We start from the raw sequence: 72,089 nt of genomic DNA, 5'->3' as shown, positions 1-72,089 counted from the left end.
CAAAAATATATGTATTAGCATGTTTCCAGACAGTAGCTAGAGTGGAGTTGGAATTCTAATTATTAATTGGTTGGTGTCCAGCACCATCAGTAATATTACCTACACTGGAGTTGGATTAATAAAAAAACATTGGTCAGTCTCCACCACATTTTATGGTATTACCTTGAGTGTAGTAGGAATAGTAAATAATTATTTGCTAGTGTCCTGCAGCTTCTATGATATTAGATTGACTGGAGTAGTAATAATACATATAAAATTGGTCAGTGTGCAGCACATTTGTATACATTTGTTCATTACTGTATTTTAATATTAAAAATTAATGCAACATAGATGTTTTCAAATAACTTTATTAAACATTTTTTTAATTTTTTATTGTGTACTACAATACAATCACAAACAAATATAACATCAAATTTTTTTGAGTTTTATTATTCACAGAATAACATCTTTACATTTATATACATGTTGTCAATGTAAAAAAAAATTTTGATTACTCGATTCTTTCTGTAAATTTTACATATTCCCATCAGTCACTTACAATTTAAAGTATTTATATAGAAATACATAAAACAATGATTTGTTATACATTTCTTACATTAATATTTAATAATTTTAATATTAAATATTAATATAATAAAATATATATAATACATTTTTCTTTTTAACAAGTAACATGACTATTATTACATTTGTTAGGATAAATAGAAATACAAAAAAAAATTTCCTTGGTGTATATTTCACAAAATGTTGTTTTTACATAAAACATATAAATCGATTTGGTTGTAAAGTTTATAATTGTATAGGGAAACAATATGTTTAATTATAATATCTGGTATTGACCAAATATTAGTAAAGCTATTATATACTTTTGTTATAGTTAGAAATAATTATAAAACTGTTTGTAATAATTAATAAAAATAATAATTATTTTATTAATTATTATTATTATTAATTAATAAACATAAACATTCTTTTATTATTAACAAAAATATATACATTCACAGATAAAATATATACTTTTTTTCAGGCCATTCTTTATATACAAAATGGTTCTAATTGTTATATTAATAACAATAAATAAGTTATATTATTTATCATTATTAATTATTAGCATAAACATTTATAATGTTTTATTAAAATTATACACAAAATTATTCATATAAATATACACAATAACAAAATATTTACATCTTTTATTCAAAGTCTTACATAATTATTTAATATTATTAATATATAATAAATATTATATATTAATTTCTATTAAATATATTTATTTTTCTTAATAAAGGAAAATTGTCATGAGTATAGTGTATTAATTTGTTACATTATACATGTGTATGTATTATATATTTTCCATATGACATTGTTTATTCTATTATCCTTTTACACAAATGGGTTAAGGGGACTACTTTTTTACCGCGTAAGGTTATTGCGCTCCATTCAGGACTGGAGAAGCTCGCGGTTGGGAGTTGCTTCGCGTGGAGAGAGGTAAGGTTATTTTTAACTACAAATTATAAGTAAGTGGTCATGTTTGAGGGTATAATCGAACTCTGTAGTGTTTTTTGGTGTATGTATTAATAGTTTAAGTAGCGTTTTGGTGAAAAGTCTCCGTTATGGATGTGTCGTGCTTTTTTTCCTTCAAGTCTAATTTTAAGTGTTCGGAAATGTCTTCTTACATGGTTAATGTTAATGGTTAGTATATTTACAAATGTGAAGGGGGTATTTGTGGGTGGCTTTCGTTATGTATGTTATGTTACAGGTTTCGGTTCCTCGCATGAAAACTACATGGAAGGAAGCGTGTTTTTTAACGGAGAAACAAATGTTTAAGTTATTATGCTTATATTTTGACATTCTTTCTCCTATTTTTCGTGTTTGCCAGGAGCGGTTTTTACACTTTTTAAACCTTTTTCGGGTTTTTTTGAGGGTTTCGATTCGGATTGATACATTGATATGCGTGACCGTTTTTTTAAAATAGTGTGTATATAACTTTAAATCCTAAAGTGTCCACACTACTGTTTTCGGGATTTCCTGGAGCGTTTTTTTACGTTTTACTTTTTATTTTCGGGTTTTTGAGGGTTTCCCATATTGGAATAGTAAGATATTGGATTGGATTGTATGGATTGATTTTTCCTTGATTGCGTCTCTCAAGTCCAAAAATTGTAAGTATTTATTTTACAATTTTGATTGGGTGGGAAATGTCGATTTTTAATGTTATGTGTATGTTATAAAAAATTATAAACATTGCATATTTGTTACGAATTTTTTTAAATAAATTTAAAAAGTTTGTCAAACAAATATGTTTTATTTATAATTCATTATATATGTTTATGACATGTAATTTTTATTATTATTGTAAGAAGACATTCGTATATTTACTTTACATTTTTATAGTAGACTTTTTGCTATTATTGCCAGGTATTCTAATCCTCTAGTTGTAGGGTATAATGTGACTTGACTTTGAAGTAGTCGGAACATTTGTTGGGTTTGTTTAGTGAGTTTTGGACCTATTTGTGACACTGATTGTTCCATTCTTAGTTCCTGATAGCTTTGTTCTTTTTTCAAAGCTTCTAGAAGGTTATGGAATGTGGGTTTTCCTCGGTTTGTAGTTGCTTGGAAAGCATTATGCCACTCTTCAACACTGTTGTTGGATTTAGCCTCTTGGTTTAAAGTACTGAGATAGACATTCCACCAAGGGATTTGGAATTTGGGCTGGCGTCGATGTCCTGATCTGTGCAACCTTCCCACCCAAGTGTCTTCAAAATAGTCTAGCAATGGTGTTAGTTTGTCCTCATTCCTCTTATAGTATGCGCTGTCAATTAATAAATTGTAATGTTCAGCAACATCTGTAACAGGGACGTAGGCCAGGGCTATTAACTTTTTAACTTGATAGGCAAAGGTGCTATCTGTAGAGTATAGTATACTTAAAGTAGATTTTTGGAGATGCCTCCATATACTCTGATTAAAATGATAATAGCAACCCTGGATTGCTGTGTGGGGAAATGTTCTCAAAATGCTATTAATCATAGCTAATTCGAAATCAATAATTATTTTTTCGGGAAAATAATTATTGATTTCCGTTTTGAGAACATTTAAAATTTCGGTGTAAGTTGTTTGCTGTTTGTTGGGTAGCAAACAGTAAATGAAAGGTATGTTAGAATGATGGTATAAACCGTGGATGGAATACAGTTGGTAAAAAGGTTTTGGGCAGGGTTTAAATGTTCCATCCATCATCCATTGGGGACACTGTTGGATTTTTCGTAAATTACTTGCAGTTGCAAACATAATTATTCTGTTTGTACTGCTTTCATTATCAAAAAGAATAAATTTATCTTTATTGTGTGTGATGGCCATTTCGGGAGAAATAATAATTTCCTCAAAACAAGTTGGGTTGGGTTGGGTTGTGCTAGTGAGTCGTTTAGTGCGTGCAATTGTGCGTTTCAGGGAGTCAATAGAGGGTAGTTGACCTGAAGCATGGGCAGGGATTTTTACCAGTTCTTCTTTAAGGATTTGTGTGGTGGGTTTGTCACTTTGTGTGCTAGCACTTTTAATACTTTCTAAAGCATCTCTAATTTCAATTTCTGTGACATTTGGGGGATGATTATGTTCTCTAGTAAATAGCACATTAGTTTCCTCAGTAGTGGCCCTCCCATAACATTTGTTGGAATAATATTTTGTACACTTCCAAAAAACCTTTCTACCACTTTGTCTCTCCTGATTGTACACATAACCCATGTAGCATAATAGTAATTTATTTTTTTGAGACATGACAAATTCTGCACCTTCAGTCATTTTGATTTATTTGTTCTAGGAAAGAGTAGAAAGAAACAAAATCAGAACACATTTTTTTACTTTTGTGGTGCTAACATCATTATTGATGCATTTATACTTACAGTTAATCAAAGTAGTAGTCACAGAAGCAGAAATGTCTTTTCAATGATGTTCTTGTATGTATGTCTTTATTTGCTGTTGGTATGAAAATATAGAAAAGCAATGTTAATGTTTACATATAACAAACGTATTTCCTACTCAAAAGCAGTTGTCATTTTTGCCTACTAGTGCATTTGATGTAAACATTACATATACTTACTTGTTTAAATAGTAGAATAGTAGTAATTGCTGGAGTACATCAATTTAGTACAGGTATGATCTGTAGAGTAGATAGAAGAAATAAAAGCAAAATATTATAATTTTAATACTGAACCGTTTGGAAATGTAACAGATTTAAACGTATACTAACTTCTAAATATGTCGTTTTCTTTGTTGTAGGTAGAATAGCTGTATGATGTATTCTGAATATCTGTAGAGGAAATATAAAATAGATAACATGTTGTTAAGGACATAGTCTGTGTTATTTTCGGCAGTTTTAGAGAAATGACAAGTATACTTACATTTTTTACAAGGCTAATCTTGTATATTGGTATATTTTGTGTAGGATGTTTTCATATGATATGTTGAATAGATGTATGATGTTTTCTGAATATCTGTAGAGGCAATTCAAAATATATAACATGGTGTTAAGAATATAGTTAGCGTTTTTTGTGCCCACTTTTTAGCAAATTACAATTATACTTACATTTTTCTGAAGGGTATTCTTGTGTTTTGGTATATTTGATGTTGGATTTTTCAAATGATCTATAGGGAAGATGTAAAAACCAAGATATGTTGTTTAAAAATGTGCATTAATGAAATTGGCAGTTTTATAACAAACACATCTATACTTACATGTGTAATTAGTGTAGTTTTATCGTTTATGCTGTAGAAATAGCACAATTTCAGGATATCTGTAAATATAATGTTTTTAAAAATTAAATACTCTTGTAAATTAGTGTTTAAAAACAGCAGTTGTTGTGTAACAGAGAATTATTATATACTTACTATCTAATTTGCACGTGAAGAAATATGACCATCTAATAGGAATTGTGTTGGAGTAGTTTCTATCAGAAAAGTAGGAAGACATGAAAATAAAATAAGTGTAAGACTTAGGAGATGTAAGGAAAATAGTGCACTTCTAATTTAGTTTTCTACAAAAATGCTGTGTTACTTACTTGATTAATTAGCTAGTGAGCTGGATCTTTAAAGATGTTTATTCTGCAACAAAATCTTCAAAGTGTTGGCATCTACTTTCCAGAGAGGTAGCAGCAACAAATGGTAGAATGCATGTATCCCTTTTATAGTATATGTGTTATGTGTGCTTTGATTTGATTGGTTGTAGGATGTAAGGAAGCATAGTATAGGCTAGTTTGAATTTTTTAAAGTTAATTGGAGTGTTTGTTGATGTGAGATTGGTGGTATGTGGTCATTCCCGCATTAAAGCAGGTTCGTGTTTAAATGAAATATATTTATATGTGAAAATAAGTAATGAAAATGTTAGTTGAATGCAAAGAATAGTAGAAAATGATAAAATGCATGTAATAGAATGTATAGCAAATGTGGATTAATAGTAATTTTATGTAAGTAACAGGTATTATATGTGAAATGTATTTTTTAGTGAGAAATGACTTTTATTGATGATAAAGATGGTATTTTAGAAAGAAAAGTGTACAAACATGAACTCGATATTTTTTTTATTTACGATATTGTGGTAGTCTATATTTTTGTAGTCGATATTTTTGTAGTGTTAAGGCTAATTTCATGTCCAACGATATATTTGTAGTCGATATTTACTTAACCGATATTTATGTATTCGATATAGTTAGTACTCGATATTTTTTACTCGATATTTTTGTAGTTTGTGTAATAAGTATAGTAAGTCGATATTTTTGTCGTCGATAATTTGTCAACGATATTTTGGTAAGTCGATAATGTGCCCGTCGATAATATTTCAGTGATCCGTTCTTTTATTTTGAATGGCTAATAAGAAAAAAAAGAGAAAAATATGTGTATGTGTACAACTAACTTAATTTTCCCTGAATATAGTGAATTGCCTAATTATACCTTTCATTGACCCATTAGAATTGAGCCTAACTGTTTCCTCATTTTAACAGTAATACGTCCACTTCCTCGGGGTGATTACAATTGTGCATTTTGTTATTCCACATCACCTTTAATAGGGCCTTTCCATATCCATCATGAGGGACCGGTTTTGTAATTTAAGAGTGTCAATGTCTTTAGAGTTCCCCGAAGTGGTTTCCGAGAGCGTTGAAACCTTGCTCTCCAGTGAACTGGTCCGGGTTGCTATATCATCTAGTTTGGGCTCTAACAGGTCAAATCTATCGTGCAGCCTTTTTTGGTTACACTCTGAGACTTCAAACTTTCCCAGTAAATCTTCCCGCAATGTTTGAAATAGTAAACCGATTCTATCGCCCTCAGGCTCAGCAGCTGCCAAATTTGTAGATTTGGCAAGATCTTGAGTAGCTGGACTTCTTTGGGGGAGACACTGAGCCGGAAAAGGAGGTTTTACCAGAGGTAGTTGAAATATCTGAGGTATATTTTGCTCTCCAGAACTCGCCGGGGCCATGGAGGATGTGAAATTCATGAGACCTGATCCAACAGGAAGCCCTTGTACTACTATTAGCGGGGTAGAAGAATCTCGGGGACTGACAGCAGTGCCCGACAACAGACCTGCTTCTGGGTGTACTGGAACCTCTAGGCTCTCGACATCCTGGATGGTCTCAAGCAGAGCATACCTGTCCCCCAAGGCCAGGGAGGACGAACACGCAACCTGTTCTAATTGAGCTGTGGCCCCTGTTACTGACTTTCCCATTGTGCCCTTAGAGCTCTTGGAGCCCGCCAGGTGCTCCATGATCTGAAAGTTACTTTTAAGCGAGGGGGTGCTCTTCTGGGCCTGCAGCTGTTGGGTCGCCTTGGTGTTTCCACCCTTCTTAGTCCCCCACTTTCTTTTCTTCTTGTATGGGGTTAAAGGGGTCGGTCCTCCCTTCTCAACTGGCTCTACCGATTCCCAGACCCCCTGCCATCGCAGTTCCTGTTTTGACCTTAGTTGGTACCTATTTCTCGTTTCCCCTGCCGCCTCTTTGGATTTATCCTGTCTGACCCCAGGGGAGGCTACCCACGTGCTTAAATGCGGACGATGTATTGATTCTACAATGGTATTAGCGGAGCCGCCCCCCTCCCAGAAGGGCCTGTCTTGTGGAAATGCTGTTGCTGCAACTTCAACTGCTGCAACTGCTACTACTGGTGATAGATTTGTCTCCATACAGACCTCCCTCCTTAATGCCTCCTTACCGGTGTTTCGCGCCCCCAAGGACTTTGCTGCTGAAAACTGCCCCCAACACACCGGACCTCTAAAATGAAAAAGGAGTGCCCCCCGGGAGCGGTGCCACAGACTCCTCCGGTGCCCGTAACCTAGCTCTCGCTCTTGCTCCCTTCCTCCTGCTCCTGCCCCTGCTCCTGCCAGTCGAACCTCCGCCTCAGCCACTATTGTTGCTTGTTTCTCGGGGTAGATTCCTGTGCCGTCCCAGGTACAAGCTGGCTCCGCCTCTGCCGTCCTCGCTGTGCGCCGTTCTCGCATTCGCCTCGCCTCACTGGGTCCTAGCGCCCAAGAGCGCTACGCCGTAACCGCCGCTGGAGAAAGAAAACAGACGCCAAACTGGTAATTGCCCCCTGGATTGTGCCAAAGAAATGCCCACAGTTTCTCACCGCATAGCTTAGGTGAGGCCGCTTATGGAATGCCTATTTTCATCAACTGTGCCGCCTGTAATGTGGCCGTAGCGAGGAGCTCCGCGACAGCCGTCAGCCTGCCGCCGCCATGTTCCTTCAAACCCTCGGCGCACCACCTCCTGACAAGGAATCTAAGTTATTAGATGCATCAGGAAAACGTATGGCGTCTAATTCATGGAAAATTGCAAACACACAAGCCCTGCTTGCATGATACGCCCGGGCTCACTATGACGAGCTAGAGAAGCTCATTCAATACTTTCCACCAGAGTACAAAGACAAAGCTAATGACCTGGTACAAGAAGGCAAACTAATTACTAATACCTCGATAAAATGTGCACTAGACGCAGCAGACACCGCGTCACGTGCCATAAATACTAGTGTGATACTACGTAGACATGCATGGCGCAGAGTGTCTGGATTTAAACAAGAGGTGCAAAATACAATTCTAAACCAACCATTTGATCAAGAGCACCTTTTTGGACCTGCAGTTGATACATCTTTAGAAAAGATAAAAAAAGATACAGAAACAGGTAAATCTATGGGGGCCCTGCAGTCACCATCTGCCAGAGGTTCCTTTTGGCGCTCCTTTTACAGGGCAGGTTCCAAAACTAACACACCAGAACACCAACATCCTCATACAAAAGTCCAAACCAAGGTTACTTTTCTAGGGGATACAATAAAGGAGGTTACAGAGGTAACAACCAAAGGGGTAGAGGCAGAGGGAACAACACTCGCAACTCCCCTAACAATAAACAGTGACTTCCCTAAGCTTCCCACCGATCATCCCACTCCTGTCGGGGGACGCACCTCACAGTTCCTACCTGTTTGGAACTCCATCACAACAGACAAGTGGGTAAGACAAATTATCCAGTATGGTTATTGCTTGGAACTCACTTCTACACCTCCCAACATTCCTCCAAGACAGCGCCCAATGTCATTAGACCATCTAACGCTACTCAAACAAGAAGTCTTGACAATGTTACAAAAGGATGCAATAGAGCCAGTTCCTCTAATTCATCAAGGGACAGGAGTTTACTCCCTTTACTTCCTTATCCCGAAAAAGGACGGCTCTCTAAGACCAATACTGGATCTCAGACCGTTAAATTGGTACATTCATTCAAACCACTTCCACATGGTCACTTTACAACAAGTGCTTCCATTAATACAGCAAGGCGACTTTCTCTCCACTATAGATCTAAAAAACGCCTACTTCCACAATCCAATACATCCCTCTGACAGGAAATATCTCTGATTAATGGTAGATGGGCAACACTTCCAGTTCAAGTTGCTTCCATTCGGAGTCACCACAGCACCCAGGGTCTTTACAAAATGCCTGGCGGTAGTTGCAACCCATCTCAGAAGACAACAAATTCATGTCTTCCCCTACCTAGACGATTGGCTTATAAAAGAAAACTCCCAAAAAAGCTGTGTGCAACAAACGCTTCAGACAATACATTTGCTACACAATCTAGGATTTACAGTAAAACTAACCAAATCCCACCTCCAACCGTCTACAATGCAACAGTATCTAGGGGCAACAGTAAACACTCTCACAGCCAAAGCTTATCCCAATCCCATCAGGATAAATGCTATACAAACTGGTTCAAAAAATTTCAACCACAGCACACTCTACCAGCAAGTGTGTTCATGTAACTAATAGGAATGATGGCATCATGCATTTTTCTCGTCCCTCATGCAAAACTACAAATGCGTCCATTACAAGAATGTCTAGCACAACAGTGGAACCAAGCTAAAGGTCAACTGAGAGATCTGGTGTTGGTAGACTACCGCACCCATCGCTCTCTGCAGTGGTGGAGCACAAAAAACCTTGCCATGGATGGTCGTTCCTCGAGCTACTTCCACAGGTAGTGCTAACAACAGATGCGTCGCTCTCCGGATGGGGAGAACATCTCAAAGACCATACCGCTCAAGGGTTATGGACCTCTCAGCAAAAACAGTTCCACATCAACTATCTGGAATTGTTAGCAATCTCTCTACCGTTGGAATCTTTTCAACCGCAGCGCCTAAACAAAGTTGTCTTCATTCGTACAGACAACATTACAGCAATGTATTACATACAAAAACAGGGGGGACACACTCTCTCCAGTTATCCCGTGTCCACGAAACATATACCTCCTAGCAGAACATCTACCAGGAGTACACAATCAGATAGCGGATCTGCTCAGTCGTCAAACACAACAGATCCACGAATGGGAACTTCATCCTCAAGTTCTTCTTCCATTCTTTCATATGTGGGGACAGCCAGACATAGATCTGTTCGCCACACACAAAAACACAAAATGCCAAAACTTCGCATCCAGGTATCCACACCCATTGTCCAAAGGCAATGCGCTATTGATGAACTGGTCAGGAAAATTTGCTTACGCTTTTCCGCCTCTCCCACTCATTCCACTCATTCCATTAGTGGTGAGAAAACTTCAACAACATTCCCTTACAATGATCCTAGTTAGAATAATAATTCCACCAAGAGTTCCACCCTCCCCAGTGTGGAATCTCAATATAGTCCTTACCAGACTAATGGGCCCTCCATTTGAACCTCTACACAAGTGCGAATTACAATACCTTACTTGGAAAGTGGCATTTCTAGTCACTATCACATATCTTAGAAGAGTGAGCGAACTCCAGGAATTCACTAGGGGTGGGTGGAATTTGCGTAATCGCGTTACGCAAATCTCTGCGAACCGGTAAAAAATCTACGCAAACAAGCAGAAATTCCGCGAACACGCGGAATCGCTTGTTCGCGATGCTTTTTTACTGTTCGCGATTGCTGTTTGCGTGCTCGGGGGGAAATATCTTGCGAACACGCATTTTGAGAACGCGAACAACCAAAAATGTTACTCTTGATGTCAAAAGAGCATTGCTGTATTACATAGAGAGAACGAAACCATTTAGGAAAACCAAACAACTTTTCGTATCTTTCTCCAAACCGCATAAAGGCAATCCTATTTCTAAAACAGGGATTGCAATGTGGATTGTGAAATCTATACAAATATGCTACCTTAAAGCTAAATGCACATTAACAATTCCCCCTAGGGCTCACTCCACATGCAAGCTAGGGCATCTTTGGCATTCTTAGTAAATATTCCTCTAGATGACATATGAAAAGCAGCAACTTGGACCACACTGCATACCTTCACAAAACATTATTGTGTCGATGTGCAAGCACAACAACAAGCTAGTGTGGGACAGGCTGTATTAAGAGCACTTTTTCAAACTACTGCAACAGATGGAGGTGGCCACCCCTAAGGAGGATACTGCTATATAGTCTATGCAAGTGTACAATCTGAAGCTCATATGCCTCAAACGGAAAATGCTACTTACCAGTATGTATCTGTTCTTGGCATGTAGAGCTGCAGAGTTGTACACGCCCACCCTCCTCCCCGGATACCTCTGATCCAGTATTATCTTAATTAGAAACATCACGCATGAGCACTTCTCTATGGCTTGCTACTCCATCTAACCCTACTCGCAAAACAATCTAACGATGGAGCCGAAGCCCATGCGCACTCTGCACCGAAAGAGGAGTCACCGGTCTCGTGACTACAAGACTTCTTCGAAGACAAAAACAACATGCAATCATCCGAGCCCAACACCAAATGGTGATCTATGCAAAGTGTACAACTCTGCAGCTCTACATGCCAAGAACAGATGCATACTGGTAAGTAGCATTTTCCTTTCTGCCGTCTATTAAAAATTTGATGGAATCGTTGATGACATTGCCGACAATGGGAAGAATTGTTGAGACCAGTACACACATCTCCAAGCAAAGTTCCTCTTTTCCTGCCAAGTCACTTGCTTGATGAAGACGGTTCTGAAGAGGAAGAAACCATTTGGAGCAGCCCACAGTCTTTCAGAACTAAATATTAAGTACCAAGAAGAGGATGAAGAAGAATATTATGATGTGTATTACTTCACAGGACAGCAACAACATCAACATATAGAAAGATCTGCTAAATATATAGAATAGTTTCAACATTATAGTTAACCTCCACCTCAAGAAGGCATGGTTTAAGTTCCACTAGCTTTGGTTCAAGACCTCCAGAGCAATCCCAATTCTCCACCGCACTATCAGACCCACTGAGCTAGCTATGTCTGTCTCTGACCAAACTGCTTGCTCTGTGCTCCTAAAATCCTCCCTCCTTTACAAATCTATTCCAGCCTGACCCAAGGGTTTTTATTGTCCTCTCTGACACGTCCTTGGTTAACAGCTGTCAAAGGCCTCTGTTTCTTGCAAGTTTAGCTTAACTCATTTTCTGTTCCCTTGTGTCCTTCTACTGCAATAAGTAATTTTTGCTCTACGTCTTGTGCTTGTAAGTCAATTCTATTTGTATATTGATACTTTTACGGACCCTGAGCCGACATTAATGGATGAGTTGAGACTCTCTGAGTGCCCCACTATCCCTTTAAATCAATTTCAGCCTATTACCCTCTCTGAGGCAGTAAAAGAAATACAAAAATGTAAATCGGGAGGCCCGGACGATCCCTGTCCACCTAAACTGTGGAAACTAATGTCGGAAGCAATTGCAGCTCCCCTCCTACACATATGGAACACGTCCATTGCTACGGGCACGTTTCCGGACTGTTGGAAACAGGCCACACTTCTCCCACTGAAAAAAAAACCCCAAGGCGCACCGGATGATCTGAACAACCTCCGACCCATCTCTCTCCTTGCAGCCCCCGGCAAGATGCTTGAAAAAAGAATCCAGCGGCAGCTTAATAAATTTATTGAAGACAGCGGCGCCCTACATGAAACTCAGTCGGGCTTTCGGGCCGGTTTCAGCACCGAGACGGCCCTCATGGAGGTTGCCGAGTCTATCAGGTGGTCCTTAGATTCAGGGGCATCAGCAATGCTGGTGCTCCTGGATCTATCAGCTGCTTTTGATACTGTAGATCACAGCAGACTGCTGACCCGACTTAAGGACATAGGCATTGGAGACAAAGCTCTCAACTGGCTACTCTCCTACCTCACTAATCGCTCCCAGAAAGTGGCCCTGGGCCCCTTCTCTTCTGGACCAAAAAATCTCTGGTGTGGCGTCCCACAGGGGTCGGCACTGAGCCCCCTGCTGTTCAATGTCTATTTGGCCCCGCTCTTCACTTTGATTGCCAAATGGGGGGTCAAGGCAATATCCTATGCGGACGACACGCAATTAGTCTTTCCATACACAGATTCGTCCAAGGAAGCCTTTAGCAAAATCAGGGGCTGTCTGCAAGACGTGGCCAAATGGATGAACACTAACAAACTCAAGATGAACGCGAGCAAAACAGAGGTGCTATTCTTTGGAAACCCAAAACATCCCCCTCCGGATCTGTGGTGGCCAACGGAAATGGGCCCTGCCCCATCTCCCAGCTCCCATGCAAAAAATCTAGGAGTAAAATGGGATGAGAACTTGTCTTTCTTGCCGCATATACAACAGCTCACCGCGGGCTGCCTGCATAAACTCAAAAATTTGCGGAAATTTCTGCCTCTGCTACCAGTCGAGTGCCGGAAAACGGTTGTTCACGCAACAATCACTTCTCGACTCGATTATTCTAATGGCCTCTATCTTGGTCTACCTAAATATGCGGTGCAACGCTTACAAATCGCGCAGAATGCGGCTGCGAGATTAATAAACGGGTCCCTTTTAGGCAGCACATCTCTCCGCATCTGCACGAGCTGCATTGGCTACCAGTGGCAAGTAGAATTAAGTTCAAAGTGTTGACCCTGGCTTTCAGAGCGCTAAAAGGCACGTGTCCAAATTATCTGAAACTTCGACTTCCCCGCTACCACCAAAAACGTGAGCTGCGCTCAAACTCCCTACTTAAGCTAACTATACCGCGCGTGAGGAAAGCTAGACTTGGAGGCAGGTCCTTTTCGGCCGGTACGGCGAAACTTTGGAATACCCTGCCCCCTGCCATCCAATCCGCCACGTCAGAAGCAAGCTTTAGGAAACTCCTAAAAACCTGGCTTTTTATGCAATAATCCTGTTCTCCCTCCTGACTACTCACTCTTACTGTGGGACTCGCTAGCGCCGGGACACCTCCCCAGAGGTAGCTGTTCGCGCTCAACAAGTTTCTGTATTATTATTATTATTATATATACCCGTATATGGCCTTGTCCACATATGAGGATTTTACTGGTGACAGCAATTTTTTACTATATAAGCTCCCCTGAATTTCAGACCAGGACAGAAGAAGCTTGTTCCAAGACATGACACTAGGATGTGCGTCTGCCTTGTGCCTTGGCATGCCAATTTAAGAAGAAAGGTGCAAATACATTTCCTCCGTTTGGGAGCCTGCCTGGTGTCAGTGTTTTCCTTGCATCGCACTGAGGAGGGTTGGAAGATTTATTACCCAACAGGTGGTGTCAGAAAGTGAAGCATTGAAGGACTGTGCTGTCACCGGGTAAGCTGAATAAAGTTGCTGCAAGTGGCGTTCCACTTAGTTAAAACATAGTATTAATAAAACATGGCATTAACTGGCATTTAAACTAAACAGGGGACTGTAGAGAAAATATTGAAAAATGTTCCCTGACTCAATACTTTGAGTGATATGTGGCTGAGGTTTACAGAACCTCGTAACTTCCACTGCAGGTGAGCGTGGGCTAGAGAATCATTTATGACCCAAAGGTAGGGGGAATGAAAAAATAAAAACACCCCTCCCAGAGCGTAGCATGGGAAGCATTGACTATCAACTCGCAGCAAAAAAGGAAAAGGAAATTATTTTCAAATTTGCACTGTTCTGTCATTGATCAATGACTGTATTTAATTATGTTTAGGTGTTGATCTTTAAGAGTATTGTCCCGCTATGTTTCTTTGAAATGCTTCTTTGAGTGAGATGAAAAATAGTGCATTACTGCATCAGAGAAGACAAATTGTATTATGTGGTGTCTGAGTGGTCCACAACTGTTGATTTTTCAAATCTCTCTATCAACTTCTTAACCAATTTTTCTTTCCCGGAGACAAATCTGTTTATCTTTCAGTGTTTAAAATTGTGAGTGAAGGGCACAATGGACACCGGCAAATCTAAAGGAACTATGGATGTGGTAAGGCCTCGTTTGATGAAAAAGACAAAAATATTGTTTAAACAACTGTCATTTGAGAAGGATTTTTAAATTACCAAGAGATAGCCCCGCAGCTCAGGTTGTAAAAGATGCAAATTGTTTAGAATATGTAACACCTTTTTGCACGCTAGTCTGGACTTGGAAAGGGAATGAACGGCTGTGGCCTAGATTTGGTTCTCTTGAGATAGATGATATTAAACGCTTGACAGAAACTATAGACTTACAGGGTGACCCATCTTGGGATTCACACTATGTAAAAGATTGTTTACAGCAGTGGCTTTCAATTGCAACAAATAAAGCGCTCCTTTGAAAAAATAAAGGCCAGGGGAATGCCTCCACTGAATATAGAGACTGTTCTGCAATAGCAACAGCCATGGTCTGTGCAGGTAACAGCGGTGGGGTGGTGGGACCGTGTAAGGGGAGATTCCGAGGGATGATGCAGAGGGAACATTAATTATTTATTTATTTTTCTCTCAGCATCGTCCCTCGGAATCCCCCTTACACGGCCCCACAACCTCACCGCTGCTACCTGCACAGACCGCAGCTGAATCGCATTGGTGAACAGTGAGTGCAAGAAGTCAAATAAAAAGGAGCTAGAACTAGCAAAGGATTGGCCCACATCTTATAACCAGTGTTTATTGGAATTAAGTAACTATGTGCAAACAATTTTTGAGAAGGTATAAACCCAGGCAGACTTTTGGTTACAAGGACCTGGCTTAATCACAACACATTATAATAACAACATATGATAAAAATACAAAAAATTATAAAAATCAGAAAAATCAACAGACTGTTATGATATCAAAAATGCATTTTAATTTGTTTTTATAAAGAGATCCATTTGATAAAAAATCTTCCACTTTTCTTTTGGAACCCCTGACGGAAGGAACTGTTTGGCGCTGCTGCCTCGAAAAAATCGATTTCGAGTCAAGGTTTAACTATTACGGGCACCATCGATCAATTATATCTATACCCATATGAAAGTATCGGCAAGGAATAAACCACGGAGAAGCGCAGAAATATACAAACAGCTCCACCTTGCGTCGAGATTCCATACTGATTCTAAAGGTCGTTTTTAATTTATACCCGAAATTGAATGTTATTCTGGCTATACACCATCAACAAGCGCTAGACACATAGAGCGGGTAGAACGGTCTAAGCGTACTTGAAAAACCAGAGTTCCTCATTACGCTCCTTCCGGTTTGATACAACAGCGTTCCCTAAACAAGGAACATCTCCCTTGCAGACAATCAAACGTACCGTTTTGTGGTTGAAAATTAAAAGAAATCGACCTTATGTCAAAGAAGTAAAAAGTACGCAGCGTTTATTGCTTTTTCAGATAATGTCTGCCGCTCACACCTGAGTATAGGATAAAAACACTGCTTCCCTGCCTCAGTCGCTAACAAAATACTACACTACAGTGGAAGGTCACTACAAAATCCTTTTCTTAGAAGAAAGTGGCTGCATATTGTAAAGTCCTGATGAAGACAAAAGATTTGTCGAAACGCGTTGACACAGCCCAAGTCTAACAAAAGAATTTTTGGAAATAATTTTAAATATTAACCTTTTATTTTTTGTATTTTAACAATATATTAGAAATGTCATTCCTATTCAATGTATCACTTGTCTAATTACATATTTTTTATCAAATGGATCTCTTTATAAAAACAAATTAAAATGCATTTTTGATATCATAACAGTCTGTTGATTTTTCTGATTTTTATAATTTTTTGTATTTTTATCATATGTTGTTATTATAATGTGTTGTGATTAAGCCAGGTCCTTGTAACCAAAAGTCTGCCTGGGTTTATACCTTCTCAAAAATTGTTGTTTCCCTGACCCAGGAGCTAGATCCTTAAACAGGGGGTCCCTGATACTTACCCAAGACTATGTGCAAACAGAACAGCATTTTTTGTCACTATAGCAAAAGTGTGGTTTTTCAACAATTGAAGCAGAACGGGTTAAAGCAATATCAAATGCCACTACTCATAGAAGGGCTGCTGCTCTGCTATGTATTTGGACTCACCGCCAAGTAAATATTGATATAAATAAATAAGTTAAAGAAGCCTCCAAGCCTCAAGGCCTTTTTGTCAAACTGGGGGAAGGAGCAGAGAGTGAGCAAATAACTAGTAGTGCATTGACTGAGGAGAAGATTTTGTTGTTTACTGAGGAAGAAAGGAAAAGACAGAGAATGGATACAAATAGTGAATTTAATTCCTGGGTCACAGATAGAGCCATTGGGACAAAACATTCATTCTACAGGACCTGTTCCTCCTGCACCGCAATTCTTAGCCCCTCCGCCAGTAACATCAATTTACCCATCACTTTCAGGCCCCTACATACATTGTGAAAGAAATAACACACATGAACAGGCACAGACTTCACAAGCAGGCTTATCACGTATCCACATATCCCTGGAAGGTGATTTAACTAGGGTATCTAAAATGCCATCTACCCCCAGAGAAGGCAGTTTTAGAACACTAATACTGAATGGATACTTATCAGTAGGAGAGGACATGTTGCAGGCTTTTGAATCGTCAGCCCAAACCTCCACTTTTTGTCTGAGTGAGGATTTAGGGATAGGTGCAGAAGAGAGAAACAATGATGAGGAACATGAGTAGTTGACACACCTGAGGAAAGAGGCAGGCGAGTTCCAAGAAGAAGTGAACACTGATATGGAGGAAATACAATGCTCCATTAATAAACTCCAGGATAAGCTAGAGAAGAGGGAGCGGCTGATATATACACGGTCCCGCACACAGGCACTAAAGAGAAAGGGTGAGAAGTCATTCACTGATGCCATACTTTTGAACACTAAAAGAACTGCTCCAAAAATAGTGTTGGGGGGGACAGGCATGCTAAAGCCATGGACCCCTTGGTTGCGACTCAAATGACCAAGGTCACGCCTGACCCACTCACTGCCAGTGTGAAATATTATGAGTGGCTTCATAAAATATGTATTACTGACTAATATTTGGATGTCCCAAAAAAAAGTTTGAATAACTGGTTAGAGTCTATCCAGGATACAATTAATGGCCTAGCAGTTAAACATGGTGATTCACTGCCATGTTGCAGAAGCCAGGTGAGTCAGTGGCTGATTCCATCTTAAGGTACAATAAAGCATGGGATAAAAGTGCAGGACCACCGCGCACAAAAGATGCCTATAAGGTATTAGCTACTCAAACACTTATGAATGGATTGCTAGCTTCTGTGGCCCACAGTTGTAAACTGCGCCACCCTGATGGGTCCACTAAAGGATATCAAGAGTTGTGCACACTTCTCATAACTATGGAAAGAGATGGTATTTTTAGGGTAAGGAAGGACAGTGCTAATAATGACAAAGGAATGAGGTTGCAGCAAGTACAAAGAGAGGAGGAGCCAGAGGGAATGTACTATCAGGGGGCACAGCATAGGCAGAATAATGGACGAGGATACCGGAGAAGAGACAATAGAACGGATCAGTGTTATATTTGCCGGAGGTATGGGCACTGGGGACGCAATTGTAAAAATAATAGAGGTAAAAGGGACTGGATTGAGAGAAGTGACCAGTATAATAGAAATTATAGAAACAAAAGGAATGAAAGGTTTGACAGAAATGAGATCCAGCCATCAGCACCACCCATGCCCGCAGACCTCAAGCAGACCCAGTACTCCCTGAGGAATTCTTTCCAGGAGCAACATGGATCAGCTAAGGACCACGCGGAGAGAGAGATCGGATAAACTGCAGAAACCAGAGCCCAGTACTTTATGATGAAGGCATCAGACACACCTGAGAAGAATTCCATGTTTCAAATTAAGGATAGGATGTAATGAGATCAATTTCTTAATAGACAGTGCTGCAACCCTATCGGGAGTAAGAAACAGAAACAGTCACTACTATTGCAGTAAATGGAATGACGATGCATGAAGAATTGTCAGAACCCTACCAGTTTCTGTTGATGACTTCACACTGACCCATCGATTTCTCCTGTCACCAGATGCACCCATCAATTTGATGGGGAGATATCTCCTCTGTAAATTGCATGCACCATTATATTTTTCCCAAAATGGGATTTACTTACAAGTACCTGAGGACAGGTTAGAATTGGCTAATAGAGCACTTACTGCATGCAAATTAAGTGAAGTGTTATGTACAATGCATGTCTTGTCTCTCTCTCCAACACGTTACCAATGGACTCCATTACATGGAGATTTTTATGAAAACATGTTTCTAGAACTGTTTAAATACCACCCTGACATTGAGAGTGAATTGGCCCTTCATTTAGTGCAGTTGACACTCGTACCTGGGCCTGTACACTGTACTGTAGCATTTTGTACAGGGCCTGTGCCTGAATGGTACACCTACAGGGCAGGCAAACATTTGTACTGGACAATGGAGTTGCTCGGGCACACATTATATGTAGGAATAGCAGGGGGTGCGATGAGCATTGAGTTAGGACCACAGGAAGAGAGGTTATTTCAAGTGCCATATTCTGAACCACATGTAACAAAAAGCCACACAAGGTAGTGGTGGATACAAGGTTGCACTTCAACAAACACCGCCAGACACTGTGATATTGTGGTCAATTGGGCTTAGCAATTCCTAAAATTAATCGGTGCCACTCAGGGTAAGATACCCCACTACCCAGCGTATCAATAACACAAGACACTAGGTGAATTGTACAATATATTCAAAAAGAGAACCCCGGCACTCCAAATATTTATACGTACAATGTACATGTATCCATAGCTGTAGCACCAGGTTCCTACCCTAAGGATTTGGTCCCCATGGTCAAGCGCCTTCAGAACTTACCTAGAACTAAGGATTTTACATTTCCTTCAGGAATTGTGTCTGTTTTTGGGAGATGGAGAAGGGTGGTGTTGGACGTTGTGTATGATCAGAAATTACACAACTGCAGTTTTTTACAAGCTTGAAGGAAATACGGCTTTACAGCTGACTAAAAGCAAGGTTCTAGAGCAAGTGAACTCAGAATTTTGGCCAAAACACAAAAATGAGGCAGGATTATTGAAAACATGCCCTCCCCATAAGGTGACACTTAAAGAAAATGCAGACTTTCCTTATGTTCGTCAGTATAGGCTGTCACCTCAGGCAGAGGAGGGAATAAAACCTGTGATTGAATCTCTCTTGCAACAGTGTATCATTCGAAAGGCCTCTAGCCCCTGTAATAGTCCTATCATTCCATTGCCCAAGGACAATACTGGGCAGTATAGGTTCATACAAGATTTACGACTGATCAACAACATTGTGGTTCCCTTAGCACCTGTTGTGCCTGACACCAATACTATAATATCTTCTATACCTGTAGAGGCAGAGTACTTTTCAGTCATAGATCTCTCCTCTGTGTTATTTCAGTATTAGAGTCCATCCAGAGAGTGAGTACCTTTTTGCCTTCACAGTAAAAGGTATTCAGTATACTTTCAGAAGAATAGCTCAGGACTACACTGAGAGTCCCACGGTCTATGTGCAGGAAGTGAGGAGAGACCTGGACAGACTACACCTGGAAGCTGGTAGCGTCGTCTTGCAGTACGCTGATGATCTCCTTGTGGCATCTCCATCACTTGAGGCCTGTGAAAAAGACACTGTAGTGCTGCTGAATCACCTTCAGGAGAGAGGACACAAAACTTAATTGTCAAAATTCCAGTACTGCCAAAAAGAGGTGCCTTACCTGGGTTATGTGGTATCCAAAGGTACACGCCGCATATCACCTGATAGGATAAAAATGATTCAGGGCATGCAGCCTCCGTCCACCAAGAAAGGAATTATATAATTCCTGGGGATGATGAACTACAGCCGCCAGTGGATCCCTGAGTATAGATCCTATGATGCCATCCCGCGGCAATGTACACTACAAAATTCTCCCAACAACATTGTATGGACTATTGAACTTGCAGACTGTTTCAAGAAACTGAAAGAGACTTTGTGCACTGCGCCAGCCCTGGGACTGCCGGATTACAAACTGCTCTTCCATTTCTATGTGTCAGAGCATAATGGCATTGCGAATGGTGTGCTGACACAGCAGCATGGCTCAGGAAAAAGACCTAGGTGACTTTGCCTGCAGCAGTAACTGGGCATCCAGCTGGTTTAAGAGCAGTGGCCGCAGCAGCTGTGATGGTAGAGAGGACCGCTTCCATTGTGTTGGACTACCCTTGTATTGTTTATGTGCCACATTTGGTACAGTTGTTGTTGTCATCTGCAGCAACACATTTTTCGGCAGTCAGGCAAACAGGTTATGAGGTCACTCTGTTTTCTAACACCGATATCACCATTAAAATATGCCCACCTGTTAATTTGGCAACATTATTACCTCCAATAGGTGATTCAGATGAGACCCCTGACCATGACTGTGTTGAGGTTGTAGTGACATGCACCATACCCAGACCAGATTTGCAGCAAACACCATTATAAAAGACAGACTATGAGTGGTCCTCCAGCAGACTAACAGACACAGATTACAGAGCAGGATATGTTATATCAACAGTAGACACCATAGTTGAAAGTGCAGCCCTCCCCATCTGCCCAGCAAGCCGAGCTGTATGCTGTGACAAGAGCATTCATCCTAGCAGAGGGAATTTTTTTAACACTGATGCACATTATGCCTTTGGAATTGTCCACGATTTTGGCCAGCTGTGGCTGTATCGTAGTTTCATAACAGCAGCAGGAACCCCCATTCAAAATGGCCCATTAGCAAAACATTTGCTACAGGCAATACTACTATCCAACAGAATAGCAATAATAAAATGTCAGGCACATACAGGAGCTAATACTGAGATAGCCAGAGGGACCGCCATGGCTGACACAGCAGCAAAAGAGAGCATGTTACAGCCAGTACAGATGGTACCTTTAATGGCAAAAAGCATTCCAAAAATAAAGCTCATTAACGGACAATTGTTGTTAGCTGATGTGAAGGAAGAGCAAAGGTCTGCACCACCGGAGGTAGAAAGAGTGTGGATTGATGCTGGATGTGAGCAGAATGATGAAGGGTTGGGGGTCCACTGAGATGGGAGACCTGTGGCCCCACACAATATGTTCCTGCCCCTTACAAGGCTTGCTCATGGACCCACTAACATGGCTCAAGGATGAATGAATGCTTTGATTAGACAAGAATGGTTTGCACCAGGGATAACAGCTTTCACTGCACAATTCTGCTCCCAATGTCTTGTCTGTGCCCAACATGCTAAATGTCAGTCCCCCGTTACCCATGATCACTTGCCAGTACCAGAGGGTCCCTTTACCAATATTTGAATAGACTTCGCCTACTTGCCCCCAGTGAATGGATTTAAATATTTGCTGGCATGTGTCGATCAATTTTCAAAATGGATGGAGACGTTTCCCACAAGGAAGAATGATGCAGCAACTTTTGTGCAATGCTTGATGAAAGATATCATACCCCGGTTTGGGGTTCCCCAGAGCATAAACAGTGACAGAGGGGGTGAATTTGTGGCTGCAGTTGTGCACAAGATGTGTGACTGTTTGGCAATAGAGTGGATCCTGAATGCCCCTTATCACCCGCAAAGTTCAGGTCAGGTGGCGAGAAAGAACCCCACAATAAAACATAAATTAACCAAAACAATTGATGCAACAGGCCTGAAATGTCCAGATGTGCTGCTTTAGTGCAGCATGCCATATGAGCAACACAATCTAGAACAACTCTCTTGTCCCCCATGAGGTGTTGATGGTGATGCCTATGTCGGTGGGGCTGAGCTTGCCTCTCACAGCATCCCAAGCAGCACTGCGGTGGACGGATGAGCATATTTCTGACTATGCTGTACAATTGTCAGTGGTCTTGAGGCATCACCAACTCCAGGTGAAGGAAGCTTTGCCCCATCCTTCCTCAGAACTATCCCACCCTTTAAACCTGGGGACATGGTCATGTTAAAAAAAAATAAAAGATGTTTCTCTTAGTTCTAGGTGGACTGGACCTCACGTTGTGCTCCTGGTTACTTGCTCCATGGGACTGTACTTGTGTAGTAAAAGCATATATTCAATTTCTGCAGTTACAATTCTACATCCTACAGAACAGAAGCTAGCCTGCAGATATCTTCATATGCAGCAGGATGTAGAGAAAACAAACAAACATTTGCATTAATGACTATAGATATATAACATAAATTCATTGAGTACTAGTATATCATTTTGTCTATGTTGAACAGCGAATACCTCTTAGATGTGTCTACACACCAATATATGCATATTATTTAAACACTGTGTAATGCAATTCAAAGATATGTACTTTATTGATATTTTTATATTTCTACAGTGTAAGGTACTTACCTTGTCCCGAAATCCCGCCACGAACACCTGAAGCCTTCTGCCCATCGTAGCGGAGCAAGCATTTGAATCGGATTCCAGCAGCAATTATACACTGGGAGGGTATCTGACAAAGGTATTATCCGAAATGTGTCATGCCATTACCGATTAAAGCTGCTGCCTGAAAGAAATCCTGCGCGTGTGCCCGGTTCTTCTACGCGGGACCATGGATTGCATATATATATATGTGGGTGTGTATGTGTGTGTGTGTATATATATATATATTCATATCTTTCTTACAATGGTATATGATATTGCTATCAAAGTTCTCTCTGATCCTTTGGTTGTGAAGGCACAAACTAGAGGCTTGTGGTCTGATCTGATGGTGAACGGAATTTCCCATTTGAACATTTTTAAATGTTTGACCACCCAATGTTTGACCACCCAATAACATGTCAACCTTCTTTTTCCACAACTGAAGACTTGCATTTTACATCTTTATGGTCAATGAGAATTTCACAGTCGATCACAGATCCGTCGATGACTCCAAAGACGAAGTCCCTTCAGATGAAGGCCGCCTATGCGGCAGGACTGTGTATTACTTCAGTTCTCCCCATGACCTGGACAGACCATTCAGTCATCTTTAGCAGACTCACTATCAAAGGTCCGCAGAGAAAGAAAGTGACCCCCGTGAAAAAGGGCACGTTTAAAGCTTGGAAGGACATCAATCCTAACGATTTAACGTTGCTTCTCAATACCACAACCCCGGAGCTATCCACCGATCCCAACACTGCTACCAATCAATTCCAAAAGTGATTGGGCGAAGCCACAACTCAGCTGGCACCCACCAAATCAATCTCAAAAAACAGAAATATGCCTAAAGCTCAGTGGTACACGACAGAACTAAAAGCCCAAAAACAATACACCAGGAACAGGAAACGACAATGGCGAAGAACCTATGACAGTGAAAATAAGGAAAAATATAAGAAAGCCCTGGCTACGTACAAAGCTATGATAATAACAGCAAAAAAAGACTATTTCACACGCCATATAGAAACTGCAAAAAACTCCAGCAAACAGTTATATCACATTGCCAAAACCCTTGCTGGAAATGCCCCGGATCTTAATCCACCCCCATCGCAAACTTTATGTGATGCCCTATCGGATTTCTTTTTTGCTAAGGTCAACGATATCTATCAAGCTTTCAATCTTGACCAGGCTAGCAGTAGTGCTATCACCCCCATGATTACTCCTAATAGCACTATGACCTGCTTTAGCCTCCTCACCACTGACCAAGTCAAGAGCATATTTAAAAGGATTAAAGCTGGCTCAGCTCTGGATCCCTGCCCAACCTCCGTACTTGCCACTGTGCCAGACACAGTTATTCCCATTATCACCACCGTCTGCAATACAATCCTGGCATCCGGATCCTACCCTGACTCACTGAAAAATACATTGATCAAACCTCTGCTTAAAAAGCCTGGGTTAGATAAAGGTGAACTAAAAAATGACCGTCCTATTGCAAGTCTCCCTTTTCTAGCAAAGGTTATAGAAAAGGCTATGAACCAGCAGCTATCAGCTTATATAGAAACCAACAATCTGCTGGATGATACGCAGTTCGGTTTCCGCAAACACCACGGCACAGAAACCGCTCTCATCAAAGCAGCTGATGACATAAGAGTCATCCGTGATCAAGGAGGAACTGCTTTATTAGTTCTCCTAGACTTGTCAGCTGCTTTCGACACGGTTGACCATAAGATCTTGGTCGACCGTGTCGAGAGGTTGGGCATTCAGCTCACTGCCAGGGACTTACTTGCCTGCTTCCTGGCCAACAGAACCCAGGCGGTTACACTGGGCCCCTTCCAGTCGGCTGACCTGTCGTTACCGTGTGGGGTACCCCAAGGCTCATCCCTAAGTCCGACACTATTTAATATATACGTGTCGGACCTCGCTAGTGTCATCAAAGCCCACGGGATGAGCCTAACCTCATACGCCGACGACACTCAGTTGGTGCTGGCTATAAAGGGCGATGGACAGAGGATGGCAGAGAGATTCCAAGGTGGGATGATTGCTGTCGGCGAGTGGATGGCAAGGAATTGCCTGAAGCTTAACTCCGATAAAACGGAGGTGGTTATCTTTGGCAATCTCTCCCCAGTCTGGTCGGCAACCTGGTGGCCATCGGCCCTGGGCACACCTCCCCGCCCCACGGTCAAAGTCAGAAACCTAGGTGTTACCTTCGACGACCAGCTTAACTTCATGGCCCATGCAAACAAGGTGGCAGCCAACGCCCATTTCAAGCTAAGAATGGTAAGAAAAATTACACCTTACTTACCAGACTCAGCAGCAAAAACATTAGTCACCTCTCTAGTGCTTTCTTCACTAGACTACTGCAACGGTCTGCTGCTCAATGCCCAGAACAGAGTCACCAAAAAATTACAGACCGTGCAGAATGCTGCCGCCCGCGTACTGTCAAAAAAACCTAGATTTGCACCCATCTCGGACACGCTTAAAAACTACCATTGGCTGTCCATCCACAACAGGGTCAAATTTAAATCTCTGTGCACAGTCTTCAAATCATTACAGGATCAAGGACCTCGATTCCTTAAAAAGCAACTGATTCCTTACAACCCTCCGAGAACGCTCAGATCCACCTCTCTTAACCAACTAGTGGTTCAACGCAGCCGAACAGCTTCCTGGGGCGATCGCCGCTTCTCTATCGCGGCCCCTAGACTCTGGAACACCCTACCTAACCATATAAAAACTAGCCCCACACTTCTTCAGTTCAGAAAAAAACTGAAAACATGGCTATTCAATCAGTAACCCACATCTCTCCACTTCCTGATCAGGGTGAGACTTCAATGCAATTTCAGCGCCGAAATGCCCAAGGGTAATTGTACGCGCTCTACAAATGGCATTAATAAATAAATACGCTCCATTGACGGTACCACAGGCGAACGCATCAGCAGTTGCACCGTCGTCGAGACTGTCGATGGGACTGTCGACGGAGGGAAAAATCAGTCTCCTTCAGCCCAGGCAGATTCAGGATTTCTCTAAAATATCCCCTCTACTTCCTGCTTGCACTTCGGACTTTCAAGAGTCAGAGGATGAAGATATGTTTGGCCCTGCATACAGTTCATCACAGTTAAGAGTCAAGTGCCAAGATTCTAATGATGAGGACATTGAGCTAAATGATCCATCTTCTTACCTGGCAAGGGAATTTCTTTTGCAGAAAGAGACACGTCCATCATGTAGAGGCCGCATTCCTTCCAAGATCGTTATCCTTACAATGACAGGGAGGAGGAGCGCATCAGTTTAGAGAACCATCAATGAACGTTCAAGTGTCTCTGGTATCTGATCTCCGTCACATGATTGATAACTATTACAGGCGTTTTCCGGACACAAATGCCCCTCAGAGGCCTTTACCTCTCCAAGAGATACCCACTATTCTGCCGGGCCAAAGCACTCCCAAATCCACAAGGGAGAAGTCCCTCCTATAGTCATCACAGAGGATACTCAGGATGCTAAGCCAGAGGAAGGGGAAATACAAATGGACATTGACGCCTATGATGAATGTGATGACTACATAGGCCCTATGCCATCATCTCCTAACCCTCCTGTTGCGGATTCCCCTCTGGCGGATATTGGGGGATTTCATGATCTTCTAGGGCATGCCTCCAAACATTTTGATTTGCCAATGCCAGCTAGTGATTTCTAAATGATTTTAAACCAGGTACTCAACGTTCAGTGAGGGCAATCCCTATAGTTGACTTTCTATGGCAAGAAGGGCTAAAGTTAATAAAAACACTTGCCTCTGTTCCAGCTGTTATTCCAAAACTGGACAAAAAAAAAAATACAAGGCCCCTGATGACTCGTCTGCATGCCTCATTGGTCACCGAGGCCGGACTCTGTCATCATGCAAGCAGCGCAGAGAAGAGCCAAGAATCCAGTATCCCCCTGCACTGCCTCCCCAGATGAGGAGAGCACCGCCTCAACTGTATTTGTAAGAGCTTCTCGTCATTGGCCTCCACCTCCATTAGAGCCTCTAATGCTATGGCCAGTCTGAAAAGATATGACCGGCAGATGTGGTCGGACATTTCTACTCTGTTGGAGTATCTTCCGGAAGATAAAAAGAAAGAGGCAAATGATATTCTTTTGGAGGAAGAAAGAGCATCTTCGGAGCTCATTGATATAGTCATGGACATTTCATCCACTGCATTTCGACAAAGGGCAGGAGTGGTGGTTCTGTGTCACCTGTGTTATCTCAAAGACCATACAAGTCAAGGGTTATGGACCTTTAGGCAAAAACAGTTCCACATCAACTATCTGGAATTGTTAGCAATCTCTCTAGCATTGGAATCTTTTCAACCGCAGCTTCTAAACAAAGTTTTTTTAGTACATACATACAACATGACGGCAATATATTACATACAAAAACAGGGGGGGACACTCTCTCCAGTTATCCCATCTAGCACAGAGCATCTGGAGGTGGGCCATTCCACAAAACATACATCTCCTAGCAGAACATCTACCAGGGGTACACAATCAGATAGCGGATCTGCTCAGTCGTCAAACAGAACAGATCCACAAATGGGAACTTCATCCTCAAGTTCTTCTTCCATCCTTTCATATGTGGGAAAAGCCAGATATAGATCTGTTCACCACACACAAAAACACAAAATGCCAAAACTTCGCATCCAGGTATCCACACCTGTTGTCCAAAGGCAATGCGCTATGGATGAACTGGTCAGGAAAATTTGCTTACGCTTTTCCGCCTCTCCCACTTGTTCCATTAGTGGTGAGGAAACTTCAACAACATTCCCTTACAATGATCCTAGTTGCTCCAACATGGGCAAGACAACCATGGTTCACAACTCTGCTGCAGCTATCAGTAGTGCCACATCAAAAGCTGCACCTCTCCCCCAAGTTTTTCACTCAGAACCATGGAGAGATAAGACATCCAGATCCCAGTCAGCTCAATCTAGTGATCTGGCACCTGAAATCTTAGAGTTTGGATATTTCAACCTTCCACAAGAATGTATGAACGTTATCAAAGAAGCTAGACGCCCTACAACAAGAGCATGCTATGCTGCTAAGTGGAAAAGATTTGTCATTTATTGTTCTAACAATAAGATTGACCCACTAGATGCTTCTATTCAAAACATTATTTGTTACCTTTTGCATCTACAACATTGTAATCTAGCGTATACCTCTATAAGATTACATCAAGCTGCAATAGCAGATTACCTACAGAACAGACAACATCTGTCGCTTTTTAAAGTTCCACCAATAAATGCTTTTATGGAACGGCTTAAAAGAATAATTCCACCAAGAGTTCCAACCTCCCCAGTGTGGAATCTCAATATAGTTCTTACCAGACTAATGGGCCCTCCATTTGAACCTCTACACAAGTGTGAATTACAATACCTTACTTGGAAAGTGAGTGAACTCCAGGCATTAACCATACAAGAACCATTCTTACAAATTCATCACAACAAAGTGGTTCTTAGGAAAAATCCTACTTTTCTACCCAAAGTAGTTTCTGCCTTCCATCTAAACCAGTCAGTTGAACTACCAGTATTCTTTCATCAACCAGACTCAGTGGCAGAAAGAGCGCTACATACTCTTGATGTCAAAAGAGCATTGCTCTATTACATAGAGAGAACGAAACCATTTAGGAAAACCAAACAACTTTTCGTAGCTTTCTCCCCACCGCATAAAGGTAATCCTATTTCTAAAACAGGGATTGCAAGGTGAATTGTGAAATGTATGCAAATATGCTACCTTAAAGCTAAACGCACATTAACAATTCCCCCTAGGGCTCACTCCACACGCAAACTAGGGGCATCTGTGGCATTCTTAGGAAATATTCTTCTAGATAACATATGCAAAGCAGCAACTTGGACCACGCCACATACCTTCACAAAACACTATTGTATTGATGTGCAAGCAAAACACAAAGCTAGTGTCAGCCAGGCTGTATTAAGAACACTTTTTCAAACTACTGCAACAGATAGAGGTGGCAACCGCTAAGGAGGATACTGCTATATAGTCTATGCAAAGTGTACAATCTGCAGCTCATATGCCTCGAACAGAAAATGCTACTTACCAGTATGCATCTGTTCTTGGCCTGTAGAGCTGCAGAGTTGTACACACCGACCCTCCTACCCGGAAACCTCTATCTGATCCAGTATTATCTTAATTAGAAACATCACGCATTGGCACTTCTCTATTGCTTACTACTCCATCTAACCCTACTGGCAAAACAATCTAACGATGGAGCTGAAGCCCATGCTCACTCTGCACCGAAGGAGGAGTCACTGGTCTCGTGACTTCAAGACTTCTTCGAAGACAAAAACAACATGCAATCATCCGAGCCCAACACCAGATGGCGATCTATGCAAAGTGCACAACTCTGCAGCTCTACATGCCAAGAACAGATGCATACTGGTAAGTAGCATTTTCCTACCTGTACACTGTGGTTCTCCAGTATTGATATCCTTTATAGATTTACATGCAACCCTCCCTCCTCCCTGATTATGCTTACCAATTACCTAAGAGTTTTGTAAACCTATACCTTGTGCTCGAAATCTGAGGTATGGCGGTTCTGTCAGGGAAGGAAACTCTGAGGTCTCTGCTATGATTGGCTGAAGTTTGGATGTTTTAAAATGAGGCTGAAAAGTTACTTAAGTGAGTTTTCTGTTCTATGGAGGTTCAGGGTGATGTTTTATTACTGCTATTTCTTCCACTCTGACCATGGGGGAAGATTCAAGCATGTGAATCTATATAAGATATCAATACTGGAGAACCACAGGGTACAGGTAAGTAACTTTGTTTATATCAACCATACAAACACCAACAATTCCAGCCCTTTCAGCAAAAGTATCGACCTTCCTATCAACAACAACACCACTTTAGACCACCACCAGCCACAGCGTATGCAAAACACGCTTGGAAAAGGAAGAGGCGCTGACAGAAAGCAGGGACAATGTAAGAGTGCCAGTAATACCCTCTCCATCACACCAACCACTTGGGGCACAAATGTCTAATTTTTTACACCAATGGCAATGATAACGTCAGACAGATGGGTGTTAGACCTTATCACGTAGATTCATAGCATAGAATTCCCTCATAAGCCACCAAACTCTGCACTAAGGGGAGCAACGCCACCTCTTCTAAATCTACTCCAATGAGAAGTAGTGATCATGCTACAGTAAGGGGGCAATAAAGAAAGTGCCTTACTCCCAGAAAAGAATCGGTCTCTATTCAAGATCCTTCTTATTACAAAAGAAAACAGGAGAATGGTGATCCATGGCGTACCTGGAAAAACAATCTTTTCACATACAAACTCTCCAGGACATCCTGCATCTTCCTATTCAGTGAGGTTACATGTCAACTTTGCATCTACAGGATGCCTACTTTCATATCCCCATTCATCCAAAACTTCACATATTCTTGAGATACAGGAGGGCCATCACTAATTATCAATTCTAAGTTCTCTCTTTTGGGCTCAAATCAGCCTACAGTATTTTTACAAACGTTTTAGCTCCGGTGGCAACTCACTTAAGTCAGACGGGTTTCCAGGTATTTCCATATCTCCATGACTAGATGATTAAGGCACCAACTGCTTGTCAAGCGACAAAAGCAACAAGAGCTTCTCTAGTACTGTTGAAAAACGTAGGTCTTACGATCAATCATCAGAAATCGTCCATAAACCCTTCAATCCAGATAACACTCCTGGAAGCAGTTTCGGATACAATCAGGGGCAAGGCATTCCTAGCACAGGAAAGGTGGACAAGACTCAAACTGTTAGCAAAAACGGTACTGAAAAGAAAGACTGTTTTGGTACGCCTGTTCAAATAATTTCTAGGGATGATTTCCTCTGCCATTTCCCTAGTGCTGTTTTGCCATCTAAGAAGGTGACCCTTACAAGAAGAGTTAGACAAGCAATGGATTCAAATGAACGGATCATTCAATGACCTAATTGGATCACTCCAGAAATGACAGTGGCTCTATCCTGGTGGATAGAAGATGGCAATCTGCCAACAGGACTGACTTTCCTACATCAGATACCCAAGTTCGTTATTACCACAGATGTTTACCTAGAGTGATGGGGCGCCCTTCTGCAGGATTTAAAAGCATGCGGTAGAATGGTCTCCACAACAAATGAAAATGCATATACATTTTTTAGAGGTCAAAGGTAATTTCATTGAGTCTCCAGGCTTTTCTGCCAAGGATAAGAGGCCAGTCAACACGACCAGCATACATTATTTAAACAAACAAGGAGGCACAAGACCTCCGACCCTAACTTAGAAAGCACAACAAATTTATAAAAATTGGCAATGACGGACCAAATAACAATAAGTGCAGAACATGTTCCAGGAACAAAAAATATCCTGGCAGACACATTGAGCAGTACCAAAAACAGCTGCCACAAATGGGAGCTCAATCAAATAACTTTGGACAAAATCTTTCATCGATGAGGCAAACCGACTCTGGATCTTTTTGCTACACAAAACATTTGGGAATGCCAATTTTACGCAAGTTGGTACCCACTACAAGGGTCATGGGGGATGCATTGGCGATCAGATAGTCAGGGAATTTTGCCTACATGTATCCCCCCAATCCCCTTGATTCCCAGACTTCTCTGCAAAATAAAAAGGAAGCTCTGTTGAATAAATCTGAATGCTCCAAGATGGCCCAGACAGCACGGGTTCACAGAACTGTTACTCCTATTGGAAAGGACTCATTCCCAGCTGAAACCCCTAGCTACGATTATCAACAATGAACTACAGCCAAGTAATTCATCCGAACCCAAACTCCTAACACTTATCGGCCTGGCTCCTGAATTCAATAAATTTGCAAGCATGAACATCCCTCAAGACTGCAGAAACATTCTTGTGAAAGGCAGAGATGATAGCACTAATAGGACATATAAACTAAAATGGAAGCTTTATGGTGCCAAAACTCAAATGGCAACAATATCCTTGTACCACCAGAGCAGATTCTGCCTTATCGTTTTGTCTGGCGAAATTAGGTTTGGTCTATGCTTCCATTAAGGTGAATTTAGCAGCAATCCCAAGATATTGAAGATCAATTAGTTCACCAACTTTGTGGTCAAATAGGAAGATTAAAGAGTTTATTAAAGGCCTTTTCAGAGTCTTTCCTCCAATTAAGACTCCTCCTCCATCTTGGCAGCGCAACACAGTACGTGCCCAGCTGATGAAGGCTTCATACGAACCCAGCTACAAAGCAGCTCTAAAGTTTTTAATGTGGAGAATGGCTTTGTTGTTGGCCCTTACATCAGCAAGGAGAGTTAGTGAGATACAAGCTTTCACAATAATGAGCCTTTTCTACAGTTTCTACAGGTCATGGACAAATGTGTTTGATGGATTTTCATCTAAATGAGCCTATTGTGCTGAGGACGTTCTTTCCAAACCCACAAACAGCTGGTGAAAGATCATTGCATACATTAGATGTTAAAAGTTCCCTGAAATTCTATTTGCATCATACTAAACAATTCAGGTAGACAAACCAACTGCTAGAAGCATATGGGAATCACCATAAGGGTCTTCCTGTTTCCAAACCGACCATAGCTCGATGGATTTCAGCGACTTTCCAGCTCTGTCACTACAAGACCTCTGAAAGACAAAGTTAAAGCGCACTCTACTATAGTGGTTTCTACTACAACCACTCCTTTTTCTGTGGTGCTTCTTGAAGAAATATTTTGAGCGGCAATATGAAAGAACAGGTATACGTCCAATCAACATTGCGACCTAAAATTGTCAGAGCACAGTGATGCGTATGTGGGACAAGCAGTGTTATGCCATTTGTTTCAATAAGGTGAGCCTTTTTCAATTTTATTATCACACGTTCCGCAATTGTGCCATTATGATAATGATTGTGCATTTGCTCTAACTGCTAGCTATTCTGATTCAAGCATGGGAATCTATGAAAGATCCAATATTGGAGAAGAAAATAAGTTACTTACCTGTGACTGCAGTTCTCCAGTATTACCATCATTTATAAATGCACATGCTACCCACCCTCTTCGCTGTAGAGACTCACATTATTATTATGGGATAACTTTTATCACTAGTGCTTGAAAATCTGAGGTAATGAAGCCTCTGTGGGGAATGTTCTACGGGGTGCTCAACGCTTGATTGGCTGAAGATTGGTTCTTTATAAATGATGTTGATAAGTTAATTAAGTGAATGTTGCTAGCCATTATAGGCTATGTGCAGTATACTGTCCTGCTTTACAATTATACCATGGGTCTCCCACTTCGACGACATGGAATGATTCAAGCATGGGAATCTATAAAGATGTCAATACTGGACAGCTACAGTTACAGGTAAATAATTAATTATCTTCACAAGCACATATATATATAGTTAAAATTAAGCTTATTATATTTCTCGTAGTGTTTATCCTTCATGGCAAGGGAAGCAAGGAGTGAATCGGGTTAGAATGATTAGGGATAGATCTGGAAATGTAGTCAGTGAAGCAGAAGATCAAAATATGCTGGTATCCTCCTTTCCTACTACCAGGCTTCCCAACTGCTTATTCTTAATGAGTGGTGGTACAGTGACAGGGGGGACCCGGCGTATGCCCTAGAACGGTCGCTTATGGGCGATAATACGCTCCACACCATTCTGTATTCAGCCCGCCTGCGTCGTGCACTACCGTCGGTTACGAGGGTGGTCTTCGCTGTGTGGAGGCAAGCCCTACGCCGCATGGGCTGGTGGGGCAAGTTGACGGCCGAGACGCCGCTCTGGCACAATGGTCTGCTCCCGGAGCTGGCGGCCCTGGCCGGTTTTGAGGGCTGGGAAGCGATAGGTATCACGCTATTGGGCCAGGTCATGTCCGGCACTACCCTTAAATCGTTCGAGGAACTCCGCACGGAGTTCCAAATGCCTCAGTCTCAGTTTTTCCGCTATTTGCAGCTGCGCCATGCCCTCACCCCGAGCATTGCCAACCTAGACTCCCTACCAGAGTTCAGCCCAGTCGAGGCAAAGGTTTTTATGGGGGACCTGGGGAACAGAAAGGTTTCCCGGATATACCAGACGCTGGTCATCCATTGCTCCTCTACCCTGCATTCTCTTCGGGCGGCATGGGAGGTGGACGTCGGCCCCCTAGATGAGGACGATTGGAGGGAGGCGCTAGAATTCCCGCGTGGAACCGCCTTCGCTGTACGGCTCCGACTCATCCAATTCAAATACTTGCACCGGGCCTACTACACCCGTGAACGATTGTGGAGAGCTGGGTTGATTGCATCCCCGGAATGTCTGCGCTGTGGGACGGTGCCTGGATCTCTGATACACACTGTGTGGTCGTGTGGTCGGCTGTCTGGTTTTTGGAGAGGTGTGTGGAATTGTCTGTCCGAGGTCCTAGGCTGGGACCTTCCCCGCACCCATCGGCTAGGATTATTGCACGTCATGGAGGGCATTGGTGGGAACATATATAAGCGTCATCTGCTGCTTTTGGGGCTTGTTGTTGCCAAATGGGACCTGGCCCGGGCGTGGAAGGCTGTGAGGGCCCCTCCCCTGTCTGCGTGGAAAGCTGGGCTGGACTACTTCATGGGCCTGGAAAGGCCGATCTTTGAGGCGAGGGGCTGCCCACGCAAACACTACAAAATTTGGAAGTGGTGGGCCGATTACCGGGGTCTGTCGCTGGATCCCCCAGCGGAGCGAGAAGAAGACATTTGATTGTACGGACATTGTTGGCCCGAGTCTGCGACACTCCTGTCGCGCTACACCTACACCTATTCTCTGTTGCTATATGTACACGTGTGGGAGGGGGGTGGGGGGGGGTTTCTGGGTGTTGGGGGGGCCGGGGTTGGGGGGTAGGGTGGGTTGGGGGTTTCTTCATACTGAGCCTATTCTTGATGCCTACTTGGACATTTGCTACTCATGTGATTTACTGTACCGGTATTGTTCTGGTGATCTCCGGCCTTGGGGGTGCCACGATTTTATTGCTCACTTGCTCAATAAAATTGGTTGTGAAAAAAAAAAAATATGCTGGTATTTCATGCATTCTGTTAATTTTTTACCACACTAGAGTTCCTGTTGGAGAATACTAGTTCTCATGGAGATACTTCAGATTCATTGAATTTCCCATGTCTTCATTTGTTAATAGGGTTATTGATCTTGCATCCTGTAATCCTATCAGCCTTATTCATGCTGACCCTATCGTATGTGCTTAGAATGTTATGAAGTGGTTGGCGGAGACACTGCTATTTTGATGTTAATCAATCGCAAGTTGTTCCTGAAAAGAGTAAGTTTCATTACACATATACATCTGTTACTGTAAGTCATCCTGTCATCCATTGTGCTGAGCAAATGTAGAAACAGGGAAGCATTCAAAGGAATAGGTTGTACGTTTTCTGTGTCACATTTCAGAGCTGTATCGTTATGAGTTTTTCTTATCTCCTGTCCTGGTTTTGCACCAATCTGGCACCTTACCCTGAATTCTGGACAGAGGTATTTGACAGCAAAACTTTGTTTTTATTACATATCAACCACTTTGCTTAACTATTAGGCTGGACATAGGAACATTTCTCATTGAAAATACTGCAGTAAGCACATAATATTGTTTGAAATAATCCAAAAACAGTCTTGCTGCATTGGAATCAGACTTTACAGATCATGGCAAGGATATCCCAGTTATTTTGTCTTTGTATTCTATTATAAAAAAGATGATGGTTTATTCTCAGCTATTATAAAATGCATATTTAGGTTTAAAGTATTTTATTGCAGTAGGAAAAGAAAAGGGGACAACATTACAGACAAATAACCACAGGTGCACCCCCAAATCAGTGTGTACAATTCAACAGATGCGTGAAGGCAGTTCGTTCAGTGCGATGGGCACGTTCGTGCCAAAGTCTCACGGCTAGCGCACCTGTGGGTGGGAACAAAACAAAAGGAAGGAAAAAAGACAACCCCCCCCCCTCCCGACCAACTTCCCCCCTCAACCCCCCAATTCCCCCCCCCCCCCCCACCCCCTGTACTGTGCCGTCAACCTCCCGCCTTCTCACTGCGGCAGCTTGGTATCCATCCCTCCCTCCAAATGCCTACATGGCCAGTTCAGTCTTGCGGATCTGGCGGCGGCGTCAGCCGTAACAATCTGAGATACCTAGGGCAAGTGATTTCCTTGAATTCCGATCTTAACAATGTGTGGAATGGCGCCCAGAACTCTTCAAAAGTGTCCACCTCCCCCGCCACCACCAGGGACAGCTTTTCCATGCCCAGGACATGCCACAGCCTATGTAGCCAGCCAACAACAGTAGGAAGTGTGGTAGTGCGCCAGTGTATGAGTATGTTCTGTACTGCCGATCCCAGGGCTATCGCTATCTGTCTACCTCTCTTAGACCTTAGTGGGTACATTAAACCATTCGGCAAGCCCAGTAGAACATAGGCGGGGAAGCGGGGTAATTCAATCCCAAAGCACTGGTCGATCTCATTCAGTACCTCCTCCCAGTAAGGAGTCAGCAGGGGACAGTCCCATAGTATATGAGTGAGTGTGCCAGTCTGGCCGCAGTTGCGCCAGCATGTCCCGGGTATTGAGTGGTCCATGTCATGTAATTTCTCGGGGGTGCGATACCAATAAGTCGTAATTTTGGTGAAAGTCTCCGTGAGCCCAGTGTGGTAGGCAGAGTGACGCGCCCGGTAAGAAATGTGGTCCCAATCTGTGTGGCTCAACGCTCGACCAAGTTCTCGTTCCCACCCCTCCCTCCCAGGGTTGTAGATGTGAAAGGGGGGAGGTTGCAACATCTTGTAAAGGTCGGAAATAAGCTTGGCGTCCGATGAGCGAGTTACTAGCCAACGCTCATATGCCGTGATTTTCCGGTCCGCCGTAGCTCGCACCTGCGGCTGTAGCGCCCAGTGGCGCGCCTGCATATATCGCATGCGTTCCGTCTCGGGAAGGCCAAAGTCCCGACGCAAGTCCTGGAAGGAAACCACACCCTCCGGGCCATACATATGAAATAAGGCGGAGCAACGGGCTGCTCGCCAGAGTTCATAGGCTCCCGACTCCATACCCGGGCCAAAGTCCAACTATTGGCGTGAAAGGAGAGGGAAAAGTGGTAAGGTCATGCTTGACGGACACGAAGTCCCACACACGGAGCGGGACCCGTGTTAAAAAGGACGCATAGAGGTTGGGGGGGCGGTGGGCCCTCCGCAGGAAGGGCACCTCCTGCAGCGTCCTGCCCGCAACCGCCTGGTCTTGAAACAACCAGTGTTTGTCCGATTCCCACCGGCTCCACTCCACTAAGTAGCGCAATTGAGCAGCTTGAAAGTACTTATGCAGGTCTGGTATCCCAAGGCCACCAGACTCAGGCGCCAGCGTGGCAATGGTTCTCTTGATCCTAGGTCTACGGCCCTGCCACACAAAGCGCGTGATAGCAGACTGAGTCTGCGCTAGCCATCCCTTGGGGGGTTGCAGTGGGAGAGCTCGAAATAGGTACAGGACTTGTGGCAGGAGGGTCATTTTCACCGCGGCCACTCTTCCAAGCAACGACAACGTGCCCCTGTCCCAGCGGGCCAGTTCCTCTTTGATCTTCGCACTTAAAGCCGTGTAGTTGGCCGTGACCATAGCAGGGAGAGAGGGTGCTAGAAAAATCCCCAAATAGGGTACCCGGTCCTTAGACCAGCTCAGAGGAAAGAGCCTCTTTAAGTCAGTCCTGGTGGTGCTGGACAGCGAGATGTCAAGGGCCGCCGACTTCCCAAGGTTTACCTTGAAACCCGCCACGGTCGCAAAGGTTTCCAGTTCTGCGATACACGCTGGCAATGACCTCTGAGGATCATCGAGCGTCAATATTACGTCGTCCGCGTAGAGACTTAGGGCGTGATGGAACTCCCCCATACGGACACCCATGACGTTGGGATTCTGGCGAACTCTTTGTGCGAACGGCTCCATATAAAGAGCAAAAAGCAATGGTGACAGTGGGCACCCTTGTCTGGTGCCTCGCTCTATTGGGAAGTGCTGAGAGCTGCATCCGTTCACCCTCACTACCGCGGATGGGAATCAATAGCAATTGAACACCAGGTGCCTGAACTTCTCGCCTATGCCAAATTTGCCCAAGACCTTCTCCAAATAGGGCCAGTGCACTCTATCAAACGCCTTCTCTGCGTCAATGGAGAGGAGCATACGTTCCCCGGGTATCCGCGAGGCCTTCTCCAGTATCTGGGTCACCCTCTTAGTGTTGTCGACAGTCTGCCGGCCCGGTACAAACCCGGCCTGATCCGGGTCAACCATGCCCGGGAGGTGGAGCGCCAGGCGTGCCGCTAGGATACTGGGAAATATCTTCAGGTCTGTGTTCAAAAGTGAAATCGGTCGGTAGGACCCGCAAGCAGTCCGATCCTTGCCCGGTTTCGGAATCACCGATACCGTAGTCAGAGAACGTGTTAAATAGGCGCGTCAAAAATGGTGCGAGATCCTGACAAAAGGTCTTATAGAAGAGAGGGATAAAACCGTCAGGTCCCGGGGCCTTCCCGTTTTTGAGTCGGGAGATCGCCGTGACCACCTCCTCAATCCGAATCTCCCGCTCAAGATGTTGGGCCTGATCCGGCGTCAGGGACGGGAGCGACACCGACTCTAGATAGTCTGCGTCAGCTCGCGCTGAGGGGGGAACGCCGGCGTAGAGATCAGCGTAATAACCACGGAAAACTTCCGCGATCTGTCCATCCTCCGTGACCGTCCCTCCAGTGGGGACCGCTAGTTCCTTCACCCGGTGCTGTTGGTGCTGTACCCTGAGTTTGTGCGCCAGAAGCCGGCCGCACCTGTCTCCGCCGGTGTAGTACTTATGTTTCAGGCGAAGCACTGCGTACTCCGCTCTGTCCATGTCAAGCGCGGACAGGAGTTTCCTGGCGGCCTTCAGTTGCCTCCAGACACGGGGGGCACCCGTCCGTTGATGCACCTGCTCTAGCTCCCGCACCTGGCGGGTAAGTTCGTCCTTCTTAAGCTGGCGATCTTTGTTCTCCGCCGAGGAGATGGCAATGAACTCACCACGGAGCACAGCCTTCAAGGCGGCCCATTGCGTCGCGCGGGTGGTGTCGTCGTTGTCATTAATACATTGAAATTCCGCTATGGATTCACGGATCTGTTTCACCACCGATTGCTTATGCAGCAAAGTGTCCCTGAGGCGCCAGACCCCTCTCAAGGGAAACACCGGAGGCAGTCGGAAAGTGCCTTCCACCGGGGCATGGTCCGAGAGAGATAGGACCCCTATGTCGGCGCTCGAGGCCAGTTCATACATCGGGCCCGTCACCAAGAGATGATCCAACCTTGCATATGATTTGTGGGCGTGGGAGTAATAGGAGTATGCACGACCCGCGGGGTGGAGGCGGCGCCACATGTCGTGCATATCAAGCTCCTCCAAACGGGTACGAACCGAGCCCAAAAGCTCCCCCGATTGTAGGCGCCTCTGCACCGACCTGTCCAAGGATGCATCAAAGAACACATTCAAGTCCCCCCCAAGCACAATGTGTCTATCAGGAGTGGACGTCACGTCTTCTAGTGCCCTGTGTAGAAACTGATCCTGATGGTCATTGGGGCTATATATGGAGCCTATAGTAAACACTAAACCTCCCGCCTTGATTCTATACGCCAAGAGCCTCCCCTTCTGTTCCGCTACCTTTTGCAAAACCTCCCCCTTGAACCTCCTAGATATCATGAGCGCTACCCCTGCCGTCTTGGAAGCGCAGGAAGAGAAAAGCTGCGTGGGGAACTTTGGGGTCCGCAGCCTGTGACAGTCTTTAGCCAGCAGATGGGTCTCCTGCAGAAGACAAATGTCTGCCTGTGAGTCCTCCAGGAGGGACAGTACAGCCCGTCGTTTAACCGGGTTATTCAGCCCCTTCACATTCAAGGTAACAATCTTAAGGGCCATCAGTGAGGGGAATACCAGAAACTCACACCAAGGCGGGCAAGGCCCACCAGACAAAACTCAAAGGCCACAGCCAGCGGCTCCAGCGCACAGTGAAAGCAAACCACCCCGCAGCACAGTACAGTCCCCTAGCCCCAAAACCCCCAACTGTGTGAATCCCCCCTCCCCCGGAACCCCACACTCCCCCCTTCTCCCCCGCCTCCCAGTGAACCCCCAAACCCCGAACTTGCCCATCCAACTCCCCTACCCACCCCCCTCTCCCCAAACCATTCAAAATGCGTCATTGTCCCAGTCCGGTCCTTAGCGGACAAGGCCGTGGAAAGTTGTTCTAGTGGACGTCCAGCCACCTCCACCAGCACCCCCGCCACCCCCCACCCCCGGAACCCCCGCACCTGCGATGAAGATAGGCTACTGTAGACTCCCCCCGGAGCAAGTTCAGGCCGTCAAGGCCACATCGCCATTCGCCGTATTCCTGGAGGCCTCCTGAATGGCGCTAGACATTTCTGCTCGAATCGTAGGCGAGTCAGGCCTCGCGGGCGGCGGGGATCGTCTCTCCCCAACCAACTGCCAGCCATCTCGCGTGCTCCGCCTGCGGCGAGGCGCCGGGGTGTCCGTGTCCGATGCAGTGATTCCTAGTACCCCGCAGACATCCTGGAGGGACCGGAGCTGGTGCAAAGTTCCATTCCATCGAAAAATCAGGCGGAAGGGATGCCCCCACGAGTACTGCGTGTCATGTTCCCTTAGGAAGTCCGTGGCAATCTTAAAGGCCTTCCATTTCTGCAATGTTATCGCGGACAAGTCCTGATAGAGAGCCACCGGGTGGTCTCTGAAGCGTAAAGGCTGCTGCCGCCGCGCTTCACGGAGAATCCGCTCCTTCAAGGGGAAGTCTGGTAAGAAGGCCAAAATGTCCGGAGGAGGCGCTGAAGCCCTGCGAGGTCGGCCAACTCTGTGCGCTCTGTCGATCCGAATCTGGAAGTCTTCGGACTCTCCTAGTATCTCACGGAACAGGGCTCCTAGGTAGGCGGCCGCGTCGTCACCCTCTTCGTTGGACGGAACACCTCGGACCCTGATGTTGTTCCGCCTGGACCTATTTTCAAGGTCCTCTGCGTGGGCTTGTAGATCGATCTGTTGGTCCCTCAGCCTCAGGACCTCCTGTTGCAGATGGGTGATTTCCTCGTCCCTGGAGTGGCCAGCCGCCTCCACAGTGTTCACTCGCTCTCCCAGGGAGTCCACCTCTCTCCGGACTTCCCGGACCTCCCCGGCCACCTCCTGCTTCAAGGCCTGAAAGTCCTCCCTCAAAGAGCTGAACAGGGACTCCAGGAACGATCTAGTCACCGGGGGTTCCCCACCTTCAGCGCCCCGTGAGCTAGTCGGGGGGCTCGGGCGGGCTGGGTCCTGTCTTGCCTCGGGGCGCCGCGTCCCAGCATGTCTGGCAAAGTTCGATCGCCCTTCCTCTGCCCCCTGGCATTCGACATCGCGGAGAGGCGGGAATCACGAGAGCCCGCGGGCCGCGGTGAGGAGGTGCTACAGGCCGGGGCCGCGGTCCAGCAGTGGGTGGCTGGTCACACAGCTCGTGCCGGCGTGGGAGCACTCCCAGCGAGGAGCCCTCGTACGCCTCGGATGAGGGTCGATGCAGCCGCTCCGCACCCGTTCAAAATGGCCGCTCGTTCCGGCTCGGGGAACCAGCGCCGAACTGGCGTAGTCTCAACTCCCAGGCTATGTGTCGCGCTGCCCCATGCAGAGGTCCGGGGCTACCAGTGCATCTAGGCCGTCACCGAGCAGTCTCTCCGGTGATCGCCCCCAAAACCACATCCGATGATTCCGGCCAGGCCCAGTTCCAGGGATCGTGGCAGTCCTTCCCCACTGGTCCACTCGAAGATCGCACAGCCGGGGACCAAGGTCGCAGATTGTGCGGCAGCCGGAGCCGGAGGCCGCGGAGGTGATCGAGGGCGCCGGAGGGCCCGGCAGCGCTCAGCAGCAGTCAGAGGAGGGGCTCCGGAACGGGCCTCGTGGCGCAGGCCCCGCGGCCCTCCCGATCCCCGGGCTTGCGTAGCTACGTCCTGCCGACTCCGCCTCCGCCATTAATGCAACTCCGCTCCGCCGATGAAGGCCGCCCCAGCACCCACCGGGGATGATTGCGGTATTGAGTCGAGTGTAAGCTGTTGGCCCGCCCCGTGCTGCAGGCTCCCCTCGTCGGAGCACCAAGGCCTCGTGATCTGTGGCTCCCGGTCCTCTCGACAAGTCCTCCGGCGGCCACCGCCTCGGCGGGCTCTCTAGCGGTACCGCCGCCGCGGCAGGGTAACTGAGGGCTGCGGACTGGTCCACACCACCACGGGGAGCACTGGGTGCATTTTCCGCTCGATCCGGGGGAGATCAGCGGTGTAGAGCGGTGCAGGGTTTCCAGGGGCTCGGGAGCTCACGGCAAGTGTGTCCTCTCAGCCCGCCATCTTGGCCACTCCCCTAAAATGCATATTTAAAAGGAAAAGCCTATATCAGAAAGCAAAGCATTTAATTATCTAGTCTATTAGACCACTTACAATAATGCAAAAGCGTGATATTCCAGTGACCATAATATCTGTTTCATAAATCACCTATGAAGGTATATCATGTGCCATACTCAGAGCACAACTGTGTCTGGGTCTGGCTGAGCGTCATGCATGGGGCTGGTATCATTTGTCCATCTTGTCCCAGGGTCCATCCAACTATGGCTATGCAAACTGGCAAATGTACTACCCCTTTAGCAATTGACTCTCAAGTAGCGATGACGAGAGGTCACCGGGAGGTAGTGTGGGGGTACTTGAGCTCACCACTCAAAAGTTTCCCAGCAGAGCAATAACTGAATGTCTTACCCTGAGCTTCACTATGATAAAAGAAAAGGACTTTAATCTACATATTTAAAGTGTAATACTTCATAGCAGTGAAAATCAGGCACAGTACTTGTCTGGGTGCTACTGCACCTTGTAGTTTACCCCACCTCATCCCTCTCTCTCGGGTGCTCCCTCCCCAGGTGAATCTAAGTAGCCTTTCCTGCGCTGGGTATTAAAGGTATCTCAGAAAAGTGTCAAGGCTTAGTTACATATTGCTCATTCAGTCTTGGAGTTCAGTGCTTCTGGCAAATCTAATGTGAGGTCTCACCCAATTTGCGTCTCTGAATTTGAGTCAGTCAGAAAGCCTTGATTCATGCATCTTTTTCACTCCTGCTTTTGGGAGAGATGAGCAAGTTGAAGTCTTGAACTACAGTCCAGGGAGGCCTACAGCAGAAGGCTGGTGGGAGCTGGCAACATCCACAGCTACAAGTGTTGCTTCTGGTGAATGTGGGAACTTATTGTGGGTCGCTAAGCCACCAAGGTCAGCTGTCACAGCACCGTATGTGCACCTACCATGGTGGACACAGGTGCAGCAGAATAGCACCTCAGGCATAGTTAATTGAAAGGGGGCGGCACTGCCTGCATGGCCGCAGTCTTGGGAACAGCAACACACTTCTCCATGGACATAATAACTTCTTGATGGCAGTACACTCTGCGTTCACATGAGCTTCTGGTTCGTGGCACAGTCTGCTCTGGACGCAGTCTTCTTGAAGACAGCAGTGACAGTCGCTGCCTGCAATTCCTCTGGGAATCATCTTCACAGAGAGTATACAGCCCATATGCCTTAGGACATGTAGGTTGCTCTCCACAGTTTTCCTTCCTCAGGCAGACACCCTCAGGTCTAGAAGTCAAGCTGCTCTACCATTTCAAGTCAGTCACACCTCTTCAAAGTTTGCAGGTTTCTTTTCCTCTTTTAGCCATGGTTTAGCTTCAAGGTGCTTCAGGTTGGAGATTCAGCTTCTTCCAGCAAGGCCAGTCTACAGGTGGTGGTTCCTCACCTCTGTGAATCTGTCTGCCAAGCAAACACCAGCTCTGGTTGCACAACATTCCTCTTTGGTTGATAAGAATTTGGAATTAGAACAAGAGGGTCTGTAACTCCAATGTTTATACAGTTTTAACAGACCAAAAATATGGATTCTCTGTTTTCATTTCCAAAACAGATTTGGGCCTTCGAGTAGTACTCCAGACACAGCCTTTGTGTATGGTGATGCTCCTCACAGCAGAAAAGTCTCCACCTTGTAGTACGAACAACAAAAGCACAAAGAGGCGTGAGATGTCTGTGCCCAGCTCATCAACAGCCACATTGACAGTGATAAGAAAAAGAGTTAAAGAGATGGCCCGAGGTGAAAAGCCTGGTCCAGGACATCATTTACGACAAGGGTCAGACCTAGGCCTTCATCTGTAGACTAAATTCGGGTGCGTCTAGGGCCGAAATCCAAAACCATAGTTTTGCACTTGGGGCAGGAAACAGGGGCCCAACTAGACTCAAACTTCGGGAGGGGGGATTAGTGGAGACAGACATTATAGGTGCTGAATCAAAATTACTTATGGGGGGTTCCCTTCACTTTTCAGATGTAGTGTGTAAAACACAGAGTCATTCTTTGAGTCTACATTTGGCAAATACTGCATTTTAAAGCACACAGGGTCGGTAACATTATTCTCGGCATCACATGATCTTGGGGCTCTCAAGGACTTTTAGCACAGTGAATGACAAACTATTTAAATACACATTAGGCCAGTAAACCTGGTCCAATGTGAAACACCAGATTCTATTTTACATCACAAACTCGGACAAATCGTACACTCCAAACACTCTGGGACAGTTGTATCAACCTAACTAGTCTTAAAAAAATCTTTTACAAGATACTTCACCATCCTACCATCAAAGGAAGGTTTTGAAAATGGGAAGCAAATAATGCAGTTTAAGCACATTTATTAAGTTACTGCTCTGTTCATGCTTCATTTACTTGTACATAATACTTTTAGGTTATTTTCTGAATATGATGTTAGTATAGTTAGCAGATTTGTAGCTCTTTGGGGGAAGCAGGCACGTATCGTAGCTCTATAGCACAATAAATGTGGAATATACATTATTTGGTACTTTGTGACAACTCCCACCAAATATTTTTGAATTTGAAATGCTTGGGTAGTCATTTAGCAAGAAACCCAACCCAAATTTGATAAAATGTGCTCTAATAACATACATTAGGGATAGAAACTGAGCACACAAGTTTGATTAAAGATGATACCCCCACCCCATAGATGGGTGTCAATCTGGGATTAACAAGGGTAAGAGATGTTGACCTAGTTTTCCGTTTGTCACTCATCACACTGCACTCAGTATCCCTTGTCTAAGTGAAAGGATCAGAAAATAAACAGAGCTTTAAAAGTCTTATGTATTTTTTAAATTACTGTCCCTCTACCCAGCCACTGGGAAGCAAATAAGTAGCTGTTTTGGAGCTAAGCATGGGTAAAGGGATCAACCTTTGATGCCACTACAACTATTCCTGCCATTTTAGTGAATAAATTCCATGGCAGCTCAGGACTGACATTCAAACCTGCAACGTATCCCTGAACACAAATGGGAGCAGATTATTAAATAGCAATAAAATTTACGTGAAAACAATTTGCAACAGTGCTCGAAGAATGAGAATGTATTTACTGATAACAATGTTTGCAGATTTCTATTGACTTCTTGTGTGAAGCAAATGACGTATGAAATAAGACTTCTTGGGGTGGTAGCTTAGTAGCAGTATGACGAAGTAATCCAGAAAGAACTTTGGATGCATGAGTCTGTCATTTACTAAGAATGATGGGGCTAAATTAGAACAATTGCATAACATTTGGGAGTAATCATAGTGTGAGAAAAAGACTGGACTGAAGACAAACTAGTCTCTGCTTTGTTGTGGCAGGCAGGAAATTAGGCACAATCGCTAGGCCGTGCAAACCTAAGCCCAACCTTATTTGAGTTAACAAATTGGCTCATCTGAGCAGGAAGCAATTCCTGAAGAGACAGAAAATACCTTCACAAAGTGTTACCCATTTTAAGCACTGCCCCTCCTGCTAACATAGCCTTCTGCCCTATACGCTATTGCAGAAGACAAGACAACCATGCTGGCCTCTGTCCTCAAAGAAATCATCTCTCCCTTCCAGATTCCCTCCTACTGTCTCCTCAGGTAAATGTAACTATTATAGTGAGGATCATGATAGGTCTGCCTTGAGGCCCTATGTTGAAGGTGGGCAGCTTCTACTTCCAAGGGGTTCTTTTTGGCTTGCCCTAGTATCTCCTGCTCTTAAAATACTTGGTCAGATGTTCCTTTTTCGAATCACTTTTCATTATCAACAGGGGAATCTAAACAAAGATTCACTGATACACACAGACTAGAACTCTGGCCTCAAAACTGGCATCCCAGCCCTCATTCATTTCCTTCAGGACCCTACACACTGATGGTACTTCCTTCTCTGTCCACAAAGCAACATTTTAAAACTCACTTCCTGCAAAGATAAGAAACATCCAAAACCACCTCAGATTCAGGGATGCAGTAAAGACCTGGCTATTCCGTAAAAGGGGGCACCCCTACTGCAAAGTAGTCCCAAATCCTAACAACGCCACAAAGTTGAGTCAGTCACCTATGTACTGGTGGTAGGTAATTGCATCTCTCACTCCCCTTGACTCCATTCCAAGCTTAAGTGTATGTAACGATATTGCATGCATATATCTTTTTCCAAAAAACACATTTAAAATTATGCTTGTTAGGACTGCACAATTTTGTACTGTGAACTACCTAATTCTACTTAGGCCCTAGTTACAAATGCCTTGAAGGAGAGTGTGATATCTATTGCACATGGTAAGTTAGATAGTAAGAGGGCATCTCAGTTTATCCAGTGTGATAAATAGCATCAATTGTGAGTTTTGTCTGAAAATGGGACATAAGATTCAGATTTTAGTATTCTTTGCATCAAAACCTGTATACTCTGTTATTTACAAGGCACTTATCCCCCAGCAAAGTTTTTCCCAGGTACATTTTGGAAAGGGAAACCTGTTGAAATGTATCTGGGAAAAACTTTGTGGGGCTTGTGATGTGGATATGTGCTGTACCAGGATCTACCATACATTTTTAAATTAACTAGGCCAAACATAATAAGCGGAGTTAACCACTTAAGTTCATATAACTTAAAGTTTAAAGCATGGTACAAAGGTGGGCCCTACAAACTACAACACTTAAAAAATATATCGTAAACGTTTTTGAAAAGCATCATTGATGGTGCTTTTAAAGCTGTACCTAATTCTGAATGACTAACCATTACTCCACAGCACACAACATAATTAAGATATCTGCAAGTGCTGTGATTTTAGAAAAGCAACATAACTGTTGCCTTTCAGTACTGTTGAGACTTTTATTGATAGGGGTTCTAGTTTACAACACATTGTAAACTTAGCATTGCTTGAAAACTGTCTAAGTTAAATATATAGCGGTACAAAAGGGGGTGGTGATGGACGGAGCATCTGAATCAATCAAACACTCACACCCAGTCAAAAGATCTGGGTTTAATCCATCACCGTTCTTTAGCCCACTCTGCCACCCCAGTTCAGACATGGCTATATACAAATCAGTCTGACCCTGTGCCTCATGGGAACAGTCCAGCCCGAACTGCCAAGCCATGTCTTCTCTGGACCGGAAACAAGCTTCCGAGGACCGGTTTCTGGCATTCGAGCCGGCTTGCTTGAATCCAGTGGCAAAGTGAGCAAGGGACTCACGTCTGAGCATACCCTGCCACACTTATGGCGGCCAAAAGTGGTACAAAAGGGGGTGGTGATGGACAGAGCATCTGAATCAATCAAACACTCACACCCAGTCAAAAGATCTGGGTTTAATCCATCACCGTTCTTTAGCCCACTCTGCCACCCCAGTTCAGACATGGCTATATGCAAATCAGTCTGACCCTGTGTCTCATGGAACAGTCCAGCCCAAACTGCCAAGCCATGTCTTCCCTGGACCGGAAACAAGCTTCCGAGGACCGGTTTCTGGCATTCCAGCCGTCTTTAGCCCGGCTTGCTTGAATCCAGTGGCAAAGTGAGCAAGGGACTCACGTCTGAGCATACCCTGCCACACTTATGGTGGCCAAAAGCGGTACAAAAGGGGGTGGTGATGGACGGAGCATCTGAATCAATCAAACACTCACACCCAGTCAAAAGATCTGGGTTTAATCCATCACCGTTCTTTAGCCCACTCTGCCACCCCAGTTCAGACATGGCTATATGCAAATCAGTCTGACCCTGTGCCTCATGGGAACAGTCCAGCCCGAACTGCCAAGCCATGTCTTCCCTGGACCGGAAACAAGCTTCCGAGGACCGGTGTCTGTCTAAGTTAAATATATAAGCATGTGTTCTGCATTACAAAGGGTACAGGATATTTTATAGTTTTGCAGGATTGGGTTAGCTATTTTATTGATCCCAGAAGGATGAAAAGGTAAAATGCCTTTGTTGGAATTCAAATTTAAATCCATGTCCGGCGGGCTTTAGAGTTGCTTGAGTGACTGAAGGGTCAAGACAGGCTCGAGACAGATGCCTTGCTCTGGCTCATCTAGAGGTCCTCTTAGACTCTTAAGACCAAAAAGAGCCAAGTTTGCTTGAGGCCACTCACAATATAACCTCATGCAGCAAGAATTAAAAACAAAGCATTGACCTGTGATTTAAAACAGGAGAAAGTAATATCCATCTAGTGTCTGAAACTCACAATTAGGAACCAGAAGAAACTGAGTTCAATCCCAGCTTCCTTGCTTGACTAAATGGTGTGATCCTAGGCAATATTTAATTTCACCATACCTCTTTTTATTATTGCACATGGCAGCACCTTGAAATACATGAACACTGTAAAAAAATGTCTTGCATTTGATGTAATAGTCTATAATGCTTCTACATAAATAATAAGAATCCAGGCCACATTTAGGGTGCACATGACAACTGTCTTGCCTCTTAGTGGCTTTTTTAATGGGAGTTTGGCATATGGCAGTGCAACAAGACACCTTGCTGTGATGCCCTATGCTAACGTGAAAGGGCAAGAATGAATCATATTTTTGGAATATGGTGCATTCCTGTCCTTTCACCCTGCTCTGGTGCTGTTTCTGCAACCTAGCACGAACAAAGGAACCCTTGCTCCATGATGCAAGGGTGCCTTCATTGTATGCAGGATTGTTTTTGTGCAGGAAGGGGCACCTTCCTGCACATAAACAATGCTAATAGGTGTTTCCTTTTTCTATGTGTGATGCAGAATGCAACACACATAGAAAGAGGAAACAATGAGGAGAAATTAACATATTTCTCCTTGTTACGCATCATCTTGTGAAGCGTACAGATTTGGTTCTTCCCCAGATTTACATGACTTTGTAAATCTGGGTCCGCATCAAATTCCATTGGTGTTGCGTGGGAAAACCGACTGCAACGTCCATAGAACGCCACTAGGGCGCAGAGTAAAGCGACGCAGCGCTTTGCGCTGCATTGCCTTAGTCATGATTTATGAGCCCACTCAAAGCAATGCAAGGTGGATTTGTGTTACATCTAAATCGAAAAAAGCTACTCATCCGAAGTATGTACAGCAGGGTGTTGGAGTGCGTTACATCACACACATAATAAATAGTGACAATGACTCATAAATTTGAGAGTGAATGCATGGGAAATGTTATTTAAGACATTGAGGACTACAAGGTGTAAGAGTCTGATGTCATCCATACTGTTAGGCAGTAGCGTACCATGGGCGGTGCCACAGGGTGGTTGCCCCGGTCTTAATATTCTTAGGGGTGCAACATTTCAAAAGGAAAAACATTTGTGGTGGAAGGAGCTCGAGTCTTGTTGGTGCTGTTGTCTGCAATTTAGGTTATGTTGTCATGCCCTCCTTTCCCTGCAGAAGAGCTGCACAGAGCTGTGCCCTCATGCATCTCACATGGTCTCGGGCCGGTGAGAGCTGCTCGCTTGCGGTGGCATGAGAACAGTACTGCCCAGTGGCACAACATTGGAACTTGTCTTGTGGTACCATGGCGCCGTACAAGGAATTTGTTTCTGCTTTTTGGCATGCAGAAGAAGCATTTCAAGCCCGAGTTCCGTGCTTGCTGCCTGATGTCATGTGTCAGTTTGGGATGGTGGGTTGAGCCACCAGGTGTTGTAGCAGCAATTCATTCTTTCATCCATTATTCAGTCTTTCACCATTCATTCTGTCCTTCCATCTGTGTGCGCATCCATATCCAAATCTATTCAACCATTTTTAAATCTATCCATCATCTATCCTTCAATCCATCATTTCACTCATCCATCCCTCCATCCACCCTTTCAGTCGTTCATCCGTCTTCCATTCATCCTTTCACCCATCGATCCATTCACTCATCCATCGAACCATTTACCGTCTCACCCATCCAGCCATCCTTTCACTTATTCAGCCATCCATCCATTCACCAAGTCACTCATCCGCCCATTCGTCCATCCATTCACCATTTCAGTCATCCATCCTTTCTTCCAGCTCTTACCCTCCCTTTCACTCATCTATGCATTCTTTATCTCATCCATCCTTACATCCTTCTTCTCACTCATCCATACACCCATTCACCCATCCATCCTGTCAATCACCCATCCATTCTTTCACTCATCCATCCATCCATCTTCCCTTTCTCTCTCCATCCCCCTTTCACTTAGCCACCCTTTCAACCATCCATCCACTCATGAATCCTTCCATTGACCCTATCCATCCATCCTTTCTCTCATCCATCCATCCTTTCACTCATTCATCCTTTTTCCCATCTACCCTCCCTTTTAATCACGCATCCATCCTCACATCCACCTTCTCACTCATCCATCCATTCATCCATTTACTCTTTCACTTATCAATTCATCAATCCATCCATCATTTCACTCATCCATCCAACCATTCACTCACTCATCATCCGACCTTTCACTCATCTACCCATCCTTTCACTCACCCATCCACCCGTTTACCCATCCATTCACCCTTTTACCCAGCCATTCACCCGTTTACCCATCCATTCACCCTTTTACCCATCCATTCACTCTTTTACCCATCCATCCACCATTCCACCCATACATCTATGTATTTACCTTTTCGCTTAGGCATCCTTCCACCCATTCATCCATCCATCCTTTCTCTCATAATCCATCCATTCACCCTTTCACTCGTCCATTTATCCCTTCACTAATCCATCCATCCATTTACCCATTCCTTCACTTACTTACTCACCCACCTTTTCACATTAAGTTTGAGCTATGGGCCTTTGTCTGCAGAGTTGCGGACAGAAGAGGCCAATCAAGAACTTCACCCTGCTGTTATTCCCAAAGCAAGGCTGGGGCGTGGAAGGGTTCACTATGCCCCTGCACACAGGCAGTCTGAAAACTTGAAAGTCTTGAGTCATGCATGATGCCCAGTGCGGGGACCTGAGTTGACGGGGTCATGGTGTTGTTTCCAGGGCTTTAAGTAGGGTGAAAAAAATTTGAGCTCTCTTCAAAGGGTGTGTCCGATGTAATTAAGGGTGTGGCTTAAAACACAGTAGCTAAAAATGTGTGCTTAGCATAGTGTGCCACCCGAATGGTATTCTGCTACTTCTGTTATTAAATCCAGCTATATAATACATCACACCTTGAAGAACCGGGTTTTAGAACCCAGCGGCGCCAGGGGCACGCAGAATGTCTTCGGGTTCACCTGTCTTAGAATACAGAGACACAGGATACTTCTCGGTGACGTCAAAGACCAAATTTATTGGCTGCAACCAGGAACAGAAGTCTACGAAGCACGACACGGGTGGTTCGCTAGAGACTGTACAACTTTCGTATTGCGAGACATCATCTTTTATGCTAAAAATCACATTCCTGACTGGCATCAGTTATTTACAAACTATCCAATCACACAGTGACATTTCAGAAGGTATCACATAACGACAAGCCCACTTTCAGTTGTCCAGCCCACCATCAGTTACAAGGAAAAAACTCAACATTTTTGCTCGCACAGGCCGGACGAACCCATAATAAAAGGACCTCAACCCAAACCATAAATAGGCCATAAAAGAAGGAACAGAAACAGATGAGAAGCAAGATAGAAGGGTTTGTGCGTGTATCATAAACTCAGCAATGTCCTGCTCTTTGATCTCTATCTTGACCAGCTGCCGAACAAGGAACTGGCTCAACAAGGTTAGCTTTGGGCAATGGAGTCAGTTCGCTCAGGTCACACAGAAATCAGCCAAGGGTGTACGTGTGCCAAGGACTCGTTTGGCCGTAGTCATCGGCCTATGTGAGGGCAACCACAAAATGGCTGCCGTACACAAAATGGAACCCAAAGGTTCGGAACGAAATTCCTGAATACACAGTGAATCCATCAATCGAACATGACGAAAACACTCGTACATGCTGCACTCGTCATTTGCGGTCCGCTGATACCAAAATCGTCACGATACGATGACCTTTATTGAACGGGTTCAGAATCACAGAACCTCAGACCCTCATTTTGCCCTTACATAGGCAATAAACCCAAACTCATGTCATTCTGAATCCAGGTCTATATTCATCAGATCATCCTAGTACTTAGTAACTCTCTCTGGACAGGTCTCCTCGCACACGAAGTAGCAAAAGGCCACATATAGCAGGAGCACACTGTACGCAAAGACAGAACAGGAAAAGGATAGCTAAGATCATCCCAATGATCATCAGAATCTTCCATCCCCAGGTGGATAACAATCCCCAAAATCATCACATTAAAGACCAATCTCCTTCGTCCACATGTACCGACTCGGAGATCTTATGTAGCTTGGAAATGGCTTGGTACACTGTCGGAGCGTTGTCTGGAATGAAAACGCAGCAGCTTGATTGAATCAATTTACATACCCCTCCTCTATCTGCAAGTATGACATCTAACGCAACTCTGTTCTGAAGAGTCATAAGGCCATCCGACTGGAGCTCAGCAGTCAAGTTACTAAGGGCACCGGGAGTCTCAACTATGGTGGACTCAACCACTCTCGTCAGTTGTCGTATGTTCCTGCTGTTAACCATAGGTCCCCAAAACGGCAGAAAACCCTTCAAAAAATCTCCTAATTCTTGTCCTGCAGTATCTTCCTTACTGAAGATACCTCTAACAACTCTCGTCTTGTGGTAATCTGCCGCAGCTGTATACGTAGGAGGCAACAGGAACGAGACAAAACATGTGCCTGAGAAATCAGGGGGCAACCATGTGTACGCTCTATCGTAACAGACAAAATAGGTACCCTTAGCTGCTAAAAACGATCGGGAAGACTGGGACGCAAAAACATACGTCTCAGTGCAAACACTGTTCCCTAACTGAGCTCTCGGATTCTTGCCATTACCTTGCAGACAGTAATGACCCTGATGGGGTACAATCCAAATCGGAGAAGATCTTTTCGCTCGCTAGTTCTCACTCAGACTAACTCCATATCCAGTAACGTTCCATCCAATATACGCTAGTATCTCATCTTTCGGGATAGTCTCATAGGAACTAATTCCTCTAATCATGTCTCCTATACCCTTAACTAGAGCACTATTCTTTGGATTGTCTTTCACAGAACGTAAGGGGTAAACTTCACGAGCATAGATGAACATCGTTCTGTATGCCCACACAGAACCATTATAACTGAATGGCAGGACCAGGTAAGGAATACCTTTATCAGTAGTATGAGGCATAAGGCCACACACCCAACAATTTGTCGTGTTCACTACTAGCTGATGTTGGTGCAGAAGTTGAACAAAAGAGCTGTTAACGAATTTCAATCGCCTAATGGACTCATGTTCAGGCAGAGGGTAAAAAGAATGCGAGGAAACAGTAGAAGAAGGCATAGGTTGTGTAGTGGGTGCAAACGTCACTTGAAAAGAGAATATTATATATCCCATCAGAAACATCATCAGGCTAAGTAACATAAAAAGACACAATATTAAAAAAACACTTTCTGTTCATAATTTTACACATTTTGCTCTTAAAGCTCATTCTTTCTACAGGCCTCTCCATCTCGAAAAACTCCATCCTCTAACCGTGCTGTTCGCGGTGGTTGGGTCTTCCATGCTAAGGAATGCGTCTGTCAGTCCAGGGAACTCCCTAAGACCAACCAGAACCGTTGACCTTGTGTCTTCGGCTTGCACTCCCAAGTCTTTACACCGCGACCCTACAGCTGAACCAGGATGGCGGTTCGAAAAACAAAAATCGGTCAAAACAGTTTTTCAGAGGAGAGAGCTTAGATTAAAAAATAGCAGAAAAAGAAAAGATTATCACTTTATTAGTCCCACGACCCTTGGTCGCAAATTATAACGGCCTTTGCCAGGCAATGTCTGATCACGAAACAAAAGTTCAGGTTCAGTTGTATCCAGTCGAACTGACGGTGGCACAGCTTCTTGCAGAAGATCGTCGCTTTCACGCTCAGAATTTGTCCCAATTAAATGTGCATCGCTAAAAGGCAGAAAACGAGGCACGGTTTCACTTTCAGAGTCTGGAATACCATTCTGGACCCACTGGTCGTACGGCAGAGGCAAAGGGGCCCTCTTACAATGTACGCCGTGGATCCAGTTCTTTTTACCGCGCACTCGTACTGCGGATTGCGTGGACAATAACACCAAGTAGGGTCCGGTCCAGCGGGGCTGATCGTTCTTTGTCTGCTGAAAGTTCTTGACCGGAAGCCAGGAACCAGGATCGATGGCGTGTCCTGAATCTTCAGAAGCCTGAGGCAATGTATCATGAACCTGTTGGTGTAAAACACCCAATTTAGACGTCAATCCGCACAGATAATCAAGCAATACAGGATATTCTATTTCACTGAATTTGGTCGGCCTCGGCACTCCCCATATGTTTGCCGGTCGACCAAAAATGATTTCGTATGGAGTAAGTCCCACACGAGAATGTACAGTCATCCTGGTTGACAAAAGTGCTAATGGCAAAGCATCGGGCCATTGTAGACCAGAGCTCGCCTGAATCTTGGCCAATTTTAACTTAAGGGTGCCATTATAGCATTCTACCAGACCAGCTGATTGGGGGTGATTTGCAGCGTGAAACTTCTGTCGAATTCCCAAACCATCACATACTTTCTTCATCACTTGACCCACAAATTCACTCCCATTGTCACTCCAGACCATTCTCGGCAAACCATACCTAGGGAAAAATTCCTTAACAAGGGCTTTAGCTGTGGACAAGGCAGTATTTTCTTTCAGGGGATATGCTTCTACCCATCTCGCAAAGGCACAAACAACCATGATTACATATTTTAAGTTGTTGCACCTCTCCATGTGGATGAAATCTAATTGCAAAGCCTCAAACGGATAAGTCGGAGGTGCAAAATGACCAGCTGGAGTTGGAGTTCCCTTACCAGGAGTGTACATCAGACAAACCATACAATTCTTAACCACATTCTCTGCACACTTAGGAATTCCAGCATTTTGCCATACTGGAGCCAACAACTTACAAATCCCTTTCACACTAATATGAGCCATTCCATGAGCCATCGTAACCACTGCAAGCACATACGCATCAGGTAACAACCATCGCTGATGTTCTGACAACTCAACCCAACAACCATTCAAATCCAATTTACCCTTACTTTCTCTCCATTCATTCAACTCTTTCTCTGTAGCTTCAGCTTGAATTGACCTCATGCTCTTTGTCGTATCTTCACACATACTTCTATCCGGAACCCATCTCGCCGGACCCGCAACATACATTCGACTCATCACATCTCTCGCCGTTTCTTTTGCAACTTCCTCTGCAAACGCATTACCACGACCAATGTCATCAGTAACCTTCTTATGTGCACTGCATTTCACGATCGCAACTTGCAACGGCAAAGTAAGTGACTCAAGAAGTTCATTCACCAACTGACCATGCTGAATCTTAGTTCCATGCGAAGTCAGGAACCCACGCTCTTTCCACAATCGTCCAAAATTATGAGCCACACCAAACGCATACTGGCTATCGGTATACACAGTCACTCGTTTCCCTTTCGACAACACACACGCTCTTGTCAACTCTGCTGCTTGAGCTGAATTATGTGGAATACGTGCAGCTTCAACAATCGTATGCAAAGTCGTAACAGCATATGCCGCAGTCGTATCACCATTCGGAAGCTTGAAGGACGAACCATCAACCCATAAGGTACCATCACACTTTGGAAGAGGATTGTCCCTAAGGTCTATTCTACCTTTCGTTTCCTCCTCTGTCCTAAGAAAGCAATGATGCTGTTCATAAACATCTGTCTCTACTGAAATCGGCAACAACGTAGCTGGATTCAACGTATTGCATCTCTTTATGTGCACATGACTCGCTAAGAGTGTCAACTCGTAACCTGACAACCGAGCACTAGTTAAGTGCTGTGTCTTGGTCCTGTTCAACAATGTATCCACTGCATGTGGAACCATCACAATCAACGCATTATCCATCACCAAGCCAGCAGACTGTCGAATAGAAACAGCCGCTGCCGCTGTAGCTCTCAAACAACTCGGCAACGCTCTAGCTACCGGATCCAAAGTCGACGAGAAATACGCACATGGACGTTGCTTATCGCCAAACTGCTGTGTCAAAACTGACAATGCACATCCTTCTCTCTCGTGGACATAGAGTGTAAAAGACTTACTGTAGCCGGGAGTACCCAACACAGGAGCCGAACACAACGCATCACGCAATTCTGAAAAACTCTTCTGACATTGGTCAGTCCAAGGAATAGGATTCGTAGTATCCTTGACAGTAAGAGCTATCAAAGGTTTCGCAAGAAGAGAAAAATGTGGAATCCCCTGTCTACAATACGATATAATACCCAGGAAAGCACGCACTTCTCTCTGTGTAGTTGGCACACTCATTTTCGCAATTGCTTGAATTCGTTCTGGGGTCAATCTTCTTCCCTCCTTCGATAAGAGATGACCTAAATAGGTCATTTCTTGTCGACAATACTGCAACTTTGAAAGAGACACCTTATGATGGAAGTCAGACAAATGAAGCAACAACGACAAAGTAGCCTCTTTACAAATCTCTTCATTGTCAGCAGCAACTAACAAGTCATCGACATACTGAATAAGGGCAGCACCATCAGGTAAGACAATCGTATCAAGCTGTGTTTTCAAAGCCTGACTATAGATGGACGGACTCTCACAATAGCCTTGAGGAGCTCGCTTGAACCGGAAACTTCGGCCTCCTAAAGAGAAGCCAAAAATATCTCTACTCTACTTGGCAATCGGGATGCTGAAGAAAGCATTCTTCAAATCAATCACCGAAAACCACGTGGCTGAAGCCGGAATCATAGTCAGTAAAGCAGTGATATCTGGAACAACAGGGAATTGCGGAACTACAATCTTATTCACCTCGCGGAGATCGATCACAAACCTGTACACAGGCGGTTGCGAAGAATCAGTACTTTTCAGGACAGGCAAAACCTGACTATTGCACACATTACCTCTCGTTTCTTCGATCACACCTTTCTCGATCAAATCATAGATGATCGCTAAAAGCGCTCTTTCACCATCACTAGAAATCCGATATTGGGGAATACGAGGCAATCTAGTATTCGCTTTCAGTGTCACAACATATGGCGGAATCTCCAAAAGACCCACATCATTAGGACCAGTAGCCCAAAGAGAATCAGGGAGAGAAGACAATTCTACTGAAGTCAATCTTTTGATAAATACATCGGAGAGATCACTCTCTTTCCCAATGTAAGCTGTACTCCTGAAGGAGAAAAATGTGGTGTCGCATAAATCTCTTCAACAAATCCAATCCCAACAAGTTCTCACCACAACTTGTCGTCAAGATGAGGGGCGCTTCAAATTCACAAGGTCCAACAGAAAGAGACAAAGGACTAGAAATCGGATTACTAACTGGGGTGCCAGAAAAACCTACTGAAACATTTGTTAAGCCAGACAAATGTACGCCAGGGAGTTTAGAGTGCATAATAGAACTCTTCGCAGCACCAGTATCCAACAGAAAAGGCTCTGACACACTTGATGTAATCACTTCAACATAAGGTCCACTCTGATCTACTGGAACTGAAACAACTCCCTCTCTTTGTCTATGGCTGTCCTAGCAATCATTACCTTCAATATTCTCACCTTCGACATAGTAGTCGTCCGCATAGTACTGAGTCGTCCTACCAGACGCACCATTCTGCTGATCAAAGCTATTCATCGAATTCTGTGGAGGAAAGGAACGCGCATTCTGGGGGAACACACCACGTCCTCTACCTCTAGTAGCTTGCTGAACACCTCGACCTCTCACACCAGAAGCACCATTTGTGCGCTGTAACAGAACCGGACAACTATTCTTGAAATGACCCTCTTCTTTACAATGAGCACACTGATTAGGGCCTACAGGAAAACGCTGGTGAGAAGACTCGAACCTTTGCGAGTTTCTCTGATACTGCTGAGGTTGCTGATAATCACGCTGACTATTACGAGGCGGATACGCTTGTTGCAAAAGAACCTTCGTCTTCAAATCTTTAGTCTTCTTGTTGGCTCTATCTTTCTCATCCTTATCCCTATTCTCATAGTACTGGGCAGTAACCAATATCTGCGCTGACGAAGAAACAGCCCAAGAACTCTCAGAATCCTTCAACTTAGTACACAAATCTGGGAGCAAATTATGCGCAAACTTATCAACGAACAACCGTTGACCACCTTCCGTACTCATGTCCTGACCACAATGATCGATAAACGTCTCTTCAAACCTAGTGAAGAAATCAGACACTCTTTCTTCTGCTTACATGCAGACAATTTGTCCCAGTTTACACGCATAGCAGGCATTAAAGTCTTCATGTAATTAATAATCCTACCAGGAAGTTCTGGAACTAAAGGCTCAGGTTTAGCACCACCATCTTGTCGGCCATCCGCGGCACCAATATTATTCCATGTATCACCTAACTCTTGCGCATGATCCGTATGACGAATCAATCCCCACAAAGGCTGTGGAACCACATTTCCAAATAACATGTCTATATCGGCTAGATTCATAACACATGAGTCCGCAGTCTGTGATAATTCTTTATAGTACCCTGCAGGATTTTTACGAGGATCAGGCAAAGTCTGTTTAAGGGCCAAAACTTCAGCTCGCTTCCATGGAACATGTACCCAAACACGCTGAAAATGAGCCTCTATAGCTGGGGGATTATTATTCGCACCAGCAGGCACTGCTTCTTTCCGTACCGGAGGAACCTCTCTCATTGGATATTGTCGCACTTTTCTCCTAACAGAAGGATCAGGCTCAAACAACGACTGAGAAGGAGACTCACTCCTAAACGACAACAATGTTGCAACTGCTCTTTCAACGTCGAGACCCACTATAGTTCCCTTCACAAACTCGGACTGTACACGGAACAACTCAGACGGAGTCTGTCCCAGATCATCATCTTCCCATTCTTCACAAAGGAAAGCACACATCTTATCAAAAACATATCTCTGCTTCTGTGCTTCCCATTGACGGAAGACATCCATAACAGACTCTAAATTATATCTTAAAGGATGAGTAACTCATTTACGCGCTAACTTATCCAATACTGTCCGCTCTTCGAGACCAGGCATTTGGCTACGCAACTGTTTATGCGCTGAAACAGGGGTCATACTCAATGACCCAAAGAGAGGAGACAAAAAACCAGTAACAGTATCAGTCATTCTCTGTCGAACAGAAGGAGAAGTTGACAAAAGAACAGGAGACAAAGCAGACTGAGAGGAAACCAACGTAGGAGCAGTAGCAAAAGAAGTAGCAAGTACAGGAGACAAGGTCGTAGGAATTGGAGGCGGAGCAGGTTGCAAAGTCGGCGGCCCTTGAAAAGGCTGCACCAGAGGAATAGGAGCCAACTGAGGAGAAGCTGGCGGTTGTACAATAGCAGGAGGCAAAGCAACCGGAGGTTGAGCAACTAAAGTTTGCGGAGGTGCTGTAGCACTCTGCACGTAAGGGGGTGGCGAACTCAACAAATGTGACATCAAAGGATCTTTCTCAAGGTCCTTCGTTGCACCTTGCTGATGAGGTGGCAAAGCTGGATAACACTTATCAATTGCCATTTTACGTTGCCTGTGCAACTGCTCACTCGCTTGTTCTTCTTTGTTATCTTTAAACTGTATAGCAGCTTGCATTATTGAGATACCTTTCTCTCTTTTATTTCTCTTCGCTAATTTAATTTCTTTCTGTTTGGCTTCCTTTCGCCAGAGGCGGAAAGAGTCAAACATCGCTGGCCGGGCTTTCTTCTTGAAGAGTTTAACTTCTAGATTATCTAAAATCTCTGTGTCATAACTACCATATTGGGGCCACTTTAGGACACCGTCCTTCCTAGTGTAGTGAATCCACACTTCATTATACGTGATGGGGCCCACGCCATGTTTCAAATAGAGCTCATAGGTCGGAGTTCCAATCGGAGGCACCGGAAACGAGTCCTCCAATCGGGAATCCCTATTACAACCACAACAAAATATCTTTCCAAGTCTGCTAAGACCAGGCATCTTTGCTCACTAGTCTAGCTTCCAACTTCAAGGGAATATCAAATTCGATAGTCTTGCGAATACACGAATCCCTCGGCTTTGGAGCTTGCAAGTCCCAAATCAAAGATCCCAAGGGGATACCCAAAAACTATGGACTGGGAGACGCTCCACTCATACTTAACTGAAGTATCGATGACGTCGCCAGAAGACCCGTCTATCGTCTCGCTCTACAAATCATCAAAGGGCTCCAAGACAGGGCGACAGTCAGGGCAGCAGTCCTTCGTAGCCATCGGAAAGCGGAGAACCTCGCAGCAAAGACTTTCGGACCACGACGACATACAGGGGTCGATGAAGTGGTAGGCCTTCCTCCAGAATTTTCACACGAAGCTCCTCGCGATCTTCAGGCTTGGACTGGTACCGCTGAAGTCGCCCCACGTTGGGCGCCAACTGAAGAACCGGGTTTTAGAACCCAGCGGCGCTAGGGGCACGCCCAATGTCTTCGGGTTCACCTGTCTTAGAATACAGAGACACGGGATACTTCTCGGTGACGTCAAAGACCACATTTATTGGCTGCAACCAGGAACAGAAGTCTTCGAAGCACGACACGGGTGGTTCACTAGAGACTGTACAACTTTCATATCGCGATACATCGTCTTTTATGCTAAAAATCACATTCCTGACTAGCATCAGTTATTTACAAACTATCTAATCACACAGTGACATTTCAGAAGGTATTGATAGAGCGAGCTTTAGAAAATATTTTATTCTAGCTCCTGACGTCATACTCTCATAATTTGAATTAATATATTAATGAGTGTTTGCATGATTTGTTTGATTAATCCAACCTAGATTAAGTTTGCACCACACATGAACACGCGGGAAACTAATTATATGTGCTTTTGTGCATCTGCAAGTCTGTTTTTGTAACACATTATTAATATTGTCCTGTTTATTATGTCTGTCCTGTTGTCTTTGTCAATATTAACATGCAGCTGATCATTCATGGCATGTGCTTTTATATGTGCTTATATGTATGTCCTATGTTGTGTTTGTTTGTCTGTGAATCATTTAATTATCTTTTTATTCTTTCAGAATCATAAAGCTGGACTACATGAAGAGTGGTGGTTATTTTATGTGCTGCTTTAAATGTTTGCTTTTGCTAAATGTTTTTATTAGTGGGTTAATTAATAATTAATAAGGGACTGGGTGGTACAGAAGGGTTCGTTTTACCTGAATTAATTATTCTTTTGTGTTTGTTTAAATAATAGTTTTCTGAAAAAGTGATGCAAGCTGAAAGTGGCACAGTGACGCAATCAGAAGTGGCGCAGAAAAGGCCTCCTGCTGTTGTTGAAAGCCACATGAGAAACCCATATTTTGAAGTGGTTGATAAACTTCTATTTTGAAAAACACTAGAAAATGGACTGCTAAAGTCGACTCTGTGGAGTGGGTTTGGATGTGCCACAAAACTCAGAACGGTCTGGCTCAAGGCTAAAAGGAAGAGACGTGACAAGATTTCATACTGCTTGAACATTTTTGCTACAAATTGTAGCGGACTAAGGAACTGTTGCCAGGATTCTGTGCATGGACAATGACTTTGTGTAAAGCCTGGTCTCGTGGTGGAAGATGTCACAGTTTACTGTGGCGTGAGGTGATTCAGCCAATGGAGAGCCAGAATTCAGCTGTTGGAATGTGAAAAATAGTTAGCTCAGCTTTTTTAGAGTATAAGAATAGGCGTTAGCTGCAAACTTTTTGCTTACGCTCTTGATTCCAGAAGGACGTGTTCTGCTGCCCGATGATTACACGTAAGAAATGTAACTTTTAAGACTTTGTTTTCAGGCGATGAGGGTAGCGTCAGTGAGATAGTTAGGTTTGGAAATGCTCTTCCTTTTTCACTTGTTTCTGCTAATGAATAATATTATCTCTTTATTAAATGCTGAATAAAACTTATATGACTTTTTCTAATGCTTGATTAATAAAGTTCCAAACGTAAGTTTTCTTAAATATGTTTTAATAAACTTTTTAAAATGACAAGCTGGTCTTGTTTATTGTAGATAGTTTATTGCAAAAAGTCATTAATAACATATGATCCATTCACCTCACTCACTATGTTTATGGGCCTGGTTTTGATTAGTAAGTGTGATAGTGGATTGAGCCATCATTTATAAAGAATTTTAGTTTCTAGGCTCCATCAATTTGGTAGCTTCAGACGGTTTATATGTTGTTTATGACATGCAGGTTACATATATGTTGGTATAGACATAGGGTTGATGTTTAACATATGTTAAGTTTTTGATTTTGTTAGGTTGTTATATGTAGTCTTAAGGAATTTTTCCAGCAGTGTGAGAGATTCCTGGTTAAATGCCTGCCGGCAAGGTAGTGTAGCTAGAAGAGTTACACAGTGCATTTGTCTGTTTCAAAATTGTGGTATAGCATATATCACGTGTTGTGGGCGTACAACACAAGTTTAGGGACCTTAGATTGAATGGTTGAATGTATAGTGAGGATTGCCTATGAAATTGTAGCATTAAGCAGAGGGACCTGGTGAGCCTGTTTTAAAGCTTTCTGTGAAGAGAGTAGTAGATATATCCAAGCTTGTGTGAAGGGTAAGGGTTGTTTTCTCTTCCAAGGTTAAAGTCCTAGGATGAAAAATAAGCGTTGATTTCTCTTCCAAGGTTAGAGTCCTGAGGAAGGAAATAAGCGCCGTCTATTCTTGACGTTTTCTGTGGTTGGTTCAAGTCCTGCCAAGAATTCGTGTGTGTATGAACAGGGTTTTCTTTGTCTGAAAGTGTGTGAATGTTTTGTAAAACTGAAGGGTAGGGTAAGAATTACTCTATTAGCAATAGAAACTATTCTGTGAGAATAGCGTTGTCTATTCCACGTTAGGGATACTTGAATGAATGTTTAAAACTATCTCTTTGTTAGAGAAGCAGACAAATGGTTTGTTTTTATGTTGTTATTAATTGCGTTTTATAAAAAATGATTTAAAATGTTTCTAAGCCTTTATGGTGAAGAATATGCTATTTTGGGCATTGTGCGTTATTTAAAACATTCTAAAAGCATTTTGCGTTATTTAAATGCTTAAAAAACTGCCCCGATCGAAAATTGTAAGGGAGGGGCTGTTTGGAGGAGTGAAAGCGTGTGAGGAGACTTTGCAGCTGCAGCCTGCTGCATACGTCAGAGCCTGCCGCGCTCTGATTGGTTAATGAGCCTAGAGGGTCCGGACAAGGCAGCGCTCTTAATGGCTGATGTATGATTAATCATTGAAATATTATTTGCTTTGCAAGTGTTCCCGTTCTGGTTTGGCAGCTCGCGCTATGAAGAAGAAGTGGCTGATAAATTGTACACAGCCGATTTGTATATGTTGGTCAACGAGTGTTGTACGATTATAGGAAGAAGTGAAGCGTTGTGAGCTCGTTGGATTGTAATTGAGAATATCCCCGTTTTTATTTTGATTGCTGGATGCGCGCTAATGTTTTAAAACAAAGCGTGTAGCTAATCTGTGTGCGGAGCATTTTGTAAAGGAGGGGGGCTGTGGGAGCGAGTGGGAGAGCTGTCAGCTGCAGCGGCTGCCTACGTCAGCCGCCGCGCTTGGTCAAAAACGCCGTCGCGTCACACACGGAGCCGCGCTCTGATAGGGCGAAGCTCCGTGTGTTGTGCAAGGCTAGGAGGAGCCGCGCTCTCATTAGGAGAGGCTTTAATAATATTTAATGTAATCATTGTTCTTTTGATGAAGTTAGCAGTGCGTCAGCCGTTGCACTGGCATTGATTAAAGGATCGTCGCGTCACAACCAGAGCCGCGCACCTATAGGGTGTCAACGCGTCGTGTCATAGCCAAGGTTGCACTCCTATTGGACGCTAACGCGTCGCGTCATCAGGGAGCCGCGCTCTGATTGGGCGAGGCTCCGTGGTGGCTGCACTAGCAAGGCTCCAGGCGAGGTCTGTTTAAAACTGTGACCGCACTGTGTATTTTAAAGAAATGCCCGTGTGATAAAAAATGAGCGAGCCACTGCTGAGTGTTTGAAGTCTCTGCTTCTCCGGTTAGGGTGTGCCGGCCTTCTTTACAGAGTGATAATAAATCTCTGCCTTCAAGTGCCCACCGAGGCCAGAAGTCCAGCCCAGCCCGTGTGATAAAAAAAAAGTGACACGCTCGCGTTAGAGGAGCGAGCGTCGGTCTCAGGGTCAACAGGGTCGCGCAAGTCTTTGAGGAGTGAGCGCGTGTGTCATGTGTCACAAGTAGTGTAGAACATAGGAGGCTTTGTGAGGCGAGGTGCATCCTGGGTGTCAGAAAGGAGCTGGCTGTGACGTGTGCTGTCACGAGCTGTGACCTGATTGGTCAAACCTTCGTGTATATTTCCTTTCTGTATGGTGGAGGCTGGTGAGCGAGCGTTGTGTGTTGTGTGTTGGGTTTTCTTGGCGAGGGAGGGGCCGTTTTATATAGAGAGAAAGAGAGAGAATGCATTAGCAGTGCAGCACTCGTTACAGCAGTGTTGAAATTGACGGAGTATTGCAAAAGCTGTGTTCTGTTTGGCTGAGGCGTTTGTGATGTCACAGCAAAGTCGCGCTGTGATTGGCTGAAGCGCGATTGTGTTATTTACATTTTATGAGTGTTCCCAAAGTGATTTCTGTCCTATTTTTAGTAGCGCAAATTAGTTATAAAAGAAAAGAAGTGTGTCACAGTTGAATAGTTGCATGAGACAGCTGATTTGTTTTGTGTATAGAGTGTTGCATGCTATGTTAGAGCTGATGACTCATTGATGTGAATAGATGTGCTCCTCATTTTAAGTTTTGTGAGCTAATTTTATAAAGGAGAGACTGCAATGGCAGTGTGCTAGTGCCCTTCGTTTTAAAATAAAATTGAAAGAATATGTCCCTTTTATAATAATAAGACTGAGAGCCTAGTGCCTGGAAAAATTTCAGTCCTGAGGCAATTATTTTAGGAACAGGGTAGTCTTTGGTTAAATTGGACAGGTGTTACCAGATGCCCTGTCAGTGAAGATCATGTGCGTAACAAAGCTTATCTGAACAATGTCATTGCGTTGTGTAGAAAAGGAACAAGCGTGGTGTTACATTAATTAATTGAAATAAAGGCTGTCAAGTGTTTAAAGATTAAACATTTTATTTAAATTAAAAGCAAGCACATAGGCTTATTTTTTTTACAGGTATATGTTGCAGAAGGTGTGTAAGTGAAAAATAAGTACATTTAAAACACGTGATTATTTTTATTGTTGTAAATAAATAAATATTTTGCGTTGTTATTGTTTTTGCAAATTTATGTTTTCCTTTCCAGGTTTATTAAAATTAGTGATATAGGCAAATTAGGAGTTATATTAAATTGATCAGGTTATAAAGTTATACTTCACCTGACCTTGTTAAATAAATTAATTAATTGATCAGTAAACGCTATTAGGCCAATTAAGTGAACGTAATTACTTATTGTAATTATTTTAATTAATTTTAATAAAGGTAAGTATATTAAAACATGGATCAAAATTATTCAATGAAGAAGAAAACATTTTTCTGCTATCAGAAAATGGAAAATATATTCAAACAGGTTAAAAGGGTTGTTGCTACATGTGAGAGCAAATTAATGAATACACAGGTGAGTAATGAAGTAACTAGTAAGCATAATAAAAATACAGATGCTACCCCAAAAGAAATAATTTTTAATGAAAATCCATTTCCTGAATTAGCAAATGTAAATAATAAACCTGACAGAGAAGAATTTATTGATCATTGTAAAAATTATGTTGTAAATACAGATCAGGATAGAAATAAAAGCAGGTTTCCAGAACAGATTAATGTAACGCCAAGAGTCCCAGTTCAGGTTAATGGAGTCCCAGTCCAAACCCTTTCTCAAGGTGTCACAACAGGTAGGTATGATGAGATGCCTAGTACTTCTGAAATTAATATTCCTGATCATGTAAGTTCTACAAATGATTTAATTGAGCAGTTAACGTCAGACATGGAAGCAGTGACAGTTCCTGTGATAATTGGACCTGTTCCCCCAGTGCTTGGAAAAGATGAAACTAGTCCCACAGCTTTAACGATCCCAATTCAAAAGTTTGCTGAAAAACTTTATTCTAATGTACCTGAAAATGAGTTAGTAATGATTCAAACTCAGCAAGAGAGAGTGATGACTTTAGTTTCACCTAGTGAAAACACTGACGTTGACCTGACACAGCCTGGTGAGTACAAATTACTGGATAATACAATTAGTACAGACAGATTAAAAAGATTACATGATGATAAGGACATTGAAGGATTGAACAATACAGGTAGGTTTGCCTCTGACAATATAAAAGATTTAATTTGGGCTTTAAGAAAAAGGGGTAGTCTGAATAAATGGAAAACAAAATGGACAAAGAAAAAAGAGAAGGAAAAAGCGACTTTAGCTTTTGAAGGAGAGTGTAAAAATTTACAGATGCAGGATGAGATAAATAAGCAGCAACAGTTGCTGAATGAACAGCTACAAATTCAGCGACAGGTGGTGATTCAGCGGAATGAGATACCTCCACCGCCATTTCCAAATTATGATAATGAGCAGAAATACAATACAGATACAGGATTCAGTGGAGTCCAGGAAAATAGACCTGATCCAGTTAAAATTGCAAACAAGCAGGGAAACTTATTTCCTAATGTTCCACAATACAAGATGAAGCCAGAAACAATTCCTGTTATTGAAACATTCTTTAAGCAGGGTGTCCTAAAAGAGATTGAGAACAGTCTTTGTAATTCACCAGATATGGGAATTAGAAATCCAGATGAAATGCACAGAATAGTACAGGACGTGAGAAAGGTTAACGAGATAGTTATCCCTTGTTGTCCTATTGTGCCTAAACCAGCAGAGATCTTTTATCAGATACCACATGAGGCTAAGTGGTATTGGGTCCGAATGCACCCAGAGAGTCAAATCATTTTTGCTTTCAGGTTCCAAGAGAGAATTCCCAAACAGGTAACTATTGAGAGAAATAAAATGATTCAGGTAATGGAATGTCCACAGGTAAGAATGCTCCTAGGCATGATTGGTTACTGTTGCCAATGGATTAGTGTTTTCTCAGTATTTGCAAAACAATTGCAGAGTCTGACAAAAGCAGATATAAAAGACCCAATTGTCCTGACAGAAATTAAGCTTGAAGCCATTGAGCAATTTAAAAAGAGTTTGTGTGAAGCTCCTGTTCAGGGCATGCCAGACTTCAACAAAGAATCTGAGCTTCTAGACCAAATAGCAGAGATAAATTGTGCTGGAGAGAAAAATGATCATGTCTCAAAAGGTAATGAGCACGCAAGTACCATTGTTAAATTTTGTGCTCAGAAGAGGGTTGCAATCAAAGGGGAAAAATTCAATGAACATGTTTCAAGCATCCTCATACTAATATTTGCAATTCAGACATGGCAAGAGTTAAAACAATTACAAGATGAGGCACATGTTGAGGAGAAAAACACATGGCTCAAAGAAGGTTGCAGTCAGCGAGAAGATGAAATTTAGTTTTACAAAGATGGCGGACCTATTATGTCCAATTGCATGATTGCTGACATGGCACAGATGTACCATGGTCCAAGTCATTTAGCAAGAGACACAATGATTCAACTGTTCAGGGAAATTTGTTTAATATAAGTTATTTATGTATGACTGTTGATTTTTTAGAATTAATTAGTGCATATGATTTTGCACTGAGTCTTTTTAATATGAATATGTACATTTAGAAATAAACTCAACCTTGTACTTTTTAATTAGTTGTTGTACTTTTTAATTATTTGTTGTGCTTTACATACGGTTTTTTTCCCTAGTTGTAATATCAATTGTTTAACTTTTCACACACAGGGAAATATGTCTGACATGTCAGAAAAACACATGCCAAGAAAACATTTCAGATCAAAAGACAATTGAGAATTTGGGAACCATAGGCCGGGAGGGTGGTTCATTTGCAAAAATTCAAATAGATTTCTTTGAAGTGCCCCAACAAAACAAACTGAGATATGTTCTAGTCATCATTTGCTTACTTTCAAAATGGTTAGAAGCTTTTCCAACAAGAAAGAATGATACAGTTTCTGTATTCCATCAGTTGGGAACAGATATGGAAAAGGAGCAGGCTCATGATCTATTGCCAAGAGACTTAGTCAGAACAAAGGCTCATTGGAGGAGATACTGTCTAGTACCCAAGTGGCAGAAAGCAAGTCAGGTGACAACAGATACTGGATGGATGCATATCAGTAATACCGCACCTGATAGCACTGATGAAGTTAGTGTAAAGACTACAACTGATTCAGACTCTGAAAAAGAAATTCCTGAAGAAAATCCAGATTTTGAAGATCGACAAGGTGGTCGACATCTGGATGATGATGTCAAAAATCCAGATCTTGAAGATCGACAAGATGGTCGACATCTGGATGATGATGTCAATGTGAATGAAACATTGATTGAAGAAGATCTATAGATTGTGATTCTAGATTCAGAAAATGATGAAAGTCTGATAGAAAAAGAATGTCAAGGAAAAGGAGAAGATTCAGAAGCAGAAAATTCTGAGCAAGAAGATAATAAAGTCCAGGAGAGTATTGAAAAGCAGAAGAGTAGCTCTGTGTGCGGGAACAAGAATCCTGAAACTGGGAAGCTAATGGTGATCCCTGAAGAAGAGGAAGAATTACCAAGTACCAGCTGTAAGGATGATGTTTCTAACGGAGTGAAGCTGCTGAGTATAGAAGTTCCTTGGTACAGATTTAAAGTCTCAGAAAATCTTACAGATGGGAGTGATGAAGAGTCTGAGATAAGAAAATTCGGAAAAAGGGCTTGGAAAGCTGAATGTAAAGAAAGCAGGCCTAAGAAGAAACTCTTGAGAAAAGGTGATGTCTGGCCTAAAGATTTAAAGTTCAAATATGAACTGTCAAGTCAGAAGAGTGATTCAGACAAAAAAGAGCAAACTGAAGAGAAGATTGAAATGATTGCCAGGAAAAGCAAAAGACTATTGAGACCAAATGTAAAATACAAGTCTCCAGAATGGGCCTACATAACTATCACTCCAATAGTTGAGGAGTGCAGTAGCAGTGACAATGGTGACAATGACTAAGTTTAGTTTTCTTTAAGTTAAGGTTTATTTTTGGCATAAGGCTGAAGAAATTGTGTTAGTTTTCTTTAAGTTAAGATTTATTTTTGGCATAAGGCTGAAGAAATTATGTTAGAGTGACTCAAGGTCGAAGAAATTGTGTTAGCTGGAAACACTTCTATGTAAGACACTAGGTCGAAGAAAACATGTTTTAGTTTGAAAAAAAAAAAAAGAGGGGGTATATACTAATTTTTAATTTTTAATTTTTCAAAAATTTTCAAAAATTTACTTTTTGTTTTTTGTTTTGTTTTATAATACTCAGATTGATATTTGTTTTGTTGGTGCAATTCAAATGTAGTTATGCAATTTTAAAACTTAGTTACCTAAATTCATTGGGGGTTGGGGATTCAAAGGTGGAAAGGATCCAACTTAGCTGAATAAAGAAAGGGTAAAGGATACAGAATTAGTAAGATGTAAGACTCAATATTAATTATGAGATACATGAAATTAGAGCTTAAATACTAATCCAGAGTAAGCCTGAAACATGTTCAATAGATACAAATTTTAATTAAAATTTTTTGGGTGTTGTTTGGTGATTTTGAAATCACCAGATGAGGGAGTTGATAGAGCGAGCTTTAGAAAATATTTTATTCTAGCTCGTGACGTCATACTCTCATAATTTGAATTAATATATTAATGAGTGTTTGCATGATTTGTTTGATTAATCCAACCTAGATTAAGTTTGCACCACACATGAACACGCGGGAAACTAATTATATGTGCTTTTGTGCATCTGCAAGTCTGTTTTTGTAACACATTATTAATATTGTCCTGTTTATTATGTCTGTCCTATTGTCTTTGTCAACATTAACATGCAGCTGATCATTCATGGCATGTGCTTTTATATGTGCTTATATGTATGTCCTATGTTGTGTTTGTTTGTCTGTGAATCATTTAATTATCTTTTTATTCTTTCAGAATCATAAAGCTGGACTACATGAAGAGTGGTGGTTATTTTATGTGCTGCTTTAAATGTTTGCTTTTGCTAAATGTTTTTATTAGTGGGTTAATTAATAATTAATAAAGGACTGGGTGGTACAGAAGGGTTCGTTTTACCTGAATTAATTATTCTTTTGTGTTTGTTTAAATAATAGTTTTCTGAAAAAGTGATGCAAGCTGAAAGTGGCACAGTGACGCAATCAGAAGTGGCGCAGAAAAGGCCTCCTGCTGTTGTTGAAAGCCACATGAGAAACCCATATTTTGAAGTGGTTGATAAACTTCTATTTTGAAAAACACTAGAAAATGGACTGCTAAAGTCGACTCTGTGGAGTGGGTTTGGATGTGCCACAAAACTCAGAACGGTCTGGCTCAAGGCTAAAAGGAAGAGACGTGACAAGATTTCATACTGCTTGAACATTTTTGCTACAAATTGTAGCGGACTAAGGAACTGTTGCCAGGATTCTGTGCATGGACAATGACTTTGTGTAAAGCCTGGTCTCGTGGTGGAAGATGTCACAGTTTACTGTGGCGTGAGGTGATTCAGCCAATGGAGAGCCAGAATTCAGCTGTTGGAATGTGAAAAATAGTTAGCTCAGCTTTTTTAGAGTATAAGAATAGGCGTTAGCTGCAAACTTTTTGCTTACGCTCTTGATTCCAGAAGGACGTGTTCTGCTGCCCGATGATTACACGTAAGAAATGTAACTTTTAAGACTTTGTTTTCAGGCGCTGAGGGTAGCGTCAGTGAGATAGTTAGGTTTGGAAATGCTCTTCCTTTTTCACTTGTTTCTGCTAATGAATAATATTATCTCTTTATTAAATGCTGAATAAAACTTATATGACTTTTTCTAATGCTTGATTAATAAAGTTCCAAACCTAAGTTTTCTTAAATATGTTTTAATAAACTTTTTAAAATGACAAGCTGGTCTTGTTTATTGTAGATAGTTTATTGCAAAAAGTCATTAATAACATATGATCCATTCACCTCACTCACTATGTTTATGGGCCTGGTTTTGATTAGTAAGTGTGATAGTGGATTGAGCCATCATTTATAAAGAATTTTAGTTTCTAGGCTCCATCAGTATCACATAACGACAAGCCCACTTTCAGTTGTCCAGCCCACCATCAGTTACAAGGAAAAAACCAACATTCTTGCTCGGACAGGCCGGACGAACCCATAATAAAAGGACCTCAACCCAAACCATAAATAGGCCATAAAAGAAGGAACAGAAACAGATGAGAAGCAAGATAGAAGGGTGTGTGCATGTATCATAAACTCAGCAATGTCCTGCTCTTTGACCTCTATCTTGACCAGCTGCCGAACAAGGAACGGGCTCAACAAGGTTAGCTTCGGGCAATGGAGTCAGTTCGCTCAGGTCACACAGAAGTCAACCAAAGGTGTACGTGTCCACAGGACTCGTTCGGCCGTAGTCATCGGCCTATGTGAGGGCAACCACAAAATGGCTGCCGTACACAAAATGGAACCCAAAGGTTCGGAACGAAATCCCTGAATACACAGTGAATCCATCAATCGAACATGACGAAAACACTCGTACATGCCGCACTTGTTATTTGCGGTCCGCTGATACCAAAATCGTCACGATACGACGACCTTTATTGAACGGGTTCAGAATCACGGAACCTCAACCTACAACAAGCCAGGACTATCGGCGTTGTCAATGACTGTTAGTTGCTTAAAATAAAAAAGCAGCAACTATGGCTTTGTTGTATATAATATTGAAGATGCTTCAGTTCTAATATGATGAGACTGTGAAACCCCCATAACCCCTTCTTTTTAACTTCTTTCCCAGGCTTCTTTACATGAACTGGATTCTGTACATTTGTTTCATTTCATGAGGTGCAACAATTTTCTTTATGTACTGTTAAAAGAGAATGGCCTGCCCTAGACCGAGACAGGAGGAGGCCACCACATCCTTTAACAGCCCA

This window comes from Lissotriton vulgaris, chromosome 7 (genome assembly GCF_964263255.1).
Source record: "Lissotriton vulgaris chromosome 7, aLisVul1.2, whole genome shotgun sequence".
Taxonomy (NCBI): Eukaryota; Metazoa; Chordata; class Amphibia; order Caudata; family Salamandridae; genus Lissotriton; species Lissotriton vulgaris.
This window is presented reverse-complemented; position numbering follows the sequence as displayed.